The following is a 72,089-nucleotide window of genomic DNA, read 5'->3' on the forward strand; positions in this document are numbered from 1 at the left end:
CAAATAGTTTATATAGCATTGGAGTTAATTATTCTTTAAATGTTTGGTAGAATTCACATGTAAATCCATCTGGTCCTGGGATTTTTTTTAGGGAGTTGATTAATAGCTTGTTCTATTTCTTTTTCTAAAATGGGACTGTTTAACCAATTTACTTCTTCCTCTGTTAATCTGGGCAACCTATATTTTTGAAGGTATTCATCCATTTTATTTAAGTTATCAAATTTATTGGCATAAATTTGGGCAAAGAAATTCTTAATTATTGCTCTCATTTCCTCTTCATTAGTGGAATGTTCTCCCTTTTCATTTTTAAGACTAACAATTTGATTTTCCTCTTTCCTTTTTCTAATCAAATTTACCAAATTTTGTTGGTTTTTTCATAGAACCAATTCTTAGTTTTATTTATTAATTCAATAGGTTTTTTTTACTTTCACTTTTATTAATCTCTCCTTTTATTTTTAGAATTTCAAGTTTACTGTTTGATTGGGGTTTTTAATTTGCTCTTTTTCTAGGTTTTTTTGTTGTAAACCTAATTCATTGATTTTCTCTTTCTCTACTTTATGCAAGTAAGCCTCTAAGAGATATAAAATTTCCCCTTATTACCACTTTGGCTGCATCTCACACATTTTGGTATGTCATTTCATTATTATCATTGTCTTAGGTGAAATTATTAATTATGGCCATGATTTGCTGTTTCACCCATTCATTCTTTAGGATGAGATTATTTAGTTTCCAATTACTTTTTGCTCTATTTTCCCTGGCTACCTCTGCTTTTTTTTACTTCACCTGAAGCATAGTAGATTCTGCTCCAGCCTTTTACCTTTACTCTGTATGTGACACCCTGTTTCAAGTGTGTTTCCTGTAAACAATATATTGTAGGATTGTGGCTTTTAATCCAATCTGCTATCCACTTCCACTTTATGGGGGAAGTTTACCTCATTCACATTTATGGTTAAAATACTAATTCTGTATTTCCTGCCATCTTGTTATCCCCAGATTATACTTTTCTCTTTCCTTTTCCCTTTCCCCAGTATTAAACTTGTGATCACCACTTGCCTCACGCAGCCCTCCCTCTTTAGAATTCCTCCCTCCCCCTTAGAGTGCTCACCCTTTTCTTAAACCTTTCCCTTACTATTTCTGTATTCCTTTCTCTTTATCCTACCCTTTCCCTTTTTGCTTTTCCTCTCCCACTTTCCAATGAGGTGGGAGAAGTTTCTCTGTAAACCAAATATATCTAATATTTTCTCTTTTAGCCATTTCTGGTGAAAGATTCACATTATGTTCATCCCTCTCCTTTCCCTCAAATATAATAGATTTCCTTTGCTTCTTCATGAGATGTAGTACTTTCAGTTTTCCCTCTTTCTGGTACAATTTCCTTTCCACCTCTAGTTTCTTTTTTATATTATAGCAGTAAAACCAAATTATACATGTACTTTTCATATATACCCATAACAGAAATACAGTTCTCAAGAGTTCTTTTTACCTTTTTATGCTTCTCTTAAGTCCTATAATTGGAGGTCTATTATTTTCTCAAGTACGTATTTAGCATTTTTTTTCTATTTTTTAATTTTTTGTTTTTGCTTGACTGATTCTTGGTGTCTCCTCAAGTCATTTATTTCCATTTGTTCAATTATGTTTTTTAATGAATTATTTTCTTCATTTACTTTTTAAAAATTTCTTTTTGTATTTGTCCAATTGAGTTTTTAAATTAGTTGTTTTGTTTTATGGATTTTTTCCCCTGTTTTGACAATTTTATTTTTTAAGGAGTTATTTTCTTTTTCTAATTCACAAATTCTGTTTTTTAGGGAGTTGTTTTCTTTTTCCACTCTATCTTTTAATGAGTTATATGCCTTATCCAGACCCTCTTGCAAAGTGTCCCTTTCCTTTCCCCATTTTTCTTCTAGCTCTTTTTAAAGATCCTTATCCACCTTTGGGTTTTCATCTAGACGAACTGTTTTTAGTCTCCTTAGGGTTTGAAATCTGTTCTCTTTCAGTATAGAAGCTATCTATAGTTAGAGCCTGCTTTGCTTTTTTACTAATTAAAAAAAAAACAAAATGCTGCAGTCCGCTTATGGGGCAGTGAGGCATTTCCAAGCTGTCTCTATAGACAACAGGAAGTGGCAGCAAAGTGGCAGCAGAAGGCAGAGGCTGCACTGGGATTAGCGGTCGCACATTGAGATAGTGCTAAGTCTCTCCTGGTGCTGGGTAGGTGTGGTCAGGTCCCAAGAGACTCTAGTGTTTCGGGATTACAGTCTTTATCCCCTGTGTTTATAGTTTCTCTGCTGATCTACTGACTTGTTGCCAAGGCAGAGTAGTTGTTGTCCATGCTCTCACTGCCTATCTGCCTGACTCTGCGCCTAGCCTAGCTCCATTCCATGCCCACACAAGTTGAAACAGACCTTTTCTGACAAATTTCGAGATTATCTTCTGTTGGTAATGTGTTGTACTCCTAATATTTGGGGGTTCTGACAGTCAAGCACTAATTCAGAGGCTGAGTTTCATGAAAAATAGTTTGAGGGTAGAGGAGAACACAGAAAGACATGTGTGTCCTCTCCACCATCTTGGCTCTGCTCCAGCAGTTTTCATTTTCTGTTTCACAAATTCTGTTTTCCTAGGAGTTATTTATCTTTTCCATTTCACAAATTGTTTTCTTTTTCCACTTTGTCAAATCTCTTTTAATGAGTTATATACCTTTTTCAAACCCTCTTGTAAAATTTTCCTTTCCTTTCTGCATTTTTCTTCTAGCTCTCTTCTGAGATTATTTTTAATTTCTTTTAGGAGAGCCTTGTGTGATGGGGACCAAGTTATACCACCTTTTGGGGCTTCATCTGGAGAAAAATCTGCTTTTAGTCTCCTCAGGGTTTGAAATATGTTCTTCTCTTTCACCATAGAAACTACCTATGGTTAGAGTTCTCTTTGCCTTTTTACTCATTAAAAAAAAAAAAAAAAAAAAAAGTTGGGATCTGCTTTTAGGGCAAGGGAGGTTTTTCAAGTTTCCTCTACAAGCAGCAGCAAAATGGCCCCAGCTGTGCTGGGATCATGCTGACTCACTCCTGGTGTTAGGTGGGCTTGCCCAGGTCCTATGAGATTCTGGTGTTTTGGAGTTCATTATTTTCCTTTTGTGTTTGTGTTGGATGTTTTGTAACTTCTCTGCTGAGCTACTGGCTTACAACCGGGGCAGAGTAGTCAACACTGGTATAGATTCCTCCCCATAGATTCTCCATTCCCCAGAGTCTTCACCACCCTTTTAGAGACCGGAACCGGAACCCGGCCCTGGTCTGCACAGCCTGAGCTGATGTCCTACGCTTGGCTACCTCCCTCCGTGCCTGACCGAAGCAGACCTTTTCTGGTGATCTTTGAAATTATCTTCTAGTGGTAATTTGCTGCACTCTTAATATTCCTGAAGTTTGTCAGTCTAGAACTAATTCAGAGGCTGAATTTGCAAATTAGTTGAGGGTCCAGGGAGAAGATCAGAAGGAAGTAGTGTCCTTTCCACCATCTTGGCTCCGTCCCCCATTTAATTTACTTTTTTATAATTTCTTACCTTATTCTCCTTTTCCCGTATTGCTCTTATCTCTTTCTCTCTTTTTAAAAACTCTTCCAGGAATTCTTATTTGGCTTATATCAAAAGTGGCATTTTTCAATTACATTTAGAGGTGAGTGGCTAATCTGTTTCAGTGGAGGGAGTTTCCACACTAGAGTTCCCTCGGCAGGAAAACAATCCATACATACATACATACTCCCACACAAAACAAAACAAACTCAGGGGCTGAAGATCCCTGGCCAGCTTTAAACTCTGATCCCATTTGATTAGTCACCTACTCGGACATTTGAATTGCCTGGAATGTTTCTCTGTCCTTCAGCAATTAAGATGCTCTAGAATCCACGTTAATGGGAGAGGATGAGTCTCTTTTCCGGCTTCCTCGGGAACTGGGAGGTGAGATTTATCCTTCTGAATTCCTATTCGGGTCAGAGAGACAGACAGAGAGACAAGAGACAGAGTCACGGAGAGAATGAGAGGCAGACGGACACGGAGGCAGACTGATAGGCAGACACACACACACACACACACACACACACACACACACACACACGGACTGGGAGGGGGCGGGGCAGAGTCCCCGGATCACCCCTGCTTGCCTCCTAAGCCCACAGTAGGCCCGGCTCTGGCTTTGCTTGGAGGTTAGAGGTTCCGTTACTGGCCGGGGAGGGGGGGTTTGGGGACGGAGAGAGATCGCATTCCCCAGTGCCTCGGGGTCCCCATCAGGACGGGGCCTTGGACCGCGCCCCCCCTTGCGCATCAGTGAAGGTATTCCGGACATCCCGGCTCTGGGGAAAAGCCGAGCAGAGAAAGTGAGTCGGGATGCACAAGCTACGGCGCGATTCGAGGCACTTTCAGAGGCAACTCGAGCTCAGCCCTCAGGACCGACGCAGACTTGGAACTCCTTCAGCTCTTCCCGAGGAGCGGGAGTGGGAAAGAGGCGGGGTTCTAGAGTCGGGCAGCCTTCGCGGCTGCGCAGTGGGCGCTCAGGCGGGCGGGGGCGGGGCCGAGGGCGGGCCGAAGGAGTGGAGGGAAACGGAGAGGGCGGGGCTGGTGCGCGCTTGCGCTAAAAGAGGGTACGACCGCGGCGCGAGCGAGGGGCGGGGCTTCCAGGACGGTGGCCCGGAGGTGCCGAGTAGCTCGCGAGCTCCGGTCGGGACTGGGGTGACAGCCGGCATGGAGTACTTGGAGCGCTGCGCTTGGCTCCTCCGAGCTACGCTAGTGCGGGCGGTCGTGCGACGGCACCTGTCTTGGGCGTTACTTGCCCTCATGCTGGGAGGCTCCCTGGTCAAAGAGCTCTTCCCGCTGCCCCCGAGCTACCTCAGCAACAAGCGCAACGTCTTCAACGTGTGAGTGCGCTCTCGCTTTTGGGGGGTGGCCCCGCGGGTGGCGCGGGGGAGGGCTCCGAGGGAGGGCGCACGAGGGTGGGCCGGGCCGCCCCGGAGGGGCGCGCTTTCCGAGGGTGGTGTCGGGAGCGCCTGTCGCAGTGAGAAGGCGCCGATTGAGAGGTGGGCGTGTGTCAGCCTGGTCGCGCGGGACGAGGAGGGGCACCGCCACGCGTAGGGGAGAACGGCCGGAGCGCGCTGTCCCAGGCGGCTCTAGCTCATTGGCCTAGAACTTGAAAGAGACTTTGAAGACCGCCCCCTCCGGGTCTCAGTTTTCCGAGGAGAAGCTCTGGGAGGAAGGGGCATTCGGGTAGACTACGGACGGAACTCGGGCTCAGGCTCGCGACCCCTTCCTCGGTGCAGGGCGTTCCGGTCACGCACACCCTCCCCCCGCGACCGCGACAGCTGCCGCCGTTTGGGGCCGGGGGCCGCTTTTCTGCTCTGTCGAGGGGAGGGCTTAATTACGTTAATCCGGGACCCACGCACCTGGCTTTCAGTGATCACGGCGAGAACCCGCCGGAAAGGAGGGCGGCTGTGTCTGGGGAGCTCCTGCAAGGAGGATCCGGCGGGACTGCCTGTCTCCGCCGGCACTCTCGAACTTTCCCCTAGACTTTCCCGAGCCCTTCGCCACCCGCCGGAAAGTTCGTTCTCCGCAGCGGGTGGCCCTGGCCTTGGGGAAAGACTCCCCCGGAACACCGTCTTGAGGGCAGCGCCCGAGACCTGGCTCTCTCAGCTTTCTCTCGCGCCGGCCGCCCCGGGCGCGTTAATCAGCCCCGATCTTTGGCGTGCGGCCGGGGTTGGCTGGGGCGAGGTGGAAAACCTCTGAGGCTAATTGGGTTCTGGCCTTAGCCGTGCCCTTGGGTTACTGCACATCCACCCCGAGAAGCCGGTCTAAGAATAGATTGCGAAAGGGCTTGCTGAGAAAGGGTGCCGCGTTGCCACTGCCCACTTGCCCCCTGAGCTCACTGCCCTGCTAGGGGAAGGAGGCCGTCTGTTTCTTTTCTGGGTTTTGCCAGCGAGACTTTTGCCTTTGTTTGTTTTGGGGGAGATCCTTAACTCAGGCTGCTCTGTTCCAGACCTTTGTTGTGACTAGTGAAATGAATGGGATTCCCGCGGGACACCATCATTCCACAGGCCTTTTCTGCGTCTCAGGTGCTGTTGACAAAGTCGTGCAGAGAATTTAGCCGATTCCCTTTCTGCTTTTTGCTTAGAGAATGAAAAACAATCATAGCAGGTCATGTTTCTTAAAGCACTTCACAACTTAACGCAGTATTTTTTTTGTATTTTATAATGACTCACATTTATGTAAGGTACAAGGAAGTTGCCCCAGAGAGAGGGGAAGTGATTTGTAAATGGCTATACTAGGTACGGCATAGAGGATGAATTTTTGATTCAGGATTTGCAAGACCCGAGTTCAACTCCTGCTTCCAACCCTTCCTAGCTGTGTGGTCTTGAGCAAGTCACTTCATTTAATGGGAGAGGTGGACTGTGAGTTCCCTTACAATTCTAAATCTACAATCCTGGTGTCATAGTCAGTATTGTAATGAATGTCTCCTGACTCCAGATCCAATGGGAGTTTAATTTTTTTTTCCCTACTATAGTATACCATAATGCATCTTATTTCTTTCCCACAACAATCCTATTGAGTAGGTAATGAGAATATTGTTATCCCTAATTTATAAAATGGAGAATGGAAACTCATATTACTGACATGAATTGTCTCTGATCACTTGACTGATAAATTTGTATAATCTATATCACTCACTAGCTGTTTGATTTTGGACAGCTAATCACCTCCCTGAGACTCAGTTTCCCTATCTGTTTAAAAAAAAAGGAAGGGAAGGGTTTAGTTGGATTAAATGGTCTTTAAAGTCCTTCCCCAACAATCTGACGTTCTACAATTCTGAGCTGAAAGACTTGAATTAATGGCTATGTTTTGTTTCCCTTCTTATCCCTCTGTCAGGTATTTTGTCAAAGTGGCCTGGGGATGGACCTTCATTCTCCTCTTGCCTTTCGTTGCCCTCACCAACTATCATCTGACAGGGAAGGCCACTGTGGTCCTCAGGCGGCTGTGTATACTTCTTGTGGGGACAGCGATCTGGTATGTCGGTACAACAATCTTCTTGCACGTTGAGCACTACACAGGCAGCTGCTACAAATCACCCTCCTTGGAAAGTATCCAAAGGGAGTATAACAGCAAGGAGGAATGTCGTAAAGGTGGCGGATTCTGGCATGGCTTTGACATCTCTGGCCACTCCTTCCTTCTGACCTACTGTGCACTGGTCATTGTGGAAGAGATGGCTGTTCTACAGGAGGTCAAGATGGACAGGAGCCACAACTTGTACTTCACCCTGACTTCCTTGATCGTTGCCTTGGGCTGCTTGGTGTACATCTGGGTGTGGATGTTCCTCTGCACTGCTGTGTATTTCCATGACTTGTCCCAGAAAGTGTTTGGGACTCTGTTTGGCTTGGTGGGCTGGTATGGAACATATAGGTTTTGGTATTTGAAACCCATTTCTCCTGGACTTCCTCCTCAGAGCTCCAGTCTGAATTTGAAGCAAGATAGTTACAAGAAATAAATGAAAGAAAAGGGGGGTACAAGAAGGTTAAATTATATTCATTTATTTTGACTAGGTATCTTTGCTTAATTATCAACCCTATCTCACCTGACAGTTTTAGCAGGAACTGGGGCTGAAGGGTGGCCTGTGTGGAATGTGTTCATCCTCATCCTATTCTTGGCACATGTGAGACACTTGATGGTCTCACAGAAAGAGAAAAGATGAAAAACATCTTGCAGCCTTCTGAAAGAAGCTGTCTGAAATCATTTAATGTAGGGCTAATAGCTCTGCAGATGAATTGTACTGTTTAACCACATTGACCTGGGCTTCTTCTGATCTTGACCTGGGACTTCTCCTTTGATTTTTAGGTCTTTGGAGGACCAGGAATAATATACACTCTGAAGTTAAGTTATGATAAGATGCAAGGGTTAGGGCCCCAGAATTGTCTTTATTTCCCCCCAACTCCTAGCTGCCAATTGTCTTTTCATTTGAGTGACTCTTAATGTTATTTAAAAGTTTGCCTTGGATACTCATTGTATAAGTCTTTCAGGCTAGGATCTTGCCTATGGGTGGGGAGAAAGCCTGGAAAAACAATCTCCTTGTAATATTTACATTTCTTCAGTTGACTGTAAATATTGCAGCCAGATTCTGATTGACTGCCTTTTAAACTAGAGTGCCTTAAAGACAAAAGTATTAGATAATTTTTGTGCACTCACTGAAAGTGAGTAATTGTCTATTTGGGTTCTGTTGAAACTATGAAAATGCTTGTTTCTTTGAGTAAATTCTATATAGTTACTGGCAGTAACAAGGTGGTTGGTTAAAGCCATAGACTTTACGTTCTTAAGGTTTACAACCCCTAATTGTGTATTTTGTTTTAAATTTAAATTGTTTTGTTTCCTGTCCTTTTTTTTCCTTTTTTTTCCTTTGAGTACTGACTTTTAAAAAACCAAAAATTGTTGTTTGTGATATTAAATAAGTTGCAGCTCAAAAAATTGTATAAAATAGAAGGTAACTTAATTTTAAGAGAGATATCAACTGATTCAAAATAATCTTGCCAGAATTAGTCTTTTTACTAAAATTTCATTTTTTTTTTGACTTTCAGTGATAGAGTACCTTTTTCACATAAAAAAACACACAAATTAGGCTACTATATCTTAAAGTTTTCTGTTTCTGGAAAAAAAAATCATGATATGCTCTTTCATTGAAAGGCAATATTTGCTCTTATGAGTAGTGGCAAAAAGCTAGAAAAATATTCTAACTACAAGATTTGTGTTCTAATTCTGGTTCCTCCACCAGCTAGTTTTGTGACCTTTGGCAAATCCTTTCCTTTTGGGGACCTTGATTTCCTCATCTGTAAGACAAAAGCATTGAAGTAGATCTCTTTGAATCTTCTTTCAGTTTTTAATTAAATTTTATTTTCAGATCTTACATTTTCTTCCTGCCACTTCCACATAGTCCCTGACAAAGCAAGAAAAACAAAATAAATATGTTACAAGCATGTATAGTCAAGCAAAACAATTTCTCACATTAGCCATGTCAAAAAAATTTTTTGAAATCAGAATACCTCTTTTTATCAGTAGACAGATGGTACTTTACCTTTCAGAATTGTGGTTGGTCATTTTATTAATCATTTTCTAAACCTTTCACACCGATTAGCTTTACAATATTGCTATTGCTATATAAATTATTCTGGCACTGCTCACTTCACTCTGCATCAGTACATACAAGTCTTCCTGGGTTTCTCTGAAATCATCCCCTTCATCATTTCTCATAGCACAATAGTATTACATCTCATATGTATCATAACGTATTCAGCCATTCCCCAATTGAGGGATATCCCTCCCTCCCAGTTTCTAATTCATTACTATCAAAAAAAAAAAAAAGAAAAAGAGCTGCTATAAATATTTTTTGTATATATGGGTCTTTTTCCTCTTTCTTTGGAGACATTAATAGAATTGCTGGGTTCAAAGAGTATTCACAGTTTAATACAGTTTTAATTGCTTTCTAGAATGACTGGACCAGTTCCCAGCTCTACCAGTAGTGCAATAATGGACTTGTTTTCTCATAACCCCTTCAGCAAATTTGTCATTTTCCTTTTTTGTCAACTTGACCAATCCTATGTGTGTAAGGTGGAACCTCAGAATTGTTTTATCTTGCAGTTTTCCAATTAGTGATTTAGAGCATTTTTTCATGTGGTAATTGAAAATTTAGATTTCTTCCTCTGGAAACTGCCAGTTCATGTCCTTTGACTATTTATCAATATAAATTTGAATCAGTTCTCTATCTGATATCCCGTCTGGCTCTGACATTCTGCGTGCATAATAACCATAATAACGATAATGATTATAACAATGGTAACATATAGAATTTTAAGGTTTACAAAGTACTTTCCTTAAGATCCATGAAGGATCTCCCTCATTTTACAAATGAGGACACTTAATTTCAGAGCAGTGAAATGACTCTCTGTTTTAAAATCCGTTGCTCTTTCCCCTATATCATGTTGTCTCCTTATTTTGTGTTCTGGAATTTTTTTTTCTCTCTGTAATAATTGATGGCCCAGGGTTTCTTCCTGCTCCAACAATTTGTTTTATTAGTTTATGTTCTAAAGTCCCTTCTACTCAAAACAATTTTTCTAAGCTTTGCTCTCATCCACCCATTTTGTTTGCTGCTAAAACTTATTTTCTCTAGATCCGATTCCAGCTTTGTCTTTTAGTATTAATATTGTCACCTTTTCTCAGCAAAGTGTGGTTGTATATCCTGAAATTGTAATAACCTGATCATCTTTACCCATGAACTGCCTCATTAAACCTTTTAGTCACTTGGACAAAGCCAGTCTTAAGAAGGTACTTTATCCTCAACTCTAACCTCAATAATAGTATTAAGTAATGAACACTACACTTTACTGCTATGGCTCAAACTTTTATGATGAGCTCTAGAAAACAGTGGCTGCAGATCTCTTGTAAAGATGTATTTAAGTTATGTATTCCTACCCCCAAGTGTCATATTGTTAATGAATGAAATAGATGTAATTATACTCGATGTGACTCTGGCTAGTGGGAAATAGCATTGTGTGTTAGATGTGTTGACAGCACTTATGGATCCTGAATGTAATCCAGCTTCCTTTGTGAAATTTGGATCAATCAGGTTTGTCAAAGGGATCTCCCACTTATCTTGCTATCTGAAACTGAGAAATGTTTCTTAGGTTCTGACTTCAACACCTGTAGGTAACTATCAAATACACTATTACTCAGGAAGTTTATTAGATTTAAAATTTGAGATATTTTTCTCCTATTCTTGGTTTGAGTTTAGTGTCTTACTATGAGTTGTGAGAATCAGATACGGTAAATTTAAGACAGCCAGAAATATTTGTTTCTGTATGGATGATGATAACACCTACACACACACACTCTCTCTCTCTCTCTCTCTCTCTCTCTCTCTCTCTCTCTCTGTCTCCGTCTCCTCACTCTTTTTTTTTTTTATGAGGAAGATACAACACATTTATCCTCTTCTAGGTTGAGACTTAGGACATCTTGATTTAGCATTCTAAAAATATTAAGTGTTCTTTAGTAGCTTTGTAGTAAGAAGCTGACATCTTGGTTAAGTTCTAATGATTCATTTTCCCATATCTACTAGGCTATAGTGATCCCTTATATTGCACTTCTGCCAGGCAAGAACAAGATTGGGTCTCTGGAAGCCTTAGAAATACAAAACCAGAGTCTGTTGGACTTTTAAGGCTCCATTTTTTTCTGAATCCTTATGGCTTCTCAAGGGTCCCTTCCCATCTGTAATTGTCAAAGAGGAAAAATGTGGTGAAAGAAATCAGGACATTGTTTTGGCAAAAAGCAAGAACTGTATCTCCTATATTCCATTTGGATTCCATTTTGGGTCTGTGTCTCTCTCATGTTCCAAACTCAGCCTTGTTATGTGTGTTGAAAAATAAATGTTTTCATCAGGTGCTGAGAAAGAAAGAGCCTTCCAAGGATGTCTGGGGCTACAAAACCATGTCATTGTTTTGTCTTCCAGTACTGAGGTTCATTCATTTGGGAGCCTTATTCTCCAGGCACATCTGTTATAGTCTGAGTACCAGATTGTATTTAAGGAATGTCTCTTGACGTTGTTATATACACAGTGGCTTGTGTGTATAAACAATAGAATTGAAGTAAACTAAAAAAATGAAAATTCACGATTCTGGCCTTTGCTTCTTCAACTCCCTCACTTAAGGTGCTTGTGAGCTGGTTGAACTCACAACAAAAGTTGATTTTGTGAGCATTAACCTGCCTCTTCCTGTGTCATTCCTTTATTGAGAATGCAGTATTTGTAAAGCACTTAGCACAGCACCTGCCACATAATAGGTAATTAATAAATGTTTGTTCCCTTCCCCCATCACTTTAGCCAGGGGGAGAAATATGGTCTGACTTATTTTTAATCTTCAGATCAGGAAAACTAGAATGAAGTTCAGTGCTTGAGCAATCCCCCTGAGGGTGTTTCTAGCCAGCTTGGCTAATGAATTTACTCCTTTGCCACACTAATCCTGGCCTCAAAACTGTACTCTATGGCTCTGGCCTTTAGATGCTGTTCCAAAAGCTAAAACTGAGCCTGGTTGGACAAGAGTCGGGATTCCAGCAGGTCTGCTGTTCCAAAAGGGCGGGTGGGAGAGACCTCAGAGGAGACACAATGGACCAGTGACCATTGAGGTTCCCTTCAATTCTGGGGTTTTCCCATGGAAGCTTATTTGTTCTGTGTGGCCCTAGAGGGCAGGAAAAAAGTGGGGGTGGAGGGAGGAGAGAGAGGTAATAGAAGATAGATTTCAGCTAAATAAAAAGGGACATCTTAATCTGTTGTTGAAAACTGAAATGGAAAACTGCTTGTAAGCTAATATGTACCATGTTAGGAAGTGTCTTAACCGGGGTTTTCACAAATAATTCTTACAGCTCTGAATTTCTGGGATTGGTTAAATGATTATTATAAACTTATTTGTCAGTCTGTATTTTGAGCTCTCTATGGGCATTTTCAGACAGCTCCATTCAGGACACATTTCTCATAAGCCTCAGAGGTTCCCAGATTAGATTCTGTTAACCCTAAAGAAGGAAAGCACTAGTGACATTCCTTGATCAAACCATGGTTTCTCAATGACTTATAGGATATAATGATACTTTATAGATCCTTGGGTATCACTAATTGAGATCCAAGACAATGGAATCGTGAAATGATAAAAGCTTGGCAATACTAAGAGAAGAATTTGAGATCATTAGTCCAGCCTCATTTTAGCAATGAAGAATCAGGTCAGTATAAGTGACTGGTCTGTGGTCATTCAGAATTGTTCATTAACTAGAACCAAGCAGTAGAATGAAGAGGTAGTAGGGTGGGAATCAGGAGACCTTAGTCCTAATCCCAGCCCTGCAATTTACCCTAATGGTGACAATGGGCAAATTGCTTTTGCACTCTGAGGCTTATCTGAAAAATACAAGGGTTGAACCTGATCTTCAAGACTTCCAGTTCAAAATCTTATCGTGCTATGGGATTGGGGGCTGAGGGAGCATGTGTGGAATATCTGAGTGCACTACTTCACTTTCCCTCCTATCTGTGTCTGTCACCTTTAGGCTGATAGCTGTCAGCTGCAGCCCAATCCTGGCTCTATAGAACATCAGATCCAGAGTTGGAAGGGACCTTAGAAAAATGATCTAATCTAATTCCTTCATTTTATAGTCAGGGAAACAAGTCTATAGCAAAGCGACTTTTCTCACATAAGGGAGATAAGAGTTATGACTATTTCCTCCTCCAACTCAAAACTCAATGTACTTTCCATTCTATTATACTGAGCTCATTCCTGCATTTAGCAGTGTGCCTGGCACATAGAAAGCACTTGATTAATGCTTGCTGATTGAGCAAGAGACTGAGAATAGCCTATGGAGGAACCTCAGAGGCTTTCCCTAAATACTTGCTATAAAAAATGAGCATGTTGACAGTTCATGGAACCAAAGGCTACTTCTGTTTGACAAAACTTATGTGCCTTGGTGTGTCTGGAAACCTTCAGGATGGTCAGAGAGGCATGGGATGGAAGGTTCCTGATGTTGAGTGAAATGGCCACAATTCAGTTGTTGTTACCCTCAGGAGATGCCCTGGCAAGCTGAGGAGAGAAGAGGTGCTTGCTTAACGGTGTTGCAACCCTGACCCTCAATCCTGCCCAGTAGGCACTTGTCCCTTACCAAAGTTCTCCTCCTCCTCTTGAAGGAATTGATCTTGGTTGGGTTGCCAAACTTGTGCAGGCAGTGTCACTGGTGATGATAAGAAGAGTGGGCAGTATCTCCTTCCTAGATAACCACTAATTCTGTCATCTCAAGCTTGTATTCTTAAGAGGGGCTCACACTACATTGCAACTGGGATTCAGACTCAGGTCTTCCAACTCAGAATCCTGTGTTTTTAAAAATTAGTCTTATTGCCTTGTTTTACATTGTAATAATTTCTGGATGTCTTCCTTTCCCCCATCCCAGGTGAATTGTTCCTTATACTGAAGAAGAAAAATAAGCAAAACCAACCAGTGCAATTACCATTGCTTGACCACATATGGAGCATTCCACCTCCATAGTTCCTTACCTCTTCCATGAAATTATATAGTTCATTTCTTTATCTCTTCTCCAGGGCCAACATTGATTGTCATAATTATTGATATTTACATTTTTTCTTTAGTCTTCAGTCTTCTTTTAATGTTATTTTCACATATATACAGATGCATTTTGTCTATTGATTTCCTGGTCCTGCTCACTTCAATCAGTATCAGTTGTTACAAGTCTTCCTGTTTTTCTTTGAATTCCTCAGATTCAGTGTGTGCGTGTGCGTGTGTGTGTGTGTGTGTGTTTTGAGACAATCAGGGTTAAGTAGCTTACCCAGGGTCACGCAACTAGTGTCTGAGGCCCAAATTGAACTCAAGTCCTCCTGACTCCAGGGCATGGCCTCTATCTACTACATCACCAGCTGCCTGATCTTGATTATTTTTTACAGCACATTTATATATCACAATTTGTTTTCTGCTCAGCACAAAAAAAGAGGCTGCTGTGGATTTTGGTAAGTGAAGCCTTTCCTTCCCCTCATTGTGGGATATGCCCACTATTAGATTCTTTCCATTACTTCTTGTACTACTTTAGAATGAGGAGGCTTTTTTCAGCTTCCAAGGCAGGACTAAGTCACAGCTCACATTCAGAATTGCTGAAAGTTTGATAGTTTTTCTTGGGCTATCATTTGAATAGTGAGGCAGATTCTTTAATCTATAAAATGAAAAGACATAATTTGGTTTGTTGCAGCTGATTAAAGGGATGAGCCTGGCTGAAGCCCACTGCTTGACCTTAAGTTAGTTTAGTTTTACCTAGGAATCCTTTAAAAAGAAGACTCTCTGTTCTCTTTGTTGTTCCTAGTTGTTCTCTTAGCTAGGTGTCTTCAGGCCCATTTCCTCATCTCTGTTATGAGGAGCTTAGATGCGGTGGTCTCCTGTGCCCTTCCAACTCTAAATCCTATGGGTTCTATCTGTGGAAAGGAGAGCCCATGAGTGAAGGGCACTACCTACTTGCTGAGCAAGCCACTTCACCTAAGTCATGGTTTTTGCATCTCTAAAATGGGAATAATAATCCTTCCACCACTTATCTCAAAAAGAATGTGCTTAACAAGCTTTAAAGTTGCCATGGAAATGTGAGTTGTTCTAATATACTCCCTTATATTGTTACTTTAAAGCTCTGACAGAATAAGGTATGTGACCTACTTTGTAAGCTTGTGAAACACTATGTAAATGTCAATGATTATTATTTTGCAAGAGTTGGAGCAGCACCTCTGAGTGTGGGGAAATACATGCAGAAGGGTCTCTCTGCTGCCCTCTCAGATGCACCTTGCCTGTTTCTGATGCTGTAACTAAGTGTTAGTTGAGTAGCTTTGGAGGTGGTATTAATACACATCCAAAGTAGGCAAATTGGGAAGAAAGAAACTATTGTGTTTGTGGTGGCCTGCAAGGCCAACTTAAAGTAGGTCCCGTGTTGTGGAAGCAGCTTAGCTACTGAAAGGGAAGCTAGAGAGAAATAACTGTGCTACTTGACCTCAGGGCCACTGCTCTGAGCCAGGACCCTATCCCTTTCCCTCATTAACTTAGCAGAGGATGCAATTCTTAGGCCACCTTTAGATTCCCAGGAGGCAGGTGAGAGGGGGTGAAAGAACCTCTTCCTATTGGCATCTTGGTATCTGGGCAGAGATTTGCTGGGACTTGCCTAGACAGGCAAACTTCTGCAGTCAGAGAGGAGTTCAATCTTCATGCAAGGAACACTTACTGAGCATTTGTTATGAGATGCAAAGAATGGGAGTCAAGGAAGTATAGTGGGAAAAGCTCTGGGCTGGGGTACAGGAGACTTGAGTCAGAAACCACAGTCTGGCACTTACTAATAATCTTGGGAAACTCACAGATCCCCCTCAATGACTTCACTTAGTGCCTTCATAAAATGAAAAGAACAGGAGTTGTCATCTTTTTTTGGGGGGGGGGTGCCATGGACTCCTTAGCAGTCAGGTAAAGCTTATGATCTGTTCTCAGAAAAATGTTTTTAAATATCTAAAATACCTGCGATTGCAAAGGAAACAAAAGGTTAGTGGAGATTTCAGGGATGCACAAACTTGGATGAGAAATTTCCAAGTTTATGCACCCCCCAAATCTCTTCATAGATTCAATTTAAGAACCGCTGGTTTAAGTGATCTCTAAGGTCCTTTTTAGTTCTAAATTTGGCAATCTTATGATATCTCATAAGCCTATTTCTTCTTCTTTGAAATAGGGGTGATAATATTTGCCCTCACTAGATGCTCATCACGTGGGCATCTTTTTGTAACATATTGTTATGTCTTATTGTGCTTGATTTGTTGGATATGTTTCAAATTCCCTTATATGAGGTTTATTTTCCTCTGTCACTCCTACAGCCAAGCTGTTCTCACACCTCTCTGGATGAACATACTCTTCCTTTGCCTATATTCCCAATATATCCCAGAACACTAGGGAAAAACACTCCTTTGTTGCTTTTCAGAATCTCCCTCCCTTCTCTGATGGCCAGATTAGATTTTCCTTGGTTCTCTGCCATCCCTTTTTCTCCTCTTTGGTTTTGATTACTCCTCATGATCAATTGTCCTTCTGCTAAGGACACATGATCTCAGTTTGTGGAAGGAGCTTTCTGTGTTTTTCTGAAGTAGCTGGATTTCCCTGTGTCTCTCCATGTCTCTGGATTTCTCTGTCTCTGTCGCTCAAAGAGAGGAATCTATGCTCAGCTGCCTCACATCAGTCCTCCATGGCCCCTGAATCCAAAAATAGATGATTCTCCTCCTGACTTGGTTATTTCTATTTGTAGCACTACCATTCTTGACTTTACATTCACAACCTTGGAGTTGTCCTCAACTTCCCCCAATTTCTCACTTCTCATGTCTAGTCAGTTACCTAATATGAGAGAATCTCCCTCTGTAATAATCTTGCACATATCCTTTCCTCTTCACTCCCATCCTTGTACAGACATCCATTATCATCCACCTACCTTATTTCATTATTCTCCTAAAGGCTACTCCTAACTCCAAATCTCCCATCAGTATTCTGTATTGCTGCCAGAATAATATTTCTTATAAATAGAGACAGTCATATTTCTCCTCTAGAAGGATGTTCAAACACTTTTAGTGGTTCCCTGTTGCCTTCTTTTTGTCTGGCAGTTAAGCCTCTATACAATGTGGGGCAACCTTAACTTTTCAGCTTTTTTCTATATTATTCCCCTTCATTAACTCTTTGCTTCAACCAAACTGTTTTGCTCTCTGTCTCTCAAACATATATTCACTAATTTCATACTTTGTATCTTTGCTATCATTGTTCCCTGTGCCTGGAATATTTTCTTCCTGTTTGCCCATTGAATTCTGCCCATTTTTCAAAACTTCAGTTCAAATGCTGAATTCTTAATGAAGTTTTCACTTTTTTATCTTCCTGATTGATAATGATTTCCCTCCCACACTTCATGTAGCTCTTTGTTCTATCCATTTTTGATGTTCTTATGATTTGATATGGTGCATTATGTTTATCAACTTTTGTGTCTTGTATCCATATTAGGTCATAAACTCCTGACAGCAAGGACCAAAATTATTTAAATTCTGTAGGTTCTCTAATACCCGTCTGCACTGTTGAATGAAGAAATAATTGTTGAATGAATAGTATCACAGAATTTAGAACTGAAAGAAGACCTTAGAGATGATCTAACCTAGCTCTATTTCACAGGTGAGAAAATTGAAGCCAAGAGAATGAAATAATTTTTGCCATAGGAGTCATATAGAGACTAAGTTCTGACTTTGAAGCTAGTCCTCTTTTCCTACATCATAATGCCAAAAATGAATGATTTTGTCTCCTCTTTCTCATTGTAAAAGCTTACAATCTTTTTTTTTTTTTTTTTTTGATTCATGTCTTATATTTGATTCACCATTTGGTTCTTCCAAATAGGATCAAGCCACCCTTCCAACCCTTAGAACACTGACACCTGCCTCAGGGAGCCTTGGCATTTGGATAGCATGACTGGTGCCAGAATGACCAGGATTGGCTGAGAGCCCACTGTCGCCACACAAAACTCATATTGGGGTTTTGAAATATGGAGGTCTAGAAGCAATTTCCAGGTTGAACATTTGTAGACCTGTTCCTGGGATATGTCCCTTTCTCTTGTATGAGCCAAGCTCAGTCCTGGAGAAATGAAAGCCAGTTTTACTGAGACATATTTAGAAAGGGAAAGTGCTTGCTCCTTCTGAATCATTTATTTGGGGGCTTTTCAAAGGTTTCTAAATATGAGTAACAATAATATCTGTACTCCTTTTCAACATGCAAAAGGCACAAGGAAGTGAGATGTGATGGGATGGAGTGTGCAATGCTATGTGAAACACATGTTGAAATCTCTCCAGAGAGGCATGATGTGAATAGTGTCTCCAGAAACATGGTATGGAAATATCTCCAAAGACATATATGAAATGTGATGTGAGTGCTATATCTCCCGAATGACACCTACCCAGCAGAGGACATGAAATAAACTTTGTAGGAGAGAATGCCCCAGCAGGGCAGGAGGTGGCTTTCAAGGTGAGAGAATAACAGACGTCCTTTGGCAGAGGCTAGAGTTGACCATTCAGTCTCTAAACAAGGGGTGGAAGAAGAGAAACAAGGAGGAATTGGGCCAACAGCAATGTGGTACCTCATGATCTACCTATTTCCCGGCACTGAGGACAGAATCAACCTTCTCAGAAAAGAACAGTGGATAGAGAGCTAAAAAGGATCTTGGAGACGATTATGGCACTGAGTGAAAGATACACTTAAGATTATGGGGAAAATATACCCAAAGGAATGGAGATAATGGATAACCTCATGAAGCATCCCCAAGAAAGAATTAAATAGACTATAACAGCCTTGGCAAAATTGAGAGGATGTTTTCATAGTGGTAATCTCAAAAGCTGTGAAGGCCATGTCTAGCAACAGAGTTTACCTTTAGAGGCCTCCCCTGTGGTCCATCTGTATTGTTTTGGAGTATTATCAGATTCCAGAGAAATAAGTCCATCAATTCTGAGGAAATAAAAGGTAGTCTCAGAGCATCTGGACCCACTTGGCATTCTGGCTGGGAACAGACCAATTCTCAATTGTATTTTCATTTGAAAATATCTCTTTAGGGGTGGGAGTGGGGGGAGGGGTAAAAAAGGGAAAGGAAGGGACCCGGCTTACCTCCCTGCTACCAGTGTCCCCCTTCCCCGACTCAAGATCCCAGAGGATAAGGGTACCCAGAACTTACACTCAGTGAGGTGAACCAGTTTTTGTAATTCAGGCTCGAAAACTCAAATCAAAATCAAAGGCATTCCTTGTTGCGTTGTTTGGGTTAATTTTCTCTTTTCTCCAGGTTTAATAGCTTCCTTGAGTCGTTGGTTACTTCTACTTCTAGACAATGGAATGTTTTCACATTGACAATATACTCAGATAGGGGTAAGCGTGGGGGTAAGGAGAACTGTTTCAACTTTTCATGGGACAGTTGAAGAGAGCTCATTGTGAATCACACAGCACAGAGACATAACAACCAAACACCAAACACAGCCCAGCTCTAGATGTATTTTTTCTTGAGGTACCAGTAAGCAAAGTATCCCATCCCTCCCAGGGAGCCCATAAGAAAGGATGCTCCAAAAAAGGATGGTGGTTTCCGCTTAACCAGCCGGAATGCATTGGGGATGACAGCAGAAAGTAGTGTGGTATGTATGTCCCCGAGGACTTTCCGGAAGGCAAAGCGTCTCTGGACCCTCTCAAAGAATGACTGCAGATTGGGCCGGCTACCATCTTCCCAGTATTTTTTTGACAGTCCCAAGAATTTGAGGCGGTGTAAAGTGGCCCCCAGGAGGACATCAGCGAGTGTGAAGACACAGCCGCAAAGCCACAGCTCACATTTCTGCCCTGTGGAGTACAGGAAGCAAAATGGGATTTTAAAAAATTAAATTCATACTTCCCTAGACACTAGAACAGTCTCTTTTAATGGTGATATGATTCTCCCAGAGTCTCAGCTTCAGAACTTGACTGCTTCCTTTGATTCCTAGAACATTCTTTTTTTTTTTTTTAATTGAGGCAATTGGGGTTAAGTGACTTGCTCAGGGTCACACAGCCAGGAAGTGTTAAGTGTATAAGATCACATTTGAACTCAGGTCCCCCTGACTTCAGGGCTGGTGCTCTATCCAATGCGCCACTTAGCTGCTTCTCCTAGAACATTCTTTATGTATCACACTCTGCTTAAGAGTCCTTCTAGTGATTTCCCATTTTCAAGTCCAAACCCCTTATTCTGGCATTCAAAATACCTGCCCAGACACTGACATCTATTACTGTCCTGTAGACCTCCATCTGGTCAGCCAAGCTAGTCTTCTCTTTGCTCCTTAAAATACAGTATGTGCTTTCCTTTCTCTGAGGATTTGCTTTAACTTTGGTCCCTTGTCTAATCCTCCTTAACTATATATTCAAGACTCAATTCATTTTATAATTACAGAAAACTCCCCCTGACTGATTTATCCTCGTATCATCACTTTGTCCTCTGAATCCCTAGGACTGAACATATGATGTGACGTAGAGAGCCGTGGAATCAGGACCTCTAGACTTGAATCTCAGCTCCTACACTGCCCACCTCTGTGGCCTTGGAAAACTGTGTAACTTCTTTTGTGACTCCAATTTCTCATATGTAAAATAAGGCAGCTGGTTCCTACTGCCATCTAGACCACTTATTTGGCACTAATAGTAAAAGACTGATAATAATAGTAATTATAATAGCTAAAATGTATATGGCTGCTATCATGGGCAACAGGTGGCACAGTAGAGCACCAGCCTAACATCAGAAAGACCTACATTCAAATCTGGCCTCAGAAACTTCCTAGAAACTTAGGAGGCAAGTCACTTAGTCTTTTTGCCTCTGTTTCCTCATCTGTAAAATGGGGATGGTGATAATAGCATCTATATTGTGAGGATTAGATGAAATAATATTTGTAAAGTGCTTAGCATAGGTATTATGTAAATGATAGCTATTATTGTCGTTCTGATGGTGATGACGATGATGATAATGCTAACAAAGTGCTGGGGTGCAAGGTATAGGAACTGCACTTAAATGGGGATATTGGAGCCAAAATGGTCCAGGGGCACCAGGTATTGAACAGAAGCTAAATTGAGCCATCCTAGGTTGCTGCTCTGGAGTAAATGTCTTCCACTGTGTCTCATTGCTGCTGCTTATGGAGAGACAAATAAGCTTGATGACCTATTTCTGCATCTTACCTTAGAACCTGTCATTTTTTTTCTTGTCCCTGCAACTTTCTGAAAATTCAGTAAAGAGAACTTGACTTTGGCTGACATAAAAGAAGCAGAATTGTTCCAAAGAGAGTCCTTAGGAAATCCCAGGAATATTATTCCAGTGACTTTGTCAGCAAATACATTGAGCCTTGTTGATGGAATGAGAAAGTGTGATGGAAACATCTCTGGACTTGGAGGGAGAGGATCTGGATTGGAATTATGTCTCTGCAGCTAACTATTTTTTTTTTAATTTAATAGCCTTTTATTTACAGGTTATATGTGTGGATAACTTTACAGCATTGACAATTGCCAAAACTCTTGTTCCAATTTTTCCCCTCTTACCCCCGACCCCCTCCCCCAGATGGCAGGATAACCACTAGATGTTAAATATATTAAAATATAAATTAGATACACGATAAGTATATATGACCAAACCGTTATTTTGTGCAGCTAACTATGTGTAGCTGTGTGATCTTGGGCAAATAAGTTCTCTTCAGACTTCTTTTTCTTCCTCTATGACATGAAGGAGGTAGACTACTAGATGTGGTTTCTAAAGTGGGAAGTAGGGAATACCCCCAAAAGGTATGATCAAAACTAATCAGAGGATAGTTCTAATCTTCCCTATTTCTGTCAAGAATACCACCATCCTTCTAAATCATTCAAGTTCAAAATCTCAGCATTATCTTTGACTTTTCATTTTTTTGCCCCACATTTCCTATCAGGTATTAGACTTTGTCATTTCTACTTCTACATCTCTTCCATTTGTCCCCAACTTGAATTCAGGCTATTATCACTGCTCAATTACAATAATTTTTAATTAAGTGAATATGTACATATAAAAGGTGTGTGTGCTCCATTCTTTATTTGTCATTATTTATACTGATGGGGCATATGATCAGAAACATTTTGGAGACTACTGAACTAAATGATCTCTAAAGACATTGTAACATCAACATTCTAATGAGTTTCCTTGGGCTAGCTGTTCATCCATGCATTTATTCAATAAATTTTTATCAAGCATCTAATGTGTGCAGAGTATTATGTTGTGCATCGGGCAGAAAACAATTTAGATAAGACAAAATTCTTTAGAATCTCACAGGTTATAACTAACATACAATAATACATAAGTGCATTACAAACTTTGTGGGGTCTGGGGGAAGTCATTATGAGAGTATGTATTTGGCGCAAAAGGAAGGTTGGGTAGAGATTTTGCACTTGAAATGAATGAAGGAGAGTTTTGCAAGTCCAGTGAAAGTGTGAACAAAAGCACAAAGGACCTGTGGTGTGTATTCAGGAGACAGAGTAGAATGAATGGAAGACATTTATGTGATAAGACTGGAAAATTTTGGTAGTTCTACATTGTTTAGAGGCTTGAACAATAAGCAGAGGCCTTTGAATATCACTTAGGAGGCAATAGAGAAGCACTGAAAATTATTGACCAAAAGAATGACATGACCAGGTAAGAGAAAGGTTATTATTGCAGTTAATTGGAGGGAAGAAATATTGGAAGTAGAAACACCTGTTTGGAAACAGTCATAATAGTCCAGTAGTATTAAGGACAAGGAATGAAAAGTGGACTTCCAGAGTGTATGTATCATTGGTGTTCTTGTGGTGTCATGAGTAATTGGGGAAAACCTCCAACATATTCTTGGTAGTGAACATACAAGAAGATGTATTTAAGAGACACATAAATAGGAAGGTATGGATGGGTTTTAATCTAGATCATTAGTAGGAACACTAAATTGATGACAAAAGACATTTAAATCTTTTGAGTAAGATATTTGTAACAAGATAGGGATTACAGAATAAGAAAATGGATAAAATTGGAAATAAAGGTGATATGAAGGAAAAAAGTGTCAATTAAAATGAGAAAAAAAATAGAAAAAAAAAGATAGTACTGGATCTCTAAGAGAATCTAGTAGGAGAGGATATTCATTCCCTATGTCAGAAGATATAGAGAGGTCAAAAAGGATGATGCCTGAAAACAGAAACTAAAAATGATAAATGTCACCTGTGATTTTTAATAGAAAATGTTCATTAAATTAAAAATCAGATGACATCAATTTGAGATTAAATGATGTGGCAGGAAGAATACCAGATTTAGGAGGCTGGCTTTGACACTTATTCTGTGGTCATGGAAAGATCATTTTGCCTTACTGATCCTCTTAATTCTATAATCTGTTTCCTAACCTGTAAAATGAGGATAATCATACTCATACAATGCACCTCATCAAGTTTATAGGAAGGCATTTTATAAGATTTAAGGTGCCAAAGAATCCTTAGTTTTTATCAACAGGTGCAGATATCTTTCCTTTATTTATTTATCTATCTATTTATTTATTTATTTAATAGCCTTTTATTTACAGGTTATATGCATGGGTAACTTTACAGCATTAACAATTGCCAAACCTCTTGTTCCAATTTTTCACCTCTTAGCCCCCACTCCTTCCCCCAGATGGCAGGATGACCAGTAGATGTTAAATATATTAAAATATATATTAGATACACAATAAGTATACATGACCAAACCGTTATTTTGCTGTACAACAAGAATCAGATGCAGATATCTTTCCAAAGAATTTATGAGTAAAGGAAGGGAGAGAGATGGAATGGTAGAAGGATGAAGCAATGGGATCAAGAGAAGGCTTTAAAATGTTTTCAGGAACGGAGAGGTCTGAATGTAGGTGATGAACCTGAGAAGTTTTGAGTAAAGGAAGAAAAAGGTGGTAGCTTGTGTCAGATAGCCTTTGTGACATTCTAGGTTATCTGCTGTAGGGTTGAAATGAGAGAATTTGAGTGAGAAGAGAATATAGAGTTTGGAACAGATGCTGTGGGAGTAAGACAGAAACAACAAGGGGAGAGTAGAAGCATTGCAGGAAACAAGTTCAACTGAAATTATACAACATGAATTTGGAGTGGGAGAGGTCTGTTTAGTTTTGTGATTTTCTCTACTAATACCCTGCTGTAGAGGGCCACAGTCAGTGGGAAACTGGGTGAGGTATAAGACCCTTTAGCCCAGAAGGAACCTGCTGACAATGTCTGGTTGGGCTCCCCATCTCCCCTAAGGGCTTCCGGCCTTCCTGAGAAGTCAGGGGGCGGTGACAACCTCTGTTGAGATTGAAGCAGAGTGATATCAGGTGGCAAACTACGTACAATAGCAAGTTGTTTATGTGGTCCTACATGCTCAGAGTTGTTTTTGTTACCTTATAAAAAGGGAAAGTCCTTGAAATAAACGGACTCCATTTTCCCACCATCCTCGGGAGTCCCGCTTCATTACTTTTCCACTAGGAAGGTATATTTTAATCATCCTGGGGTGGAGGCTCTAGAAGGCAACGGTACATTTTGTTGCCCCAACTTGGGGGCTCTAGAAAGCAGGACACAATAACCTGCGGCATTGAAGCAGGGGTAGAGACATTGCATTGTGAGGGTTACCCAGGAGAAGGATTTATACTCAATGCCCTCCCGCTACTATTGAGTAATCTCTCCCTTGTTTTTTAAAAACTCTGATCTCTTACATCCCTGGTCCAGAATCTTACTACCCTGTTAATTGAGACAAGTTTTTCCTTACATATAATGGAAAACCCTTCTCCTTATGTGGAGAACCCATATTCAGAATGTCAACAACCACGGATAAATTATTCTCCATCTTTCCTGTGAGAAGTCTTCATTCTACTGAACAATAAACCTTGCTTGGCAGCCAGCCTGGGGCAGGTGCCCATGCTTAATTGATTAATGTCTGGAGAGACATTCTGGAGAGAATGAAGGAAGAAAAAGAAGAGGATGGATCCAAGAGGACTCAACAACTGGACCTACCCAGTCTCCAAAAAAAAAGACAACTAGATGTAAGCTTAAGTTCTTGGTCTACATTGTTAAAGTCACATCTGTTACATGGCTGAGAAGAATCTGCATCACCCTTTCCCATCCCCTCTTGGAGATGTGTGCTGTATTACTACTAAACTAGAATATGCGAATCCTATATTATAGCCTCTGTTTATTGTGTCATCTTGGGTTTCTTATCCTTACCAAGCTCCATTTTTCTTCCCTCTTCATTACTCTTATCAAGACCTAATTCTTCTCTCCTCTTAATCACCTCACATTCATCTTGCATGAATGAAATAGTATAGGCAATTAATGTGATAGGAGAAATCATTGAAGGGAGGTCTAAGGATCATAGGTTCACAGATCTAAAACTAAAAGGAACCTAATAGTATATCTAATCTAACCCTCTTATTTTATAGACAAAGAAACTGAGGCCCTGAAAGACCAATTAATAAATAAACATTTATTAAGCACCTACTGTGTGCCAGGCACTGTGCTAAGTGCTAAGAATATAAAAAGAGGCAAAAGATAATCCCTATCTTCAAGGAACTCACAACCATTGGGGGAGACCCCAAGAACATATATATATAAACAAAAATCCCATATACAAAATAAATAAGAAATATTTAAGAGCCAGAAGGCACTGGAATTAAGAGAGTTTGAAGAAGGCTTATAGATGATGGAATTTTAATTGGTCCTTAAAGGAATCTAGGGAAGCCAATAGGTGGAAATGAAGAGGGAAAGCGTTCCAGGGTTAAGGTTGTCATCTTCTATGTTCTAAGATTTCTTTTGGCCAGGTAGAAAAATTCAGACTTGTGGTAAGAAATGGGTGAGTCTTTATAATGTGTTGATCAGGGGAAGGGAATATGAAAATACTGTCTTAGAAAGGTTTGGAAGACTATGCAGGATAAACGGAGAGAGAGAGTAGCAGGAGGTCAAAGCTTTGAGAACCTTAGTGGAAAGAACGTAATCTATTTTGAAGAATACATGCATTTTGAAGAATACATGCATTTTGAAGAATAAGCCTGAGCTGAAGGGGGCTCTAAGAAATCAGTGCTGTTTCTTTTCTATTTCTTCACCCCAACCCCATTTTCACATATCCTGCACTTACCCTCATATTCCAGCTTCCTTTTCTCCAGCTCAGCTTCAATTTGGTCCAGCACCATAGCCAGTTCCCCCAGGATTTTCTTCAGGTAGTTGACGTTGTCATGTTCCAGGATCTTGGCCTGAGGAGAATCAGAACTAAGATGAGAGATGAACCAGGGAGGCCCCAAGGGACTGAGCTTCCCCATTCCCTGCATATTCCCAAAGCCCATTCCATGTGTCCTCATCTGGAGTTGACAGAGTGGGGACAATAGGAGCTAAGGAAGTAGTATATGCTAATAGAAAGAGACTTGGATTGAAAGTCAAAAACCTGAGTTAAAGGTTTACTGCTTCTTACTAGTTATATAACCTTGGATAAAGCTTGTTCACTTTGGCCTCAGTTTTCCATCTGAAAAATGAGAGAGTTGGATTAAATAATCTCTAAATTGGCGACCAAGTGGATAGAGCATTGAGATTAGAGTCAGGAAGACATGATGAGTTCATTCAAATCCAATTTCAAACACTTTCTAGATGTGTGACCCTGGGCAAATTCCTTAATCTTGGAATGCCTCAGTTTCCTTGTCTGTAAAATGAGAAAATAGTAGCATCTACCTCCTAGGGACAGTGAAGATTAAATGAAGTATTGTAAAATATTTAGAAAACACTATATAAATGCTAGCTATTGGGATTATGTGTTGCCCATAGGATCATAGACTGAGAACTAGGAGGAACCTTAGAAGTCATAATTTCCCCTCATTTGACACATAAATCATTATTTACAGTCACACAACTAGCAAATATATGAGGTGAGATTTCTAATTCTAAATCCAGTGAGCTACTAACTTTACCATGTTAACTCATCCTCCCTTCAGTCCCTCGAGAATCCATGATTTTTCAATTGCTCCCTCCACAGACCCCAGCCATGCTATAGGAAACAATCTCATGAAATACTGTGACCAAAAGCATTCACCTGGTGGCCAGTCTTCTGCTTATGAGCCTCTCTGCATTATTTAGCTCTTGGATGATAGGCACAATGTCCATCAGTTGCCCATGTATAAAACTTTTCCACATTGGGAGGACCTGTCTGTCTTTGCACATCTTTGCCATAAGCTTCAAGAACTCAAGATCACCTCCACGCTATGGTGAGCCATCTAAGAGCAATTACAACTACAACACCTAGCTAACACTTTAAGCCTTCAAAGCATTTTATACATGTTATCTTTTTATCCTCACAAGCAACCTTGGAAGGTAAGTGCTGTTATCTCCATTTTATAGATGACTCAGGCAGAGGTAAAGTACCTGCCTAGGGTCACACAGCTAATCATCTGGACCTGAATTTGAACTCAGGTCTCCCTGACTCTAGGTCTAAATCTCTGTGGATTGTACCATCCGGCTGCCTTTAATAAATCCAGATGAAGATCTTAAGGAAGGTTTACCACTGTACTTCCATGCTTTGATGATGAGAGACCAGATACCTCCACTCAGGTGGCTCATTACCTTCACAATCAAAAACTCCTAGAATGTTATGACTAAAAGTGATCTTAGAACCTAGAATAAAGAGCTAGAAGAGACTTTAAAACATAGAATATTAGAACTGGAAGCTCAGAAGTCACTTTGTAAAATTCCCCCAACTTTACTAAAGAGAAAACAGATCTGGATAAAAGAAATCACTTGTCTAAGGTCACACAACCTTTTACTGCAAGAAGTAATATGTATGCAAATTATTCTGACTCCCCCTTCCCAACAATATAGCCAGGAGCTTCATTTAGAGGGCTTTGGATTCATAGGAATCACTGATAATTTTCCAGAAGTTGAGGCCACTCATTGCAGGATCTTCCTGGCCCAGATATTTCTTTCCCTCTAAAAATGCAAATGATGTATGAATGTGTGTGCCCATGCAAATTTGTGCCCACTTGAATTCTGGGGGACACTTCAAGCAACTCACCATGAGTTTTTTCTGTTTGGAAAGGTAGGGCTCTGAGAGTTGAGGCTCTTCTTCATGGTCCAGTTTCATTAGGTCAGTGCTGGCGTTAGCCAAATGTCCTAAGAAAAAAGGCAAAGCATATTCTGTCCCCTTATTCCCTCCTGCAATGCCCTTGCAGACAATACTAATTACCCACATTTTAGGAGTCATTTTAAGGCTTAAAAAGAGATTATGCTGCATTATCTCTATGAAGCAGGTAGCACAGGTATGAGTGTTTTCATTTTACAAAAAAGGAAATGGAGGTACACAGAAAGAGAGCATGATGTAAGTGAAAGGATTGGGGACGTTTAGCCTGGAGAAGACCCAGAAGGAATATGACTGTTGTCTTCCAGTATTTGAAGGTTTAGTAGGGAAGACCTAAAGAGGAGCCACAGAGGGAAGTTACAAAGAGGCAGGTTTGGGGTTTCTTCTTGAGAGTTACCTGGAATACTAATAGCTGCCTTAGGAAGCAGTGGGAGGCATTCTACTCCAATGACCCTTCTAGTTTGGAGATTCTGTGATGTCATGACTTGTCCAAGCTTATAAAGATATTTAATCTAGATGATTTGAGAAATGGTTCCATGCCTGGGTCCCAGATCTACTCTTTGGATGATTTCCTTATTTTTTATTTATTTATCTATTTTTTTGCTACCCAGATGGTAACCCAGCCATGCTGTAGGAAACGGCTTCGTGAGATGCTGTGGCCAAAAGCATTCACCTGGTGGCCAGACACAAGGTCGTCACTTGGCTCTATGTAAAGCTTTTCCATGTTGGGAGGACCCGCCTGTCTTTGCACATCTCTGCCACGGCCTTCCACTCAAGATCCTCTCTACACCTCACGGGAGATATAGTAATGCTAGTTAATACTTTTGTAGCACTTATTATGTGCTAGGCATGGTGCTAAGTGCTTTATAATTATTTTCTCTTTTGATTTTCACAACAAACCTGGAAGGCAGGGCTATCATTGTCTCCTTTTCACAGGTGAGGAAATAAGACAGAGTGAAGTGGCTTGGCCAGGGTCACACCGCTGGTAAGAATTGGGGGCCACCCTTGACTCTCCTGCCTCCAGCCCCTATCTGCTGTACCTCCTAGCTGCCCACTATGTCTACACAGCAGGCAGCTGCCTACCCCCCCGGTCCTCATAGGTTGCTCGGCTCGACTGCCTGGGCAATAGGATACAGCGAGAACTATGCTGGGTGACTTGGGGTCAGGAAACCTAGCTTTACATCCTGGAACTCAGCTATGCGACTCTGGCAAGTCCCTGCACCTCTGATCCAAGGTTTCCTTGATGTTCTCTATAATGTGAATACTTCCTTCAATGGTAGAGAATGCAGCCTGTGTAAAGTCCTATATAAATATGAGTTATAGTAGATAACAGGAGTAATAATTATAATAGAAACAAAGAACAAAATCCCTTCACATCCCAGAACCCATTGGAGATTCCATAGAATTTCATAGTAGAATGTTACCAATTAAGAGAAGAAATAACTGAAAGCAGACTTGGGTCTGATCTTGTTCCTCACTCTTGCTCCCATATACAGATATGCACTAACTTCTTTCTACTTCTCCTTCCAACCCAGAGAAGAACCCACTGAAACCCCATTACTCCAACTTCTCACTCACTAAACACCACAGATCATTAGAGGGGAAGGAAGGATGGAAGAGTCTAGAATCAGAGAGGCCTAAGGATCAATTAGTCCAACTCCCTTAATTTACCATGAGGAAATGGAGACCTAGTGTGGGTAAGTGACTTCCTTAAGATTATGCAGGCAGGAAGTGCCAGGCTTGCATTTGTCCTGAGGTCCTCTGACTCAACTTCATGGATCTCAAAATGTCTTCCTAAATGCTGCTCTCTGATGAGAGGCAGACATCAAGTGAAGTAATTAAGTCAAATGATCTCTTAAGCATCCTTTCTTTATACCTCATTCCCATTTAGCTTGCAGTGGTTTGTTTTATTCTGCATCTCTGCTGGCTTTGCCCCTCATTCTCTTCTCATATTAGCCAGAAGAAATCTCTTTCTCTGCTTCTCTCTGTCTCTCCTCACTCCCCTCCTTTTCTCTTCTTCCCTTCCTCACTCAACCTCTCCTTCTTCATATGACAGGACAGAGTAAAAAGAACAGAAAGATTGCTGAGATTGAGAAAGAGGAGTAGGAAGAAGCAGGAGTCAGCATCATGAAGGGAGAGCAGTTCTGGAGTATGGAGACTAATGGATATACATAGTTACAGAACCTGAAGGTATTTAATTATCTAATCCGATCCTCTTGTTTCTCCTTTTACATATAAGGAAATTGAGGTCCAGCAGGCTGAATGACCTGTTGAGGATTATAGCAGTAGTGAGTAGTTTGGCTAGTATTCAAGCCCAGGTCCTCCGGGTCTAGTTCTCCAAGTCTCAGGGTGTTACAATGTGTCCCAATCCAGGGTAGAGTGGAAAGGAGTGGTGAACATGTAAACACTTAAGATTCTGAGGAATATAAATTTGAGGACTTTCAAGGTGTATTTGCAGGCAGCACTAACAGAAAGGGGAAATTCAGGGAGGAGGAGCTTTCTATAGGAACCCTTCAAATTAGAGCCCTAGACAACTAAGTTTAGGGATCTCAGCATCCCAAAGTCTGGGATGTCCCTTGGGGAAGGGGCTGTAGGCCCCGGGGCTCTGAAAATGTCAGGCTTCCCTTGCTTTCTTAGCTTGGACTCACCCTACCCAGTCTGCTGCAGGCTCTAGGGAACACCTCCCCAGCTCGGGCTGCCTGGCTATATTAAGCTTTGTCAATGTTTCATGAAGGTTTGAAGGTCGAGAGCAACATCTTCTCTTCACTCAATGGCCCCCACTCAGGGCTACTCAGCACAGGCCTGGCAGGAGAGGAAAAAGAAAGGAAAGCCATGGGGGAGGAAGGCTCCCTTTAGGCCTGTCCAATGATTGATTAGTGGTATCAAACTCCATCAGGCGCCTGGCACTGTGGGTCTCAAGGTGACTGATCAGCTTCCATGGCCAAGGTGACCTGTTCTCTTCCTCAATACCTGCTCCAAGGGGTGGGGGTGGGGTGGGCCAGAGATACGTCTTCTCGACTTCTATGTTCCACCTGGCTCCCCACAACTGGCCTTGGTAAAAGCAGCAGCATATTTGGTGGGGAGAGGAAGTGAAGAGGGAAATGGGAATGCGGCTAATGACTGGGGACAACACAGAGGGTCTGGCCAATTGGTTTGAGGAAGACACAGAATCTGAAACTGGGGAAAACAGGATAGAGAGCAGAGAGGTTTTTTAAAAGTACAATACAAAAAGGGAAAGAGGGAGAAAGGATCAGAGAGAGAGAAGGAGAAGAAATTGAGGGGCTGAAAAATGAAAGAAGAGTAACGAGAAATGGAGCAAAATGTGTCAGCAGAGAAGAGGAGGGGAATCAGGGAAAGTGAGGCAGGTAGGAAGGGAAAAGAAACAATCCGATGGAAAGAATTTTTGCTCAAACCGCTGGCTCCTCCTGCTGGGCTAGGTTTGCCTGGGCTGGCCACTTACTGCGAATCTCGGCCGTGGCATATTTAGGGATCATGGAGTCGGTGGTGAGCTCAGGGTGAAGGATGCAACCGTGGGTGTAGGCATCCATGGGGAGGGAATCCAGCAGCTCACGGTACTGCAGTACTCGGGCGTGAAGCAGGCTGCCGGTCTCGGGTATCAACTGGGCCACATGTTCTGGGATGGGAAAAGATAAAAGAGGTAGGACTGGGTATGGTTCACAGAGATGGAGATTTCAGAATCCTCCTCCAATCCTGGATCAGAGGAGTGAGTATTACAGACCCAGTGTGCATGTTTCTCAGTCCTAGGTCTAGATTTTTTTTCCCCCTTCTACAAAACCCACTCCCTCTGAAATACAATCACTTTGGAGAGAGCTGGACTCCTCAGGAGTCCCTGGTGGTATCAGCATCCCTCAGTATCAGAGTGGAAAAGGGACTTTTAGAAGCATTTAGACCATTTTACAAGGGAGAAAAATGAGACCCAGAGCAGGGAACTGGGTTGTTCATGGGCACAGCAAATCATAGCAGATCTGGGACTTCTAAATTCCAAGCTAGAGCATCTCCCATCACATAGACAACTTTGCTTGTTTGTGAACCTCTTACCCAGGTGCCTTTGAGGAGTCTTTGTGCCAGAGATGACCAAAGGAGCTTCCCTCTAACATGCTCTTAGATTTCAAGGGAGTCATAGCATTTAGAGCTACAGAGGTCAGAAAGCTAGAAAGAAATCTTCTGGTTCAGGAGCTCTTGACCTTTTTATATACCTTAAGCCTCATGGACAGTCTGGTGAAGCCTAAGTATGCCTCAAAATAATATTTTTAAACATACAAAATAAAATACATAGGATTACAAAGGACTATTGAAATACAGTTACTAAAATATGTATATTTTAAAATAAAGTCCACTGACCCCGCATTAAGAATTCTAATCCAACCCTTGCATTTTGACCAATGTAGGGGGGGGGGAATGACTTTTTTCATAGGTACATAGATAGTAAGTGGCAGAGACTTTGGTGTTACCCATATTCCTATGCCTGCCCCCAGCCTGCAGGACTTTTCCCACAGTGAACAGGTAACCATACCTCCAGTGAAAGTGCGTTCCACGTAGTCAATGATTTGGTCATAATCACTGATGATGTTGTCTCGGTGAATGATGACGGGCACTTCTTCACCCAGGTTCAGGCGCATGAACCATGGTTCCTTGGGCTCACTCAGAGGCAGGCTGACATCCCGTTCATCACAGGGTAGCCCCTTCTCTGCAATCACCAGCCGTACCTGGGTGGGGGTTGGGGTGGAGGGGCTCAGAGGGGACAGGGGCATGGGAAGAGCCCGGACACACACGGGGGGAACTCTGTTCAGGGGAGATGGGGGGCATGTGGGGAGGGAGATAACACACAATAGGGTGTAATACTGGTTTGGGGGATGCCAGCTGGGAGTAACCTGGCAGAGACCTAGGTCCCTAAGCAGTCTGCTCATCCTCCTGAGAGTGGACCTAATCAGCTACAAGGAGGGGTTCTCCACCATGTTCTTCTATCTCAGAACAATAGAATATGAGAGCTGAGAAGGACCTTAAAGATCATCTAATTCATCTCTCTTATTTTACAGAGGAGGAAACAAAGACTGAAGAAGCTAAGTCCAAGGCTGAATACTCATTAATCAGAACCTGAATTCCTCCTATTTCATGCCAGGTAGGAGGAGGCTTGTTCTGTCTATAAGCCTGAATGTAAATGTCTGCCAGAGGCAGCACTGTGGGGCAGAGTGTGAACTGTGCGTGGGTGGAGATCTGCTTTTCTCTAGGCAGACTGTCTCTTTGTGCTTCTACATGCACTTAGGTAGCTGCATGAGACATGGTGCTTATGTGTACACACTTTAAAGCACAACATAAACACAAGCTACATATGATGCACATCTATGACTTTGTGTGTGTGTGTGTGTGTGTGTGTGTGTGTGTGTGTATCTAGAAGCCCAAAGAATATGAAATAGCCTTGCTCATTCTTTTCACTATTTGCATGGGATGGTGAGGGGTGAGAGAGTTGGAAAAAGCTTTTCTGAGTTCTTTCCCAGAATGTTATTCAGTCCTTTCCAATTTGACCCAATTTGTGTCTTCTCTTCCTCCCTGATAGTTCCAACACCATTGGACAAGAAAGAGGAACTTGATATCCCCTTTAGAAGGTTACAGCATTAGATTTACATATATATACATAGAAGAAGGAAACCCAAGCAATACCACACAAATAAGTCCCATAATTGGAAGAGATGGAAATGTCCTAAACCAGGGATCAGGAGTCCTGGATTCCATTCCTGGATATATCTCATTGACTCACTGTATGACTCTAGGTTATCTCCTCACTTTCCCCAGGGCTTAAGCTTCTCTATCTGTGAAATGGTGTGGTTAGACTGGAGTTCTGATATTCTGTGCTTTATAATTTTTATAGTAAAAAGGCCCAATGTTTGTACAGTATGTTACATCAATCATACTACATCAATGACTTACTCCCTCTCAGACAAGCAATTTCTTCATTACAAAATGAGTTAGGCTAGATAGTCTTTAACTTCCCTTGTAACTCTAAAATCCTTTGTCTAATTACATTTTTTGGAATTAAGGGAAGTTGATGGGGGGAGGGAGAAGGAGCTACTGATGTTTTATTTAGAGAGAGTGACTTAGGGTAAATGTTATAGGTGTGAGATTTCAGAAGCTACCAAAGAGAATGACTTTTTTGAATCAATTATCTTTTTATGAGTCAAAGCAGCTGGGAAGTCTAGCTGGGGGTGGGGAAAAGTCACAAGATTCATCTGCTTAGCTTTAAATAGAAGTTAGAGGGGCTTCTGTCAGGAATCTCTATCCCTAGATACCATCCCTATTGAAGTGGAAAGAGCACTAGACTATGACTTAGAAGACTTAGGTTATAGGATCTGCTCTGCCACTTACTACCTATATGACCTTGGACAAGCCTCTTCTTTGGGGGCTTCAGTTTCCCCAACTGTAAAATGAGAGGATTGAACAAGATTATGGTTAAAATCTCTGTCAACTCTAAATTCCTCCATAACTTGGTTTCTTCCTGTCTTTCCAATCCTCTTACTCCTTATATACCTTACCCAATCCCACATACTCTGCTCTCCAGGGATACTGGTCTCCTTGCGTTCTTTATACTAGATGTTCCAGACATTTTCTCTTGATTCCCATTTCTCAACTTCAGGAAGTTTCTTTTACTGTCTTTATTGCCTAAAGCACCCTTTTTCTTCATCTTATTTCCCTAACATCTTTGGCTTCTTTCAAGTCACAGTTAAAATCCCATCTTTTCCTTATCCTCTGTGGATTATCTCCAATATATCTTGTCTATATCTTGATTTATTCATAATTTGTGTATGTTATTAATTCTTTCCTCCATTAGACCATTAACTCCTTGAACTCAAGATCTGTAAATTGCCTTGTTTTGTATCCTCAGCATCTCAAATGCTACCTGTACACAACAGGTATTTAACTGATGCTTATTTACAGACTGCTCTGAGTTCTAAAAAACACACCTGGTTCTTATTCAACTCAACAAGCATTTATTAAGCACCTACTGTGTTTAAGGCCTTTGGGATAGGAAATAATTCCATCTCACATTCTGTGTTTTATATTCCGAGATTTTTTCCAGTTAAAACATTCTATGATTTCATGACCAGCATTCTAGATAGTCTCCACTATTAGTGACTCATTCCTTTGGTTTAAGCATCACTCTCTCCAGGATCCTCTGGCAAGTTGCAAATCCTTCCTACCCTTACTCCAGGGAGAGAATATTCATTTTCTTTTTTTACTATTTAGAGTGATTGTATGTTTCATATTCTTTTTTGCTTAAGAGAAGTTCACCTGAAAGCATTTTGGTGGGTATCCAAAATGATAATATATCACACATCTGTAGTAAAGATTAGTATATACTTCAGTGTAGTGTTCTTATGGGCTTTGAAGACTGCCCAGCCTTTGAAGAGGCCCCATTTAAAGTGAAAAAAAAAAACTATTAGTGAATGTTTAGAAAGACTTCAAGCCATTATTAACCTTATGCTCTGGTGGCGTTAGAAAAATTACATTAAAAAAAAAAGAAAAATTACATTTTAGAGCTTGAAAAGTCTTTAGAGAAGATTTAGTCAAACTTCCTTATTTTTACAAATTAGGAAATTGAGGCCCAGAAAGGCCCACTGATTTATTCAAGGTCAACAGTTACTAGAGGCATAGCCAGGATTTAAATTTCTGTACCTCATGTCGTACCTCAGCTGCCTCCTCACATTGATGATGCTTTTAAACAATGACAGTTGGTTCTGAAATGAGACAATCCAGGCATTGAAAAGGCAAGGGAATTCCAAGGTAGGAGCCCTGATGACTGAATATTTTATAACTGAGGGTTAGGGATAGCGCCAACCTAAGGGCTGACCATTCAGGAGTTTGATTAAAATTGGAAAATATCTGTAGGGACACAAAGACTTAAAGAAGCAAGGGGCTCTTTAGGGAATTGGAGTCTACAGGAACTGACACTTGTTAGAGTTCACCGTTTCCCACTTTTAAAGTCAGTGTTAAGGGGTCTTAATTCCTCTCTGCTAAGCCTGGCCAGTGTCTCTGTCCATGGTGCTGAACACAAGGATTTCTTCCCCATCCCTATCCCTCACTCTTCTCTTCTACTTTACCTCCTACCACTCCCCGGGGCCTGACTCCCAGGCAGCAGGCAGCAAGTGATTGTTTTGTTGTTCTGTCTTTTCAGTGAGGCCCGACCCTTGGTGACCCCACTGGGGGTTTTCTTGGCAAAGATCTAGAGTAGGAAGGATTTCAAGTCCTGCCTTCACTTACTAGAATCATACTGAGTTACAGCCTCTCCCCAACCCAGTCCCAACTCTTAAGAGAAATATCTACTTAAAAGAACATGGAGAAGGGAATATGATATGATGGAAAGAGTAGCATACTAGAGTCAAGAGATCTGGGTTCTGGTTCTGGACCTACCATTAATCTGTTCTATGACCTTGGGTAAGTTAATTCCTCTCTTCTATAAAAATGTGTGTGTTTGTGTGTGTCAAAGGGGGGGGGGGGGGGGGGGGGGGGGGGGGGGGGGGGGGGGGGGGGGGGGGGGGGGGGGGGGGGGGGGGGGGGGGGGGGGGGGGGGGGGGGGGGGGGGGGGGGGGGGGGGGGGGGGGGGGGGGGGGGGGGGGGGGGGGGGGGGGGGGGGGGGGGGGGGGGGGGGGGGGGGGGGGGGGGGGGGGGGGGGGGGGGGGGGGGGGGGGGGGGGGGGGGGGGGGGGGGGGGGGGGGGGGGGGGAGGGGGGGGGGGGGGGGGGGGGGGGGGGGGGGGGGGGGGGGGGGGGGGGGGGGGGGGGGGGGGGGGGGGGGAGAGGTGGTGGTGGGAGTTGGATTTCTAAGATCCTTAATAGCTATGCAATATTATACTCTCTCTTCTCTCATTGTTTTCACCTCCAGGGCTGAAAGGTGGCTCTTGTGGTAGTAATTAAATTTCTTTTTCCTCTGTCTCTCTGACCATTCCCAGGGCCTGTGAACCCCAAAGTTCTGGCCCCTGGATTTCACCCAGGAAATTGTTGTCGCTGAATCCCATTTGCTTAGAAGACCCAAAGGGTTAATGAATCATTAAGGGTGTCCTGTGTCTTTAAATGTGCCTGCCTAGCTCTGAGAGGGCCCAGCAGGCTCCAAGGAGCTGTGACAATCTGAGAAGGGTGGGGAAAATGTAGGGAAGGGTTAACTCTTTCCTTCCCAGGATGAAAACAGGCTGGGTGGGAAGAGGAGTAGTTTAGGACAGGGTAGAGATACTGGCTGCAACTCTAGGTTCTAGGTGCTTTGGAGCACAGGATAGCTCCTCTTTTATCCCTGAGCAACTCCTCTTCTGAAGCCAAGGTGCATCAGAGGACCTAAGGACTGGAAGGAATCTCAGAATCCAGCTCCCTCACTTTTCAACTGAAAAAGCTGAGGCTCAGAGATGGGAAGTGACTTGCCTAAGGTCATAGAGATAGTAAATAGCAGAGCTTAGATTCTAACCTGCACTCTCAGACCCCAAATCTCATTCTTAAAAACAACACAAAACCCAAAAACTATTCCATGATACTTTCAGAACCCAGATGACTTGAAATCCATTGGTTTGAGAGGTGAGTAGGTACAGCAAAGGCTGAGCTGTGTGAGTGGGGAGGACAAGAATATAGAGCTGGAGAAAGGTGACAGAGTGAAGTCCTTTAACTCCTTCTCACCCAACACTGGAACTAGGGAGACTTTGGTTCCAATTCTAGCTGTGACACCAATTCATTACATGACCCTGGAGAAGTAATTTTGCTAAGTCTTAGTTTCTTCATTTGTAAAGTGAGGGGGTTGAACTAAATGGTTTCTGAGAAATCCTGTGGCTTAAAAATCTGTGGAATCAGGGTGCTTTAAAGTCACAGCTACTCACTCCATTCCCCCCCCCACCTCCATCTCCAGCTTTGTGGAAAAAGGTTAGAACTAGCTCAGTTGGGCTGGGTTGGGTTGGGCTGCAGTGTCTGGGACAAAGGATTTATAGGATTAATATATCAGGTCTGGGAAAATGGTAGTTCTTCTAGTTGAGCCCCTCAAAACCCCTTCCTTCCTTTCTTCCTCTAACAGCAGCTTTCTTTGCTATTTTCTTTGTCTACACTTGTCTGTTCAGCCCCCTCTCTCCCCTCCCCCCTCCCTCCATTCTTAGCTTCTCCTTGGGAACCAGAAGAGATGAGCAGGTCTCTCCCAACCAGGTGTTGGGTGGGTAGGTGAGTGGGTGGGGGACAGCTACCACCTCCACCCGGGACCCTCACCTGCAACTGTCACCTGCCAAGAAAGCCAGGCTAGCTGCAGGCTTGAGCTGGAGTACCCCGGAGAAACCCGTGGGGCTGACTGCTCCTTGGGGATGAGGAGAAGGAAGCCTCGCCTACTCCAACACTCCTCCCCCCACCAAGCTCGGGTCCCGTACCATCCCAGAGCCCCTGATCCAGAAGGCTAGAATGCCCAGGGTTCTGGGTTCCCCACTCCCCCTGCCCTCCAGAGCCTGCCTCCTGCATGTACCTTCTGGGAGCTGAAGGACTGAGTCCAGTGGTAGAGAACCAGGCTCTCCTTGGCCCACTGGGAAGGGTCAGCTGCCTCCTGGCCCTCCGAGGCCTCCGGAACCTTCCCTGCATCACTCTCCAGTGCTGAAATGGGCCACCAGCTACACTTGGTGGGAGTCAGGTTGTTCGGCGTCGCCATGACAGGCTGAGCTCGGAAGGAAAGGGGAAGAAGGCTTCCTAGTGGTGGCAGTAGCAGCAGCAGCAGCAGCAGCACTCACAGAGCATCACATGGCCTCTCCAAAGCCTCTGTTGTCACTGGGGCTCCAGGCTGGAATCTCATTACTCATCGGGGGGCTTCGGAGGAACAGGCAGGGAGCCTTTCCCTGCCCCACCCTGGAGGGGAATGACTGTGGCTACTGGGTCACTGCAGAATTCCACTCTGCTCTAGCCCAAGCCCGGAGCTGGCCCTGGCAGTTCTGCAAGACATCTGAGAATCCCCAGAGTGACTAGGAATTTGACTTATGATGGAGAGATCATCCCGCCCACTGGGGAAGGGACCTTCACCTCTTTGGTCTAGGACACGATGGAGAGACATCGCAGCCCTGGGTTTGAAGACCTGATTTAAGTTCTGGCTCTACGAATTACTTGCTCTGTGACCTTGAGCAAGTTATCTGATATTTCTGAGCCTTGGCTTTCTCATCTGTAAAATGGGACCTTTTCAGCATTAACCTTGCATATCCTAAGCATCCTTTAACTTCTGATAGTCTATGTTATCCAGTTCCTTTTAGTTTTTACATTCTGTGATTCTCCGAGAGGGTCAATCTGATGTACAGGTGGCATAAGGGGTTACCTGATGATTGAATTTGAGAATCAGCTAGAGAGTACTTCCCATCCCCCAAACCTCCTCCAACTTAGAGAGGCAGCAGGGTTTAGCAAGAACTTTGACAATGGAATAAAAAACCTGGATTTGAATCCTAGTAGTACCACTGTTTATGTGACTTATGGCAAATAATCTATTCTCCTCAATAAAATATGAAATAGTCATACACATGGTACTTAACTCTCAGGATTGTATTTTTCTTTATAAGAATAGAGGCAGGAGCTATGCTTTTGTTGGTATAGGCACTCCCAAATGAGGAATCTCACTCTATATTGTAGGTCTACGCCTTCTCTGAATCTTTGATAACACAGAGAAAGAAGTTGTGATTTGCCCATGATGACATAGAATGTGCCGGCTAGGTTTAAATCCAGGTCACCCTAGCTTCAAGACTATCTCTTCATCCACTCTGCCATGCTGCCTCTCATATTTTTTTCATGATTTAAAATATTTTATTGATGCCCTTATTTTTTATATCACCATCACTTTCCAAAATTGCCCCCACCAACACCATCCTTCTTTGTACCACATAAATGCAGTAAAGCAAAACAAATCATCACATTGGCTGTATCTGAAAGTGAATGCCTCTTTCAGTACCCAGAATCAATCCATCACCTCTTTGCTGAGAAGCAGATCTGCCTCACCATCAGCTATTTGAAGTCAGAATTAGATATGCATTGAGTAGAATTCCGAAGTTATAAAGCACTTTAGAAGGGCAACATATTCTTATTGTCAGTTCATCCTATTCTATGACATTCCAGCATTTGAAAGTTATACATTAATTTTATAACAACCTTTCCTTTTAAAGGCAAGTCCTTTTGGGAGTGGTAATATCATCCATTGGTTAATATATCAAGACAGAATTTGAGGTCCCTTACAATCTGGCTACAGTCTACCTTTCCAGCCTTATTTCTCATTATTTTCCTTGTGCCCTACATTCTAACCAACTGTTCTGATGGCTATTTTAAAAATCTCATCCTACCATGCTCCACCTCTCTGAGTTTATAGAGGCTATCATCCCTTAAACCTAAAGTGCCTTGCTCTATAACTGCTCTTACAACCTAGTATTCATACTCAGTTCTTCACTATTTCTCAAATTGCCTTCTCCATCCAATCTGTTGCCAACAACTGTTGATTTTAAGTTTGCAACATCTCTTAAAAATGGCCCCTTCTCTCTTTTAATACCACCATCACTCAAATTCAGGTTCTTACAAGTTCATGCCTATAATAGCCTTCTGATGGCTCTGCCTGACTTAAGTCTCTCTGCACTTCAATCCATCCTCCACTAAAATTATTTTCCTAAAGCACAGATTGATCATATTACATACCATTTCCTTCTCCTTTTCAATTCAGTAAACTTCATCTGCCTTCTATTGCCTCCAGGATTGAATACTAAGTCTTCTGTTTGGTATTCAGAGTCCTTCATAACTTAGCTCCTCTCTCACTTTTCTAGTTTTCTTTTCTATTTTTAACATTCACTTTAAAATTTTTGAGTTCAAATTCTCTCCCTCCAGCCTTTCTCCCACCCATTTAAGAAGGCAAGCAATAGGACATCAATTATACATACGAAGTAATGTAAACCATATTTCCATATTAGCCAAACTGAAAAAAGGAAGAAAAATAAAGTGAATAGAATATGCTTCAATTTATACTCAGAGTTCATTATTTCTCTCTTTGGAGAGGGATAGCATTCATCATGGAACTGTCTTGGATAATTTTCATCAGAGTAGGCCATTCATTACAATATTGCTGTTGTTATATATAATGTTCTATTGGTTCTTCTCATTTTACATTGCATAAGTTAATATAAATCTTCCCAGTTTTTTCTGCAACCACCTTCTCATTATTTCTAATAGCACATTAGTATTCCATCACAATCATATACCACACTTTGTTCAGCTATTCCCTAATTGATGGACATCCTCTCAATGTCAAATTCTTTATCACAAAAGAAAGAGAAAAAGTAAATATTTTTGTAGATATAGATCCCCTCTTTGGGATACAGACCTAACAGTGTTATATATAGATCTACACTATTATTTATATATATATATATATATATATAGACATTGCTAGATGAAAGGCTATGCACAATATTATGGCTCTTTGAACTTAGTTCCAAATTGCTGGACCAATTCACAGTTCCACTAATGGTGCATTAGTATACCTATATCTCCACCTCCTCCAGCACTTGTCATTTTCTTTTCCATCATGTCAGCTAATCTGATAGATATGAGGTGGTATATCAAGGTTGTTTTTATTTAAACAATAATTATTTTGAGTATTTTTCCATGTGATTATTAATAGTTTAGATTTCTTCTTTTGAAAACTTTTTGTGTCCTTTAATCATTTGTTCATTTGGTGATAGTTCATATTTTTATAAATTTGGCTCAGTTCCCTATATATTTGAGAAATGAGTCCTTTATCAAAGAAACTTGCTGTAAAAATTTGTTCTCGGTTTCTTGCCTTTCTTTAATTTTTGGTTTGTGCAAAAATTTTAATTTCAGGCAATCAAATTACCCATTTTATTTCCATGATCCTCTCTATATCTTGTTTGGTCATAAACTTCCTTTTTTCCATTGATCTGACAGGTAAATTTTTCTATCCTCCCTTAATCTATTTATGATATCACTCTTTTATGTCCAAATCATTTAATCATTTTGATCTTATTTTAGTATACAGTGTAAGGTGTTGGTCTTTGCCTAATTATTGCCAAACGACTTTCCAGTTTTCCCAAAATTTTTTGTCAAATGGTGAGTTCTTGCTTCCAAAGCTTGAACCGCTGGGTTTATCAGACACTAGATTACTACAGTCATTTATTACTATGTATTGTGTCTTATCTGTATCACCTATTCATCATAGCCAGAACCAGATTGTTTTGGTGATTACCACCTGTAACATAGTTTGAAATCTGGTATTGTTAAGCTGCTTTCCTTTACATTTTTAAAAAATCTCTTCACTTCATCTTCTTGACCTTTTGTTGTTCCAGGTAGATTTTATTATTTTTGCAAGCTCTATGAAATAATTATTTGTTAGTTTGGTTGGTATGCCCTGAATTGGTGATTTGGATATAATTGTTATTTTTTTTAGTATATTGGCTCAGCCTACCTATAAACAATTGAGATTTCTCCAACTGTTTAAATCTGTATAGGGAGTATTTTGCAATTGTGTTAACATAATCTCTGAGTATATCTTGACAGGTAAAACTCCCAAGCATTTGATATTGTCTACAATAATTTTAAATGGCATTTCACTTTTTCTTTTTTCCTACAAGATTTTGTTAGTAATATATAGAAATATTGATGATTTATGCGAGTTTATTTTATATCTTACAACTTTTCTAAAGTTGTTAATTGTTTCAATTAGTTTTTTTAGTTGATTGTCTAATGTTCTCTAAGCATATCATCTACAAGTAGACATAGTTTTGTTTCTTCTTTGCCTTATTCTATTTTCTTTTTCTTGTCTATTGTTATACCTACATTTCTTAGTACAATACTGAATAATAGAGGCAATAACGGGCATCATTGCTTCACTCCTGATCTTATTGAGAAGGCTTCTAGTTTATCACCATTACAGATAATGTTTGCTCTTGGCTGTAAATACATCATATAATTTTTTAAAAGGTTCCACTTATTCCTATCCTTTCTAGTGTTTTTTTTTTTTAAAGGAAAAAGTGTTGTATTTTGTCAAAATCTTTTTCTGGATCTATTGAAACAATCATATGATTTTTGTTGTTTTTGTTGTTAATATGGTTAGTTATGCTTATAGATTTCCTAATATTGTGTCAAACCTGTATGAATCCCACCTGATCATGTTGTGTGATCTTTGTGATATATTACTGTAATTCTCTTGCTAGAATTTTATTTTAAAATTTGCATCACATCTGTTTTTGCTTTCCTTGGTTTATGTATCAAAATCATATTTGTGTCATCAAAGGAATTTAGTGAGGATTCTTTCTTTAAAAAATAATTTATATATTATTGGGATTAACTGTTCCCTAAATATTTGATAGAATTTATTTGTAAATCCATCTGGTCCTGCAGATTTTTTTTTCTTAGGGAGCTCATTTATGGCAAGTTCAGTTTCTTTTTCTAAGATCAGGTTATTTATTCTTTTTTTCTTTTCTATTAACCTGGGCAATTTATATTTTTGGGACTATTAGTCCATTTAACTTAGATTGCAAGTTTTATTGGCATGTAGTTGGGCAAAATAATTCCTAAAAGTTGCTTAATTTCATTTTTATTGGTAGTACTTCTATCTTTTTCAATTTTGCTACTGGTAATCTGGTTTTCTTTCTTTTAAAAAAATCAAATTGACTAATGATTTATCTATTTTGTTGATTTTTCATAAAATCAGCTCCTAGTTTTATTAGTTCAATTTAAAAACTTTCAGTATTATTAATCTCTCCTTTGATTTTCAGGATTTTCATTTTGGTGTGTTGGATTCTTTTTCTAGTGTTTTTTTTTTAGTTGCATGCCCAAAACATTGATTTGTTCTCTCTTTATTGATGTATTATGCATTTATAGATTTAAATATTTCTTTAAGTACTCTTTTGGCTGCATCCCAATTTTAGTATATTTTCTCATCATTGTTATTATTTTTAATGAATTTTTTTTTATTTTTCTAGGATTGGATCCTTGACCCATTCTTTAGGAATAGATCATTTTTAATTTTTATTCTATGCTTCTGTAGCCCTTTATTAAATGTAATTTTTATTGTATTATAGTCTGAAAAAGATGAATTTAATGTTCGGCTTTTCTGCATTTTGTTGTGAGGTTTTCGTGTCCTAATATATGATTAATTTTTTGTGAAAGTGTTATGTATAGCTGAGAAAAAAGCTATATTCCCATTCAGTTTTTCCAGAGGTTTCACATATCTTTTTCTAAAATTCTATCTATTTCTTTAACTTCTTTATTTTATGATTAGATTTATCTAGCTGTAAGAGGGGAAAGTTGAAGTCCCCACAAGTATTGTTTTACTGTTTATTTCCTTCAGAAACTCATTTAACTTTTCCTTTAAGAATTTCAAAACTATACAGTTTGGTACATATAGTATCTTTCAGTTAGATGTAGTTTCCCCTACTTACTTTTTAAAATTAGGTCTATTTTTGCTTTTGCTTTGTCTTTTTATTTCAGCTGAAGTATAACAGATTTGGCTTCAGCCCTTTATTTTAATTCTGTGGGTCTCTTTATGTAAATAGCATATTGTTTAATTCTGGTTTCTAATCTATTCAGCTATCCATTTCTGTTTTATGGGTAAATTAATCCCATTCACATTGACAATTATGATTTCAAACCATGCATTTCCTTCTATCCTATTTTTTTTTCTGTTTATCTTTCTCTCTTGTTACCTTGTTCCTCTTGGGTTGTGTGGAATATTCAGAGAGAACTACTACTTCTGGTGTTGTTTTCTGGGACTTTTTTTTTTCCCTGAGGCAATTGGGGGTAAGTGACTTGCCCAGGGTCACACAGCCAGGAAGTGTTAGTGTCTGAGGCCAGTTTTGAACTCAGGTCCTCCTGACTTCAGGGCTGCTGTTCTCTCCACTGTGCCACCTAAGTGTCCCTTTCTGAGCCCTTTTCCAAGCTGTTCTGTGAATTCCCACAAGGCATTCACTACTTTTGTGAATACCCTTGTTAATGCCCACTCTGCATTCACTATTGCCAGTCTCTCCTCATTCCCAGTCCCTCAGAGAAATCTCCAGATTTCTTTTGCAGTGCTTAAATCAATTTTACCAAGCTTATCTCTATCTGAGATCTTCAGAGATCTCTGGCCATCATAAACAATGGCTTAAATAACACGACAGAGTGCTTGAGAACAGCCATGTGCAAGCTCAAGATCTTTTATTCATATGTTAACATCCTCCCTAGCTGACCTCCTGCTGACTCCCAGTGAGCCCCCAATGAACTCCAGTTCAAAGAGGACCTGCTTCCTCATCCCACCGCTTAAAATAGGGTCTATGAAATCATACACACAGCCTATCAGAGGAGATGCCTCCCGTTAACAATGTGATCTCAATGTGACCAGAGTTCCCACCCATGAGGCGGTTCCTGTGTCACAGAAACCACTTCTGGGGGTCTCAGGTATTATTGCCTGTTTACTTCCTGTTTGCACTGTGCCTGACTCCTCTTCTGACCCTTACACTGTTCCTTAGATTAGATCTACCTTTGGTATCTCCCTTGGAATGGGCAAATGAGAACAATTTATTCCAAGAGTCATGAAAGTGTATTAAGTGGTCATTGTAGAGTGATTAGAGCTTGGTCAGACATTAAAGATGTCTGGCATCCTGTGCCATCATCATCATCCTGACTTTGACTTGCCACTGGCCTTGGATTACTCAGGAAGAGAGAGTGAGGCTAATGTGCTTCACTTGAATTCAAGACATTATCCTGTAATATCATTGGGACCATCATCGATCCTCTTCAAAAACTAAGGATAAATATCTGATCCCTCCTCAAAAAATTTGTTTTGCGCCTAACCACTGCTTCCCTTAATCTGTATAATAGATTTGGCTCCAGCCCTTTATTTTAATTCTGTGGGTCTCTTTATGTGAACAGCATATTGTTTAATTCTGGTTTCTATTCTATTCAGCTATCCATTTCTGTTTTATGGGTGAATTAATCCCATTCACATTGACAATTATGATTTCAAACCATGCATTTCCTTCTATCCTATTTTTTTTTAATCATATTTTACCCCTTTTTAAATCTTCCTCTATTCTTCCCTTTTGGGTAAGATACATTTCTATACCAAAATGAATATGTATATAGTCTTCCTTCTTTGAACCAATTCAAGTCAGAGTGAGGATTTAAACATTGCCTTCCCCTCATTTCCCCCTCCACTGCAAAAGCTCTTCCTTGTACACTTCTTTTAGGTAAAATGATTTCTGCTATCCTTCCTCTCCCTCCCTCCTTCTCCCAGTGCATCACTTTTTCACACCCATTCATTTTTTTTTTAGATCCCAACATAATCTAATTACATTCCCTCTCTCTATGTAGAATCCTTTTAACTACCATAATAGTGAAAAGGTTCTTAAGAATTATAAGTATAATTTTTGATTTCCTTCACAAGCTAATTGTACAATATTTCAGAGTCTGATTCTTTTTGTACAGCAAAATAACGGTCTGGTCATGCATACTTATTGTGTATCTAATTTATATTTTAATATATTTAATATCTACTGGTCATCTTGCCATCTGGGGGAAAGGGTGGGGGGGGGTAAGAGGTGAAAAATTGGAACAAGAGGTTTGGCAATTGTTAATGCTGTAAAGTTACCCATACATATAACCTGTAAATAAAAGGCTATTAAACAAAATAAATAAATAAATAAATTATGGAAAAAAAAAAGAATTATAAGTATAATCTTCCCATACAGGAATGTAAACAGTAAAAAGTTCCCCTTATGATCTCATTTTCTTTTACCTTTTTATGCTTCTCTTGAGTCTAGTATTTGAAAATTAAATTTTCTATTCAGCTTTGGTCTTTTCATCAAAAGAACTTGAAAGTTCTACACTTCATTAAATGTCATCTCAAAAGAAGATTTACTGGGTAGATTTGTATTGGTTGTGATTCTAGCTCCTTTGCCTTCTGGAATATCATATTCCAAGCCCTCCATTCTTTTAACATGGTAACTGTGCAATCCTGTTAATACATGATATTTGGAAAAATGCTGTGTGCTTGAAATGTTTTCTTTTTGATCTTGAAGTTCTGGAATTTGTCTATAATATTCCTAAGTTTTCATCTGGGGATATCTTTCAGAAGATGATTGGTGTATTCTTTCAATTTTTACTTTATCTTTTGCTCTTAGAATATCAGGATAGTTTTCCTTTATAATTTCTTGATATATAATGTCTAGATTCTTTTTCTTTATCATGACTCAGTGTCTAATAATTCTTAAATTTCTTCTTTTTCTATTTCCCATTTCAGTTGTTTTTTTGATGAAATACTTCATATTTTTCTCTGTGCTTTTGTCTGTTTTATTGTTTTTTTATGTCTAGAGTTCTTAACTTTCACTTGTTCAACTCTAATTTTTAAGAAATCATTTTCATCAGTGAGCTTTTTTACCTCCTTTCCCATTTGGTCAATTTTACTTTTTAAGGACTTTTCTCTAGTATTTTTTGTGCCTCTTTTACCAAGCTGTTAATTGCCTTTTCATATTGCATCACTTTCATTTCTTTCCTCAATTTTTCCTCTACTATTATTAGTTTAAAAATATTTAAAAAATTTTTTAATTCAAAAAAATTTTAATTAAAATATTTTAAAATTTTTATTATATTTATTTATTTTAAAATGTTTAAATATTTTAAATATATTTTTTAGCTCTTCCAGGAATTCTTTTGGGGCTTGTGTCCTATTTCTATTTCTTTGAGACTTGGCTTGTAGCTGTTTTGATATCTTCTTTTGAATTTGTCTTATCTTCCCTATCATCACAGTAGCTTTTATGATCATGTTCTTTTTTGTTGTTTGCTCATTTTTCTAGTTTATTTCTTGACTTTGAATTAAAGTTGGGCTCTATTCCCAGTGTAAGGGTAAGGTAGGACTATCCCAAGATTTAGGTTTTTTCAAATTGCTGTTTTGAGAGCTAGTTCTGGGAAGTTTGGAAGTTTTATCTGCTTCCAAAGTGGTGTGATCTAGGGAGAGGTGTGATCACTATTCTCTTAGTCTGCTTTCTGGTTCTTACTCAGAAAGGGTGCTGATCTCTTGTAGCCACAAACTACAGGATCTCTATTCCTTAGGGCTTTAGCTCCTTTGTGACCAAAAGCACGACTGCTCCTTAAGGCTCCTGATTCCTTGTGACCCAAAGTGCTCCTTTCTGCCCCATACCCAGAAGTTAGTATAGCATAAAGTTGTCAAATAGCATCCAGTTTTTCACTTAATCCCTTGTAATCTCTGACCAGTTACCTAATCCCTTTACTATCTCTGGTTTGAGAATTCTTGAAGCTGTGCTATTGTTCCTACAGCTACTGATGTCCACAGTTTATCTTGCCCCCATATGTACTCTGGACCAGCTTCCACCCCAGTGTCATAGGCCTCTCCTGATTTCCTAAATTGTTTTGGGCTGGAAAAATGCTTCACCCCATTCAGGCCAATTCCAATGGTCTTATGATAAAGCCATCTGCACCCAGAGAGAGAACAATGGGCACCAAGTGTGGAGCACAACATAGTATTTTTTTCTTTATTATTAAAGCTTATTATTTTTCAAAACATATGCATAGATAGTTCTGCAACATTAGCCCTTGCAAAACCTTGTGTTCCAGTTCCCTGCCCCCTTCTCCTATCCCCCTCCTCTAGAGGGCAAGAAGTCCAATATATGTTAACCATGGTAGAAATACGTTAAATCCAACATATGCATTCATATTTCTACAATTATCTTGCTGTACAAGAAAAATAAAATCAAACCAGAAAATAAAATGAAGAAAATAAAATGCAAACAACAGAAAGGGTAAAAATGCTATGTTGTGAACCATACTCAGTTCCCACAGACTTCTGAGTATAGATGGCTCTTTTGATGACAAGACCATTGGAACTGGTCTGAATCATGTCATTCTTGAAGACAGCCATGTACATCAGAATTGATCATCGTATAATATTGTTACGTCATAGTATTTTCATTTTTTTGTTTGCTTGAATTTTTTCTCATTTTTTCCTTTTTATTCTGATGTTTCTTGTGCACCATGATAATTGTGGAAATATGTATAGAAAAACTGCACGTTTAATATATATTGGATTACTTGCCATCTAGAGGAAGGGAGGGAAAAATTTGGAACACAAGGTTTCGCAAGGGTGAATGTTGAAAATTATTTAAGCTATGTTTTGAAAATAAAAAGTTTTAATAAAAAAGTTTCACCCTAGTCTTTTTTTGACACTGCTGCTCCAGAATTTGATTTGAAATATTTCAAAGTTTGGAGGGGAATGTTGGGAGAATTAAGTTGCAGTGCTTTCTTTGCTATCTTGGCTAAAGTTGAGTATTTTTCTTTGAATACTTTACTCCCTGGCATATTTTCTTTGATCCAGTAGTATTAACCTCCTGACCATTCTTCAAAGAAGACAACCGTTCAATTCTGGGGATTTTCTCTGGCTGTTCCCCACACCTGGAATGTTCTCCTTCCTCATCTCCACCTACTAGCTTCCCTGGTTTTTTCTAAATTCCAATTAGAATCCTATTTTCTAAAGTAAGTCCTTTTGCAAGTCCCTTGTATCCCTAGCACTTAGCATAGTGCCTGAAATTTAACAGGTGCTTAATACATACTTACTGATCTGATAGGTGGTTAATGTTTATTGATTAATAGGTATTCAATAAATATTTACTATTCTTGGGTATCTTACAAAGCACAGTTCAGTGGAAAGAGCACTAACTCTGTTCTGAAGACCTGAATTAAAATGCCATCAGACATACCTTACTGCCTGTGTGATCTTAGGCAAAATACTTAATCTTACTGGACTTTTTTTTTTTAATAAAATGAATGAGTAGACTCCATGATCTCTGGCATTCCTTCTGATTAAATCTATGATTCTGATAAACTTCTCTCAAGCCTTAGCTTTCTCATTTGTAAAATGGGTATAATATTTGCTCTACTAATCTTCCAGGGTTATTGGGAGGAAAATACTCTGTCAGCTTCAAAGTGCCATATGAGTGTGAGCTATTACTTCCAATACTTTGATTAAACTGATCTTCTCCACTGAATTGGATTGCAATCCATATGCATATCCTATAAATAGATGCATGAATTGATGTGACTAAAATATAGAAAGATTTAGATATATAGATAGACATAGACATGTAGATCAACTCATACAGCCACCATAATTGTTACTACCTGTGTTTGACAGTGAGGTCCTGTATTATTATAGAGTTCCATAATCATTCTCGATCTATGTGAGAAGAAGACTATATAGAAGTAATAGTATTTTTTATACAACAATTTAAGGCTAGCAAGTACTTTACATATTTTAACAATTCTTTTATTGATTGGTTGTACATAGTCGTGCACATGTTGCCTTTCTCCATGAGATTGTGAACTCCTTGAGGGCAGGGTCTATCTTAGATCTTTCATTGTTGTCCAAAGTACTTAATACAGTGCCTGGCACACAGAGGGTGCTCAATAAATGCTTATTGACTGATAACCTGGAACCATACTGTCTTTCCAGTTTTATTACATATTACTACCCTCTACATAATTTAAGGCTCAGTCAAACTAACCTTTTCTACAGATGGCCCTCTACTTTCTATATCTTTTTCTTGGCTGTTCTCCATGCCTAGAATGCTCTCCCTCCTCCCCTCTCTGGAATCTTTAGTTTTATTCAATTGCTCAATGGAGAATCACCACCTTTCTTTACAAGGAGAAAATAACCTTGTTTAAGATAGACTATAATACAGAGAATGAAAGAGAAGATTCTCCCCCTTTAAGCTTAAAGAGATGGAGAGGAAAAAAAATCAATAAACATTAAATGCTTACTGTGTGCCAAGGACTGGGATAACAAAAGAGGCAAAAGACGGTTGTCTCCTATTTCTCCAGGAGTTTACAATCTAATGGAGGAGACATATAAATAAATGCAAAGCAGGTATCTCTTGCTGTTAGCACCTTTCCCTCTCTCCTGGTTGCCTTACATCTTTGTATGTATTTGATGAATGTGTGTATAAACATATACACATACCTAATACATACAGCATACATGTATATTGTCTTTCCCTTGTCTTTGTATTCCCAGCTTCTAGCACAATGCCTGACACATGATAGGCACTTAATAAATGCTTATTGTTGATTGATGGAAGTATGACTATATTTATAAGGAAATAGATTCAGAGAGGGGAAATTATTTACTACTGGTTGTATAATCATATCCACATCTGAATTGTAATAATAAGACCAGTTCCCTTTCCAATCAGTACATCAAAGTATTGGCTGAAGGCAGATGATGAGGTTAAAATTTTTGTGTTCCTTGGAAGTAAATTGCTTTGACTCCTGATTCTTCCATCTTTGTTACAACCTCCTGCTTTTCCTATCTTTTTATACCTTACATTTCACCATATACTTTTCAATCCAATGACACTAGCCTTTCTAGCTGTTCCACAAACAAGACACTCCAATTCTTGGTTAAGGGCATTTTTTTTTTGTTCTCCATGACTTCTTTTATACTAATAACTTCCCTGGTTTCCTTTAAGTCCAGATTAAATTTTTATCTTCTATAGGAAAACTTCCCCAATCCCTTTTAATTCCAGTGCCTTCCCTCTTTTAATTATTTCTTATTTATCCTGTATATAACTTGCTTTGTATCTGTTTACATGTTGTCTCCCCCATAAGATTGCAAGCTCCTGGAGAATAGGAACTATTTTGCCTTTTTCAGTTTTCCAGTGCCTAGGATAGTGCTTGGCATATAGTAGGCATTTAATGTTTATTGATTTTTTCCTCTTTAAGCTTAAAGGGGGAAAATCTTCCTTTTCATTCTCTGTATTATAATCTGTCTTAAACAGGGTTATTTTCTCTCTGTAAAGCATTTTTTGCTTACAGCATATTCTTTCAAACCCCTATCAAAGCAATTTTCCCCAACCAGAACAAGTTGTCTATCTGATATAGAGTTCAGCTTTTAGAGTACTTATGAATAATATTAGCCTAGAGAGGGGACCCTTGGTCACTTAGCTAGAAGAACATGGTCTGAGAACTCAAGTTTATTGGCATTAAACCCAATGCTCCAGGAATAATCATTGATTATGATGAAGTTATAAAGATCACTTGTGAATGACTAACTTATTCTTAGCAATGCAATAATAAGACAATTATGAAGGATTAATGATGAAATTGTTATCTCCTTTCTGAGAAGAACGAATGGAGCCTGAATACAAATTAAAGCATATTTTTAAAACTTTCTGTTTCTTGTTTTTTTTTTTTGGGGGGGTGGTCTATATTCTTTCACAATATGACTAATATGGAAATGTTTTTCATGATTTCATATGTATAACCCATTTCAAAGCACTTGTTTTCTAAGTGAGGGAGGAGGAAGAGAAAGGGAGGAGAGGATTTGGAACTCAAATTTTTAAAAAATGAATGTTAAAAATTGTTTTTGCTTGTAATTGGAAAAAATATATATCTTAAAATTCTGAGTAACTGTTAATTGGGGCTCATGAACTACAGATCAGGGGGATAGGCCTCCATAGAGTTACTTTTAGAACTCTGGGGGGAGTACTGCAGTAATCTCCCCTTGGACCCAACCTTGTAGAAAAAATGAGCCCACAAGGGGAATCACCCATGAAATTCCATGATAAAATCGTCTTATTAGGCTGGGCCTGATTCTTATCTCTCTATCCCTAGCACCTAGCACAGTATACAACATATAGTGAGTGCTTAGTCCATATTAAATTGAATTGCACCTCAATAAGCATAGGTCCTGTGTGGTAGGTTATTATTCTAATCCTTCCCTAAGGTTTCCTAGTCTTATACATTCTTTTCTGGCTAAACACTTGATACTGACTGGTCTTTGATGGCATAGTCTTGTTCAAAACAGAAAAAGTGGGAGTCAAGTATTTCTGAATGTGACAATGACTTCCCTTGTAGTAGCTGGTATTGGGCTTTCATTAAACTCCAATATGTTTTGACATAACCTGAGAATAAGCATACTTTCATTTTTTACCACTATTCACATATTTTGTCTTTCCCCATTAAAAGATAAGCTCCTTGGTGGCTGAGATTGTCTTGGTGGCTTATATTTGTATTTCAGGATTTAGCACAGTGCCTGGCATATAGTAAAACTCTTAATACTCTTCTCATTCATTCATTTACAAAGCTGGCACTGGTTACTGTTTAACAATGACAGGACCTAGAAATCTGACAAGGATTTGGCCTACTTTTATCACCCAATGAAACAGCAAGACTCTCCTGAAATGGCTTGATCTTGAGATTTTACAAAGATCTGGCAGCCAGCCCCCGCCAGTTTTTCTGAGATCAATGGAGTCAAAGGTAGGCTAGGCCAGGCTCAACTTGAAAAAGGTGATTTATTTGAAACTTTTGGAGAGCAGAACTGAACCTCTGACAAAACTGGCTTCTCATTATCTTACTTGAAAATTTCATCTTGGGGGCAGCTAAGTGGCTCAGTGGATAGAGCACCAGACCTCAAGTCAGAAGGGACCTGAGTTCAAATTTGACCTCATTCACTTGACACTTCCTGGCTGTGTGACCCTGGGTAAGTCACTTAACTCCAACTGCCTCAGCAAAAAAAAAAAAAAAAATCTCATCTTGACAGGAAAAAATAGGCATGACTAAATCTTAAGAATGGAATGTAGTACTTTACACAGCCCTGACCATCTTTATGTCATCAGAAAATATTTTTCAGAGTTATAACAGAAAAAATGATGATGATAATGATGATGATAGTATTGTCCTTGGGGACAAGAATGGTCTCATTTTTCTATCCTTAGTGCCTTGCATAGTGTCTGACCTAGTACATCCTTAATAAATGTTCATTTATGGACAGAAAGCCCTGAGAAACATACTGGTTGTTTAACAATGGGCCAGTAACCAGAACTCTCAGTGCCTCATGTGTTATTGATCTTCACAGATGGAGTTTCCTACCTTCAGGAAACCATAGCTGTGAAAAGATTTTTAAAATATAGTGAAAATACAGTAATATGGTGAAAAGAACAGTGGCTAGAGCACTACTATTGGGAGTCAAAAGTCTGATTTGAATTGAGATCTGCACAGGTTCTAGTTTGGTCAAATCACTTCCCCTCTGCTGGGTCTCAGTTTCCTTATCTGCAATATGAGAGTGTTAGGTTGGATGGTTTTTGAAGTCTCTTCCACTTTAAATCCTATCATCTTATGAATGGGTGAGGAACCAGAAGAATCTGGTAGATGAGCTCAGTAGACATATTAGTACCCACAGGACTCTAGTAATCCAATACAGGGTTTCTTCCCACCTGGACTCCTCTTCTGATATATTCTTTACTGTAGTACTACTGGAGAGTTACTTTTTCTCTCAGTATCCCGGTCAACTCTCTAAGATCATGAATCACAATATTTTCATCAGTGCAGACGCTTTCCAAAACAGGTGAAAAGGTGGGAAAAGGAATAAGACTTTTTTCTAACCTCAAATGTTCCATCTGCTGCTGTATCTTGAGGGAAAGTGAGGAAGACAACATCATCCCCCAGAAGGGGAGACTTCACCTCCTGCTTCAATCAGTGTGATCTCCAGCCTCAGGAAGAAAAGGAAGGAGATTGTCTTCTTTCCAACTCCACACTGCTCCTGTACCTTGATGGAAGAAGAGGAAGTCAGTGGGGAACAGGACTTTCATCTTCTGCATCATCTCCTGCCTAATTTCCAGACTGCAGAGGGAAGAGGAGTAATGAAACAGGGGTTACCAATTGACCATATGACCACGTGCCTTCCATCTCTTGGTCCTCATTTCCTATGATCTCAGCCTCCCAGGAGAAGAGGAGTGTTGCCTTCTATTCCGTGGCAAACATTCTCATGTCTGGTCTTACCTTTCACATCTCAGTGATTCTGAACCCCTGTAGGTCAACCCATTCCTCATCTCCCAATTCCTCATCCCCATCTCCACTACCCTGCCCTTCATCCTCTCCCTCCCCTGTAGCAATTACTTAAGCTTGAGTTCCACAATGACCCAGATTCCCTGGTTACTCTCTCCAGTACTAGCTGTTATCCTCTGCTCCCTGGTCCAGGTAGAGGAGTTGTAATAACCCATGTTCTCCATTAACACTTTCAGATTCTCTTTCTTCCTCTATCACTCAGTAACCTCATGTTATTTCATATCTATCTCCCAACTAAAATTCTGGTAGTAAAGATGGTCATACTTTTGATCCTTTCATCTCTTTCAGCTCTTCCCACCTTTTTTATCTTTCCTCAAACCTTTCATGCTTCCTCTCCTCCACTCTCAAATGAGAATCTTGCCTTTTATTTTACCAAAAAAATTGAGAACATTCACCATGAGTTGCCTCTTCTACCCTCTTATTACATACATATCACTCAGATGTCCTCTTCCACTATTTCCTTATCTCCATTGTCTGACATAAAGAGGTAGCTCTACTCTTAACCAACACCCGCTTCTCCATTCACACAAAAATCCCATTCTTTTGTTTCCTTCAACAGACTGTCTCCTCAGTCTCTCCCTGTCTACTGGTTCCTTTCCTACTTTTCAGTTATGTTTAGGTCCGCCTCAAGCTCAAAAAGAAAAAAAAAACCCAAGCAAAAGCACAAACTTGATCCTTCTCTATATATTCTGCCCCTTTGTGGCCCTATCCCTACAATAGGTGCCTTCATTGTCTCTTTTTTCACTTACTTTTTTTTTTTTTTTCCCTGAGGTAATTGGAGCTAAGTGATTTGCCCAGGGTCACAAAGCACTTCTTAACTCCTTACAATCTGGCTTCTGACTTCCTCTTTCCATTGACACTGCTCTCCCCAAAGTTGCCAAGGATGCCAACTGCCAAATCTCATGGCCTTTTCTCACTCCTCATTCTTTTTCATCTCTCTCCAGCCCTCCATATTGTTGGTGTCTACCTTCTTTTCCCTGAAACTCTCTTTTTTTACATTTATGGGATACCACTGTCTTCTGACTCTCCTACTTACCTAATTTCTTTTTTTTTTAGTCTCCTTTGTTAGATTCTCACCCAAATCAGACCCTCTCCCCAGTCCCACAGGATTCTGCCCTTTGCCCTTCTCCCTCTATATTCACTTAGCGACCTAATCATGAATTTAATTATTTTCTCTATAATTAAGATGATTCTCACATCTACCTATCTTATTCTAACCTCTCTACTGACTCCCATCTCCAAGTGCCTTTTAGACATCTTAAACTCAACATGTCCCAAACTGAACTCATTACCTTTCCTCCTAAATCACCCCCCTTCCCAACCAATTTTCCTATCACTGTCAAGAACACTACCTTCTCAGTCCTTAATTTCCACAACCTAGATGCCATGCCGAACTCCTCCCTCTCCCATCCCATGCTTCCAATCAATTTTCAAGTTCTGTCATCTGTATCTTTGCAACATCTCTCCTCTACATAACCAACACCCTGGAGCAGCCTTCATCACTATATACCTGGACTATATTAATAGCCTACTGCTGGGTTTACATGTCTCTGGTTTCACTCCAATCTATTCTTCATTAAAATGATCTTCCTAGTGCAGGTCTAATCACTTCAATCCTTCCCCCAACCCCTTTCCATAAATTCCATTGGCATCCTTTTGATGCAAGAATTCAAATGTTGATTCCTCCATTTGGCATTCTATTTCTTTCATATAATTTGACCCCCTCTCACTCTTCTAGTCTTCTTACACTTCACTTGACAAATACTCTTTGATCCAATGGTGGTGGCCTCCTGAATTATCAAAAGCAAAACACTCCATCATCTTTCAGCTACAGACATTTTCACTGACTGCCCTATGTCTAGAATGCTCTCTTTCTAAATTGCTTTCTGGATTCTTTTAAGTTCCATTAAAATCCCTTTTATAGGACACCTTTCTCAGTTTCTCTTAATGCTAGTACCTTCCCTTGTTGATTATACCATATTTATCATAGGATGTGTATATGTATCTATGTATCTACTCTGTTTATATTTGCAAGTTGTCTCTTCCATTAGATTTAAAGCTCCTTGAGGGCAGTTTTCTTTTGCCTTTTTTATCCCCAGAGCTTAGTACAGTGCCTGGTATATAGTAGGAGCTTCATAAATATTTACTGACTTAATAAAGTTTTCCTATATTGATGAAAACAAATATCATCTTCCAAGTAGCTCACATCTATATAATAAAAGTACATAATACCACTAGATTTGAAATGGTTTGAAACTTGTCTTTCACATTTACTAACTATACAATCCTGAGCAAGTTATTCAACCTTCATGAAATTTAACTTTTTTATCACTGAAATATGGAAGGTAAAATACCACCTTCTTCCCAGGACTGTTAAGAGTAAAGGACTTTATGAACCTTAAAGAGTTATAGAAATAAGAGATATTACTATATTATTTGATTTTTATAACAACTTTGGGAGTCAGGTAGTAAAAAAGATTATTTTCATTTTATAAATGAGGAAACTGAAGCTTAGAGCATTGAGTGACTAGAAAGTCAAGTATGACTAGATTTTTAAGAACTAGGAAACAAGACTTCAAAACTGAAGTCTCCTGTCACCAAAATCCATATTCTGTTTTTCACATGATGATGCTACTTGTTAAATTCAATTTTTCAGATCACAAAACCGAAAGGTATTGAGAAGCCCTCTAAACATGTGTGGGCTAGATACATATTAGCAACTTTGTATTAATGTTTCAATTTCTGATCAGAGACTTGGACTATTAGAGAAAGAAAAGATTCAGAGATCACATAATCCATTCTAGTCATTTTACAGGGGAGGGAACAGAAGCCTATAGTGTAGAAGATGGGCTCAAGGTCATATAGCTACTCTTTTCCCACAAAAAAAGATAAGTTGAATATCTGTCTTCCCAAAGTAGATTCCATGCCATCAGCATTCCTGTTCTGGTCCTAAGCAGCTTTGCAACAAAAATAAACTACACACTCATCTCCCCTCCAGGAAATTGGCTAAGTACAAAATGCTGGCGCACTCGTGTGTGTGTGTGTGTGTGTGTGTGTGTGTGTGTGTGTTTAAAAGTTACCAAAATAATGTTAATGAAGGAAACTAGAAATCAGAGCCCAGTGATCATTAAGTAAGAATTTTATTTTGAGATCATATGAGTGCCAGCAATCAAATTTTAAAATAAAATCTACATGGCTGCAATGTTGAGTCAATAGTATAATAAAACACATTATTGTAGTTTTTGTTGTTTACAAAATACACTCATATACATTTTCTCATTTGACTCTTATAACAATCTCGTACAAGAGTTGTTAGCCAGCAAATGAGGACACAGACCCAGAAGGGGAGATGACTTGTTTCTACTAAATGGCAAAGCAAATAGAAGACAGGTTTTCTGATTAAATCTAATGCTCTTCTGACTACATAGGGCTACATCTCAGTCTATGTTAACTTGCCTGTTTCTCTTATTGGTACCTCATTTCCCATATTCATAATTTCAAATTACTTCAAAAAATTCAAATAACATTCATGAAATCTTTTCTCTACCTCATTTCTCTTATCTAAGCAGATTCCAAGTCTTGTCTATTTTATCCCCACAACAACTTTCATGTTATTTTCTTCCTTCTCATTTTTGTAATATTAGCAAAACACCTTGTTTCCTCCCCAGACTATATCAATGTCTTCCTTACGAGGCTTTTTTACTTCTCCTTTATTTCCTTTCAATCTGACCTTCATACTGCTGTCAGAACCAGTCATGTGACTTTACTGATCAAAAAGTCTTGAGGAGGTCACTAATGCTAACCAAATGAAGTTTAAACTGCTCTGCCTGGCATTTGAAGGTCTCCACAGATACTCCCTTAACTTTCTAATTGTATCTAGCATTCTATGACCAAGCATAGATTCATTTCTAAAGTTGATGCAGTCTACATAAGTCTATACTTACCTATAAAAAGTTTCCATAGGACACACTGTAAAAGTCATGGCTATATCTGTACCCATTCCAGCAGAGTTTCTGAGGCCTGTCTTTTCATTAATAAAATTGAAAAAAAAAAAAAAAAAAAGAGCTGAAGAAAGAAATAGAAGAGACACAGTTATAATAGCAGTAATCATGACATGATTCTTGGAAAGGAACAATATTTATTAGGGTCTACACCTAGTTTTTTCTTAAAAGATTTTAAGATCATCCTTAAGACTGGATCAGTCCATGGAGCTTAGGCTCAAACTATTGACAAAACTTCTTTGGTGGCCCTCAAGAACAAAAACCAATTTAAAATAAATCAGTAGCTACTTTGTTAGACTTTCTAACAGTGTGCCAGTATGTTCAACACAGAGGCAGAGAAATTATGCTTAACTGAATCAATACTGTATCTTTGCTGAATATCCTTTCTCTACTATGGTGAAGTGAACCTCCTTTTGTTGACTGTCAAATAGTCTATGAGTATCTTATCCCATTCATATTCTAAATGGGCTGCATCAGACCAGTCTGAATCAGGGCTACTCTACAGCATTTTCTGTTTGTGACACGCTGAACTAAATACTGGGAAAGTAGTAGTAGTAGTAGAAGTAGTAGTAGTAGTAGTAGTAGTAGTAGTAGTAGTAGTAGTAGTAGTAGTAGTAATAGCAGTAGTAGTAGTAGTAGTTCAAATTTGAAAAAGTTCAAATAAAATATGATGTGAAATAAATTTTATTATTCTTAGCTTTAACGAGATAGTATTAGATTATAGTTTAGTATAAGTAGAGGACTGGTATATTCTTATGTAACTGTGGGGTTGAATCTACCTTACCCCATTAGTCTTCATAACTTAACTAGGTGAAAATGTCTTAATAAACCAATCAAATGTTCTTTGTTATGGTTCAGTTTCAGTACTGTGCAACTCTTTATGGCCCCAGTTGGTGTTTTCTTGGCAAAGATACTAGAATGCTTTGCCATTTCCTTCTTCAGCTCATTTTACCATATGAGGAAGTGAGGTAAACAGGGTTAAGTGACTTGGCCAGGGTCACACAGCTAGTAAATTTCTAATGTCAGATTTGAATTCAGGAAGATGATTTTTTTTTCTGATTCCAGGCCTGGTATTTTATCCACTTTGTCACTGAGATACTCTTGGAAAAAGTTTTTGGAAGTCACTAAATAAAACAAAATAAAATGATATCTAACAAGAAGTCTATCTCAAGAATTAAGGAAAAGTTAATCAAACTTCTTGGGACTACTTTTATAGTACCAAGTCAACTGAGGAGAGAGGGAAATTCCAGAAACTGGAATAAATATAGCTTTCCAGCACACCATTAAGTCAGAATTGACTGAGGCAATGGGGAGGAAGAAACCTAGGCTGGGGAGTCTAATCTCCTTTCTCCCTCCCTTCAATGAGAAGAAGGCCTTCAAGATTTATAGGATCCAGACTGATGTTATACTTCCCACATTCCCCTTGGTGTCTCAGCTGCATTCCTTGATCAGCTGACGGCAATGTCTACATCAACACCAGCCAAGAAGACTGGACTTATTGCTCTACAGGGAACCTAGCAAAGAAACTATACCATGCCTAACAATATTTATTCAACTCTCCATGAGTTAGATAAAAAGATTTTTAGTAATAAGGAGCTATGAATTATCCCTTTGCCAAATGTACTTTCTCTAAATTTGAGCCTATTTCCAATAAATATTCACTTTTAGAAAACAAAATTCCCTGGATACATACTCTAATGACTGTGTCCATAGGTGTATACCTGTGATCTTTGTAACCACATCACTTGTTGGGAGTAAGAGGGTAGCATGGTGATAGTGAAGGAGAAGATTTCTATGTGACAACCACTTAATTTCATAGAGTATTTCAGCATATGGATTGTCAATAATTCCTTCTACCATCACCAATGACTAGCAAAGCAATGAGGAATATTAGTGAAGTGCTGAAAACAAAAAGATCAAATGACTTTGATCTACAAAAGGGGGCATGTGGAGATTTATGGAGAGAAAAAAGATGCTAAAGAAGGTCCTGAGGGAAGAAGACTTCTCTCAGAAACTCCTTAGAAAGAAAACCCCAGGATGGAGAAACCAAAATAAGCCAAGCTGGGATGAGAATAGAGAAGAGGGTAACAACTGAGAAGAGGAGATGGAAAAATAGCATAAACAGTGTCCTGTGAACTACAAAGTAAAATAATTGAATGTACTGATTTGTATAATAAACGTCATAATTTTTTACATTTTAAAAAACCTTTAATATACTATATATTATTTTACACAATTTGGCAATACCTTTGACAAACATTTTTCTAAATCTAATTTTGTTTATAGCTCATAGTTTTCAATGGGTTTAAATCAGTCAAGTTCCCGGGTCACTGATTTCCATCACTGGATAATTAACATTTTGTGGAATGGTTCTTAATATGTGGCATGATGTAGCATTTTACCTCTATTTCAGAATTACTGTAGTTCCAGAATAATTCTTCTAAGTAGACCAATATTTACCAGAATTCATTGTTCCCTCAATGGAAAAAAGATTTCCAGGTACACTGGAAGAAAAAAAATCTCCAAACTTGTGGAATTCTTCAAACAATGATTTTCGTATATCCTGGAAGGAAAGAATGCATTTCAACAATACCTCAGACTTTGTATTGTCTTGCCCATTATTATCTCACATTATAGGGGAATCAGTGACAACTGCCAGATCTCCCTGAAGATCTTGTTTATTTTCTAAAGATTAATTAGTCTGTTTCCCAGCAATAGTTTATCAGTTATTGCAATTGTTTTTATTTATTTTTGTGTTTTGATGTGATTGATCCTATTTTACTATGAGCTTGAATGAAAGCGTGACTTCAGGAGGAAGCATAGCAAATATACCTTAAAACTGGAAGGAAACCCTTCAATTGATCATCTTGTGGACTTGGAGATCTTAACCTATTCATTAATTTTTTTTCTTTATTTTGTGTTTAAGTAATGAAGTTTTGTCTATTATGCTGTTAAATTGAAATCAGCAGACCGCAAAGATAGATTTAGGTTGGATGTGGACTCTGAGCTAGTGAGCAGAAACATGTTGTCAAATCACATTATTTTGTTAGAGGTCATTTAGTCCAATTCATTAAATTAGGACAAAAGGAGGAAGTTTATACCTGTAAATTTGGCCTATCAAGGGTTACGCAGGTAATATGTTCCCCTAAGGTGACTCAGTCTTTTTTTTATTTTGGGGGGAGCCTGGGTCAAAGGACTGAGCAAAAGTTACAAATCCATGAAGATAGATGTATTTGATAATCTTACACACTTTTATAATGGAGTAGTTTCCAGTGAACTCAAGCTGCCATCTAGTGGGAAATAAGTGGTATTATTTATAGTGTGGGTCTGGGCTGAGAGCAACTTTCAACAAAGAACCAGATGTCTGGCTTGCTTTCTTTTTCTTTTTTTTCTTTTTTTTTTTTTTAATTTTTATAATTTTTTATTATAGGTTTTTATTTACAAGATATATGAATGGGTAATTTTTCAGCATTGACAATTGCAAAACCTTTTGTTTCAATGTTTTCCTTCCTTCCCCTCAGCCCCTCCTCCAGATGGCAGGTTGACCAATACATGTTAAATATGTTAAAGTATAAGTTAAATACAATATATGTATACATGTCCATACAGTTATTTTGCTGCACAAGAAGAATCGGACTTTGAAATAGTGGACAATTAGCCTGTGAAGGAAATAAAAAATGCAGGCGGACAAAAATAGAAGGATAGGGAATTCTAGGTAGTGGTTCACACTCATTTCCCAGAATTCTTTCGCTGGGTGTAGCTGGTTCTATTCATTACTGCACTATTGGAACTGATTTGGTTCATCTCATTGTTGAAGAGGGCCACGTCCATCAGAATTGATCATCATATAATATTGTTGTTGAAGTATATAATGATCTCTTGGTCCTGCTCATTTCACTCATCATCAATTCATGTAAGTCTGTCCAGGCCCTTCTGAAATCATCCTACTGGTCATTTCTTTTTCTTTTTTTTTTTTTTTTTTGTTTGTTTGTTTTTGTTTTGTTTTTATTTAATAGCCTTTTATTTACAGGATATATGCATGGGTAATTTTACAGCATTAACAATTGCCAAACCTCTTGTTCCATTTTTTCACCTCTTACCCCCACCCCTTCCCCCAGATGGCAGGATGACCAGTAGATGTTAAGTACATTAAAATATAAATTAGATACACAATAAGTATACATGACCAAACCGTTATTTTGCTGTACAAAAAGAATCAGACTCTGAAATATTGTACAATTAGCTTGTGAAGGAAATAAAAAATGCAGGTGGGCATAAATATAGGGATTGGGAATTCAATGTAATGGTTTTTAGTCATCTCCCAGAGTTCTTTTTCTGGGCATAGCTGGTTCAGTTCATTACTGCTCCATTGGAAATGATTTGGCTGATCTCCTTGCTGAGGATGGCCTGGTCCATCAGAACTGGTCAACATATAGTATTGTTGTTGAAGTATATAATGATCTCCTGGTCCTACTCATTTCACTCAGCATCAGTTTGTGTAAATCTCTCCAGGCCTTTCTGAAATCATCCTGTTGGTCATTTCTTACAGAACAATAATATTCCATAATATTCATATACCACAATTTATTCAGCTATTCTCCAATTGATGGGCATACACTCAGTTTCCAGTTTCTGGCCACTACAAAGAGGACTGCCACAGACATTCTTGCACATACAGAGGTCCATTTCCCTTCTTCAAGATCTCTTTGGGATATAGCTTGCTTTCTTTTTCTATTTTCCTTTCTTTCTTTCATTCCTTCTTTCTTCCAAGACATTGCCAGGTTCTAAAGTTGAAATCAATGATAAGAATGTCAGTAGCATTTGGATTTCTTGTCATTTGATTTTATTTTTGAAGACCACAACGAAGACTAATCAAAAGTCTCCTTTGCATCTCCCTAGTACCTAGCCAATATCCAGTAAATATACACTGAACTTACCTGTTAGACTAAATCTTGTTTACAGTGCTATGAAAGGCAGTTTGATGTAGCAACAATAGATATAAACTGGATGACCTGGTTCAACTGCCTTTGATGACGGAGTGAGGAGCACTTCCTTGAAAGTGTGGTATGATGAAAGAGCACTAGTTTTGGAGTCAGAAGATTTGAATTTGAATTATTTTTCTGATATTTAAATAGGTGGTGCAGTGGACAGAAAGTTGTCCAAAATAACTGAATTCAAATTGTGCTTCAGATATTTTCTTGTGTGATCCTGAGCAAGCTACATAATTTCTATCTGCCTCAGTTTCTTCATTTTTAAAATGAGATTGAAAATAGCATCTACCTCCCAGAATTGTTGTGAGGGTCAAATGAGATAGTTATAAAGTATGCTGCAAACTTTAAAGTGCTATAAAAATGAGTTGCTATTATTGTTATTATCTATTAGACCTTGAGTTTTCTATCTCCATGTTTCAGTTTTCTCATGTGTAAAAAGAGGCAATTGGATAAGGTGACTGTTGCTATCTTTTCCAACTACTGACTATGTGACTGCTCACCTATGAAAGGCTGGCTCTGGCTCTGGGTGATAAATCACTTCTGAGTTTTAGTTTGTAACATAAGGTTAATAATAGCTTGCTTTATCTACTTTATAGGTTTGTTATGAGGAAGGTGCTTTATAAGCTGGTGGGTACTATAGAAAAGTCAGTGCTCATTTAAATTAATGTCTTCTCACAAACACTATGTAATTTGTGTTTCACTTGACAAATATTTATCGAATGCCTATTATGTGCAAAACAACGTGACAGTGTGAAGGAAGACAAAATTCATGCATGTGAAACACTGCTAAATGATGCAAAACTATGTGTGAGTTTGTGTGTGCCTGTGTGTATATGACTTCAGTAATACAGCTAGCATGTCAGGAGTTCAGAGAAGGAAAGGGGAAAGATCAATAGTCTGGAATAGTTGGTGAAGACTATGTGGAAGACTAAGACTTGAATTGAACCATTAAGGATGGGTAGGATATGGGTGGCAGGGGCAGCTAGATGGCATAGTGAATAGAGCACTGGCCCTGAAGTCAGGAGGACCTGAGTTCAAATCCGACCTCAGATATTTAATTCTTAGTTGGTGTGACCCTGGGCAAGTCACTTAACCCCAATTGCCTCAGGAAAAAAAAAAAAAGATATGGGTGAAAATGGGCAAAAAAGAAATAGTATGAACAAAGGCTAAGATTTGCCAGTAAGCTCAGGGGGACTTAAGGGATAGGAAAGATCTGCTTGGCTAGAACTGAAAGTTAGAATATGGGATATGAACTTAGATACAGTAAAGTGAAAATAAAGAATGTCCCAAGTGTCAGATCACAGTTTGGACTTATTCTCTATAAGAGAAATTGGGAGCTACTGAGAATTTTTGAATAGAGGAATATGAGAGGCCAAAGATGAGGGAGGCCAATTATTATTATAATAGTCCAGGTATACCATAGGGCTCTGGCAATAAGTAGTAGGAATGCAAATGAAAGAACTTTTCAAAGAAAAAAATCAAGAGGACTTAAGATTGTGGAAGGTCAGAGTTGAAAGGTACATTAAAAAATCTATAATTTTATTGGTTCATTGAGGGGATGTGATTTTAATAGTGTATTAATGATTTAGGCTAAAACTCAAGTCACCTAGCTTCTCAAATCATCACCATATCATTTCTTTCTATGACAGTAAACTCATTGTCATAATTTTGTTCAGCCATTTTTCAGTCATGTGTGATACTTCGTGAACCCATTTGGGGTTTTCTTGGCAAAAATATTTAGGGGGGTTTCCATTTCCTTCTTCAGTTCATTTTACAGAAGAGGAAATTGAGGCAAACAGGGTTAATTGACTTGCCTTTACTTATAGCTAGTAAATGTCTAAGGCTGGATTTGAACTCATGAAGATGAGTTTTCCAAACGCCAAACCTGGCACTCTATCACTGAACCAACTGATTGCCCTGTCATTGTCCCAGGGTTTTGAAACAATTGATATCATGATGTCATTTTGTGGAAGCTAGGCTTACTCTTAGAGGCCTAACAGGTCAATAGAGAAGTAACACTGTCAAGTAATTCAGTAGTGTTAATCCACTTCTCTGATTTATTAAGGAATCTTGAGATAATTTAATTATTGCTATCCTTCCCTTAAAGTAAGAATGGAACTACTAGCTCTCTCTCTCTCTCTCTCTCTCTCTCTCTCTCTCTCTCTCTCTCTCTCTATATATATATATATATATATATATATATATATATATATATTAAATATAAATATGTTAATTGATGTACATAAAATTTTTCTAAGGTCTACAGATAAAAGATACTAAATGGTATCTCTATAATATTTTATTTTTGCAAACAGCTCTGTGAGGCAGGAAATACAAGTGGTAATATCTCCATTTTTACAGATGAGAAAAATCAGAACCAAGGAGGCTGTGACTTGCCAGGAAAGGTACCCTATGAATGAGAAGTATTTTGAATGCTAAAATGTCACATGTTTCAGCTGTTGGAGGCAGCTGGACCTTCCTTCTAATTCTTCACTCAGGTCACATGCTCTTACAGTTTCAATGCATCATTCCAAGTCATGTTGCACAAAGGCCAGAACTAATAGGCCTATATATAAAACCAGAAACTTCAAGTCACATTAGGTTGTGTGTGAACTCAGCATTCCCACAAGGTTTCTCACTTGACAAGGTGTTCTATTTACATTACTGCTATCTGAGTCATATCCCTCTAAAGGAAGCTTCGGCTTCTAAGACTGAGTTACATAAATACTGCCACAACAGAGATTCATCAACTAATAGAAAATCAGAACTGGAAGGAATGCTGGCTTTCATCTAGTTGTATCCTATCACTTTAAAGAGGAGAAAGCTAAGACCTAGAGAGGTAAAGTAATCTGCCTAAAGTCACAGAAATGAGAAGAGCTAAGGGTTTGAATGGATGAATGATACAGCAATTCCTAAGTTCTTACAATGTAAAAAGCAATGTGCTCAATGCTGGGATACAAATGAAAAAAGGAAAAGCTGTCTCTATCCTCGAGGGGCTTACATTTAATTTTTGTATTATTATTTTTTGATTTGGAAAGTAACTGTGATTTACTGTGATGTTTTGCAAGTGAAAATTACACCAATTTTACCTGGTAGAAACATCAATTTCACAGGACTAAAAGTAATCCTATCATTATTATCTATGTTGTTGTTCTGACAATTATTATCTCTGCCAGAACTTACATATTTTCCCCCAGCTTAAAATATCTGCAGAAAATTACCTTTAAAAGCAATTAACAAAATAATCAATTTAATTTTTCTTCCATCTATATCTGTTGGGAACTCCCTCACCCCACAAAATCCTTTATAACAAACAAAAATAAATTTCTGCATTGGACACATCCAAAAACTGTGTCTTGATCTGTATTCATCACCTCTTTCAGGAAGTGGGTATCTGTTTCATCATAGGTCCTCTGGAGCTGTTGTCAAGGAAACTGATGGAGAAGAAAAAGTGAAGTGAAGCAGAGCTGAGACTTTTCTGAAAGTATGCTGAGAGAGGCAATCGCCAATGAGTAGAGGAAACTCAGGGTGGAAGTTTCTCCAGGATAAGACTTGCTAAAGAAGTCAGGTAATGTCTGATAACGGTAGAAGAGATGTTTGGAAAAAAGGGAAAATAGCAAGAGCTAATGTTTATAATGTTTATGTTTATATAATGTTTATAGAGCTTAAAATTTGCAAAATGCTTTACATAGATTATCTCATTTGATCCTCACAACAACCTTGTGACATTGCTATTACCATCCCCATTTAACAAACAAGCAAACAATCTTAGTGGATTGTCCATGTCTAAGCTAGTATGATAGTATCAGAGGAAGGATTCAAATTCAGGTCTTCTTGACTACAAGTCAGTTATTCTACTGCTTCACCATTCAATTGCCTAAACTAATACTTCCTAAACTCCAACTTTTTTGGGGGTAGGGAGATGAGTTAGGGGTGAAAGGGGGGAAAATGAGATTAGAATTTAATTATAACCCAAGATTTTGTTTGCTTTATAACATTTATGATAAATTATATGACATTTATAAATGTTATATAAGTTCAAGTCAAGAAGCATTTATTATGTACCATCTGCAACATGTATGCTAAATGCTAGGGCTACAAAGAAAAACAAGACAATCTTTTTTCTCATGGGCCTCACAGTCCAATGGGTGAGACTACATAAAAACAATTAGGTACAAACAGGATCTAAACAGAATAAATTGGAAATAATGTTAAAGGGAAGGAACTTAGATAAAGGAGGATAAAGATGGCTCTCTGTAGATGGAACTTTAGCTATGATTTAAAGGAGGCCAGGAGGAAGATATGAAGAGGTAAGTTCCAGGGATGGGGTGTGACCAGTAACCATGTCTGTAGTTAGGAAATGGAAAGTCATGTGTGAGCAACAGCAAAAAAAGGTGGTGTCATTGCATCACAGACTACCCAAAGGGGAGTAGGGTGGAAGAAGAATGTAAAGGAAAGACACCAGGTTATGTAAGGCTTTAAAAGTCAAATGGAAGATTTTTATATTTTATCTTGGATGAAATAGACAGTTGCTGGAGTTTAACTGAAGGAGGTGGTAGTGATGGTGGTGCCAGTTAGACTTGTACTTTAGAAGTGTTAATAGCTTTAAAATGATTTTTTTGCAACACACTCTCTATGTTCAAATCTCCTACTATAAGATCAAGAGTTGAGGACAGAAAAGTGAGCCAGGAACTGAAGTCACTGAAGAATTTAGGAGAATCCTGGAAGTTGAGAGATAACAGCTAGAATCTTGATTAGATGATAAATATAGATTGAATGAACTTCAGAGCAGAAGTTATTCAGTAATGGTGTTAGAGAAAAGGCCTCAAAATAGCAATGGGGAGCAAATAGTTTGACTTCTTCACCATGCCCAGTGAGTTGTAGATATGAGTGAAAGCACAGCCAGAATTGGAATTGACCATTCAATGAGTTGTGTCACTCAGTGGGAACCAGGTTTCAATGAGCATAAGATGATGAAGGGAGAAAGCAAGAAAAGGGCTTAAGATGAAAGGTAGTTTCTAACATAACTTAGATAGGGTTTGAAAATCATGCTCCACCCACAAGTGCAAAAATATTTGTGGCAGCCCTTTTTGTAGTGGTAAGAAACTGGAAAATGAATGGATGCCCATCAATTGGAGAATGGCTGAATAAATTGTAGTATAGTAATGTTATGGAATATTATTGTTCTATAAAAAATGATCAGTAGGATGATTCCTGGAGAGACCTACATGAACTGATGCTGAGTAAAGTGAGCAGAACCAGATCATTATACATAGCAACAGCAAGATTATGTCCCACCTTAAGTCCTAGCTCCACCACTTAATAGCTATGAAACTATAAGAAAATGTAGATCTCAACCCTTCTAATCCTGTAATTCATATAGATATTCTTCCATAAAGACTTCATTTAGGATCTAGACAAGGATGGGGAATCTTTTTTCTGCCAAGGGTTATTTGGATAGTTATAATATCATTCATAAGCCATTCAAAATGACCAACTTTTAGAACTCAAGCAGTAAAATATTGTTGTACCTAGTTTTCAGCTCATCATCATCTGCAGTTGCCTTAGCAAATGATTTTGTGGGCCTGTGAGGCAGATGTTACCCACCCCTGACTTAGGCAATGCCTAGAGGTCTTCATCTGGTTCTTTTATTTTTAATTAAAGTTTTTTTTTTCAAAACATATACATAGATAATTTTCAACATTCCCTCTTGCAAAACCTTGTGTTCCAATTTTTTCCCCTTCTTTCCCCCTACTACCTCCCCAGTTGGCAAGTAATCCAATATGTTAAACATGTGCAATTCTTCTATACATATTTCCACAGATAATATGCTGCACAAGATAAAAATCAGATCAAAAAAGAAAAAAGGAGAAAGAAAACAAAATGCCAGCAAGCAACAACAATAACAACAAAAGTGAAAATGTTATGTTGTGGTCCATACTCAGTTCCCACAGTCCTCCTTTTGGGTGCAGATGGCTCTCTTCATCACAAGACCATTGGAACTGACCCGAATTATCTCATTGTTGAAAAAAGCCACGTCCATCAGAATTGATCCTCATATAATCTTGCTGTTGCTGTGTATAATGATGTCCTAGTTCTTCACTTAGCACCAGTTTATAGAAATCTCTCCAGACTTCTCTGAAATCATCCTGCTGATCATTTCTTATAGAACAATAATATTCCATAACATTCATGTACTATAACCTGTTTGTCCATTCTCCAACTGATGGGCATCCACTCAGTTTCTAGTTTCTTGCCATTATAAAAAGGGCTGCTACAAACATTTTGCACAGCATTTTGTCCATTTCCCACCTTTATGATCTCTTTGGGACATAGACTTAGCAGAGCCACCACTGGATCAAAAGATATGCATAACTTGATAGCCCTTTGGGAATAGTTCCAAATTGCTCTCTAGAATGGTTGAATCAGTTCACAACTCCACCAACAATATATTAGTGTCCCAGTTTTCCCGCATCCCCTCCAACATTCATTATTATCTTTTCCTGTCATTTTAGCCAATCTGAGGGGTGTGTTGTGTATCTCAGAGTTGTTTTAATTTGTATTTCTTTGATCAATAGTGATTTAGAGCACCTTTTCATATGACTAGAAATGATTTCAATTTCTTCATCTGAAAATTGTCTGATAAATTTGAATCAATTCTCTATGTTTTAGAAATGTGGCCTTTATCAGAAGCTTGGATATAAATCCCCTCCCCCCCCCCAAATTTATTGCTTCCCTTCTAATCTTGTCTGCATTGGTTTTGTTTGTACAAAAACTTATTAACTTAACATAATCAAAATTATTCATTTTGCATTCCATAAGGTACTCTGGTTCTTCTTTGGCCACAAATTTCTTCCTTCTCCACAGATCTGAGAGATAAACTATCCTTTGTTCTTTTAATTTGCTTATAACATCACTCTTTTTTGGGTAATTATTCATTTATTATAGTCAGTTTAGATATGATAAAGATTAGGCAGTAAAATCATTTTTGTGACACTGGCTAGTTATATGTTGGTATTATTCTGATTTCTTTGACTCTTATCAGAAAAATGAATGCTAAGTTATCTCTTCTTGGTCTTTATTTTTATATCTTTAAATAATCAAGCAAAGCTATTCCATTAGAAGAATACTTACCTTTATTATTTATCAATGAGATAGACACATTCAAAATACATGGGCACAAAGTGAGTGCTAGTACTGGTCATCTGAGAGAGCCTTTAGATTAGGTGGAGCAAATATCTTGCCTCTAAAAAATTTTATTAAAGCTTTTTATTTTCAAAACATATGCATGAATAATTTTTCAACATTGACCCTTGCATAGCCTTGTGTTTCAGATTTTCCCCTCCCCTTACCCCCTCTCTTAGATGGCAAGTAATCCAATATATGTTAAACTATATATCATTCTTTATGTCTAAATCATTTGATCTTATCTTGGTATACAGTACTAGGTATGAGTCAATGCTTAGTTTTTACCATACTAATTTACAATTTTCCCAGAAATTTTTGTCAAATTGTGAGTTCTTATCCCAGAAGCTGGGGTTTTGGGGTTTATGAAACAGTAGATTACTATAGTCATTAACTATTATCTTGTGAACCTAACTACTTCATTGATCAACTATTTCTTAGCCAGTACCAAATGGTTTTGATGAACACTGCTTTATAATATAGTTTTATGTCTGATCCAGCTAGGCCCCCTTGATTTACTTTTTTTCATTAATTCCCTTGAAATCCTTGACCTTTCTTCTTCCTGTTGAACTTTGTTATTTTTTCTAGTTCTGTAAAATAATTTCTTGGGAGTTTGATTGGTATAGCACTAAACAAGTAGACCAATTTAAGCAGAATTGTCATTTTTATTAAATTAGGTTGGCCTAGCTATAAACAATTGCTTAATTTAGGTAGTATTGTCATTTTTATTATATTAGCTTAGTCTACCCATGAGCACTTTTTATTTTTCCAATTGATTAGATCTGATCTTATTTGTGTGGAAAGTGTTTTGTAATTGT

At 39.2% G+C, this 72,089-nt stretch overlaps 2 protein-coding genes across 3 annotated transcripts; one reads left to right on the top strand and one right to left on the bottom strand.

Moving 5' to 3' along the window:
• Positions 1–4,577: 4,577 nt before the first annotated feature.
• FITM2 (fat storage inducing transmembrane protein 2) lies at positions 4,578–9,364 on the top strand. Its single transcript, XM_003757720.4, has 2 exons — positions 4,578–4,887; positions 6,887–9,364. Exons 1-2 carry the CDS (start codon positions 4,715–4,717, stop codon positions 7,500–7,502), a joined length of 789 nt encoding a protein of 262 aa, XP_003757768.1. The 5' UTR covers positions 4,578–4,714; the 3' UTR covers positions 7,503–9,364.
• Positions 9,365–19,576: 10,212 nt separating this feature from the next.
• GDAP1L1 (ganglioside induced differentiation associated protein 1 like 1) lies at positions 19,577–59,136 on the bottom strand. Of its 2 annotated transcripts, XM_003757719.4 has the most exons (8): positions 59,039–59,136; positions 54,633–54,795; positions 38,701–38,886; positions 32,745–32,937; positions 31,671–31,844; positions 28,148–28,245; positions 26,231–26,345; positions 19,577–19,932 (listed from the first exon to the last, which is right to left on the bottom strand). In XM_003757719.4, the coding sequence occupies exons 3-8, from the start codon at positions 38,878–38,880 to the stop codon at positions 19,589–19,591; spliced, it is 1,104 nt and encodes a 367-aa protein (XP_003757767.1). In that variant the 5' UTR covers positions 38,881–38,886; positions 54,633–54,795; positions 59,039–59,136; the 3' UTR covers positions 19,577–19,588. The 2 variants fall into 2 exon arrangements, with proteins under 2 accessions (XP_003757767.1, XP_012395222.1); XM_012539768.3 differs by lacking the exons at positions 54,633–54,795; positions 59,039–59,136 and having other exon boundaries at positions 32,745–33,013; positions 38,701–39,333.
• Between the last annotated feature and the right edge of the window lie 12,953 nt (positions 59,137–72,089).

This window comes from Sarcophilus harrisii, chromosome 2 (genome assembly GCF_902635505.1).
Source record: "Sarcophilus harrisii chromosome 2, mSarHar1.11, whole genome shotgun sequence".
NCBI lineage: Eukaryota > Metazoa > Chordata > Mammalia > Dasyuromorphia > Dasyuridae > Sarcophilus > Sarcophilus harrisii.

What these genes read in the sequence shown, in the direction of transcription:
- FITM2 (XM_003757720.4), top strand. Translation starts at nt 4,715, where the DNA reads ATGGAGTACTTGGAGCGCTGCGCTTGGCTCCTCCGAGCTACGCTAGTG. An exon ending in AAGCGCAACGTCTTCAACGT is followed by an intron (nt 4,888 to 6,886) that starts GTGAGTGCGCTC and finishes TCCCTCTGTCAG; the next exon opens with GTATTTTGTCAAAGTGGCCT.
- GDAP1L1 (XM_012539768.3), bottom strand. Translation starts at nt 38,813, where the DNA reads ATGCAGGGAAGGTTCCGGAGGCCTCGGAGGGCCAGGAGGCAGCTGACC. An exon ending in AGTCCTTCAGCTCCCAGAAG is followed by an intron (nt 33,014 to 38,700) that starts GTACATGCAGGA and finishes TCCCCTGAACAG; the next exon opens with AGTTCCCCCCGTGTGTGTCC. An exon ending in AAGGAAGCTGGAATATGAGG is followed by an intron (nt 19,933 to 26,230) that starts GTAAGTGCAGGA and finishes TGTACTCCACAG; the next exon opens with GGCAGAAATGTGAGCTGTGG.